This window comes from Nannobrachium achirus, assembly GCF_963921795.1.
Source record: "Nannobrachium achirus genome assembly, chromosome: 1".
NCBI lineage: Eukaryota > Metazoa > Chordata > Actinopteri > Myctophiformes > Myctophidae > Nannobrachium > Nannobrachium achirus.
Genome location: NC_137810.1, coordinates 52227323 through 52299411, shown reverse-complemented (window position 1 = coordinate 52299411; position 72089 = coordinate 52227323). Strand labels below are relative to the sequence as shown.

Here is a 72089-nt window from a genome sequence, read left to right as displayed (position 1 = left end):
GTTGAGAACAAATCTCATTAAAACGCAGCACCGGAACACTCTCACAGATGCAGACTTAGGCAAATCCACTGCTGTGCTATATGTGGAAACTAGAGAACGACCATTGTCAACCGTACAGTATAACTCAACCAAGTCTATATGCAATAGCTAAGCTATGGTCCGAGGGGTGTCAAGTCATCATCATAGGTGTCATATTCTATTACATAAAGATTGGAATTCAACACTCGCACTACTCGGAGCATGTTCTTCTGAAATCCCATTATCAGATAATTTAAAACAACTGCCACCTAAAAATCCTGCTCTTCCCGTTTCACCTGCACCGCATTCCAACTATCACGCAGCTCTCAATACACTTCTCGATGCTGATTAGAGCATTCTTCCAAACCTCCATACACACAGTAGGCAGTGATGCACATTCATGAGCGAGAGTGATCTTGGCTGAGACAGCTGCTCTAGTCACATGGGGCCTGAGTCTAAAGCGCCTGCTTGCGTAACAGCGGATTTTCCGTGAATAAAATATAATGTGAAAATGGTTAAAATACCACCCATATCAAAGCCTAGTCTATATGCTAAGCCAAATGCAACATTAGTGAAGTGCTTGGGGTGGACTATGTGTTATATTATGCAATACTACTGATCTCAATGTAGTTGACAAGTTTGGTTCAGTACGATTACAGTAATTGCATACAACCAGTTTTATGGAGGTGAAAAGGAGTGCTTTGGCTATTGGCTTAGTTGACAATCAATAAACAACTGCAGCAGCCAATGATCCTTAAACTTTGCCCATTTTACTTACACACACACCATGTTTGGGCTGCCAGCCTGCCACTGCAAATAAAATAGTTATACAATACCATCTCACATCATCTGTCAATTATAATTAAATGCATGGTACTAACAAGCAGAGTGGACACCTGAGTTGTCTGTCAATCATTTTTTTAGTTTCCCCCAAGAAGACTGGGCACTCGCATGTCACTCCCTGTTTCTCCCCCATTTTCCTGTCAGTCTACTGTCCTATCCAATAAAGGAAAAAAGCCCAAAAACAAATCTTAAAAAAATAAAAAATAAAAAGAAGACTGGGCACTTTTAGGGAGACCGGAAAACCTCAGGTGCCCACTCTTATGCATTTTAATGCAAGACACGCTTCATGGCTAATAAATATAAAAAGCAATCCTGTTGATTAGACAACTGGGGTTATGAAACAGGAACCTGTTGTTGCTGTTAAATCAAAATGTCGGTGCTGCAATGGTCATTCTTCACGTGCACTACCTCTTTTGCAATCAGAATGGAAATTTCCAAAAAAACGCACGTCATGCATGTTGTGAAACTACACAATCTCTACTCTATCAATACATAGTATTGTCTAGACATAACCATATCAAATGATTACAAGAACAACAGAAACGGGCCACTGGCCCGAAGAGGTTTGTCATTCGACCTACATTTCCTAGGCTGAACCTATGCTGTTCTCATTAGAGGCTGAACCGCACGTACACAGTGGGACCTGGGCCAACACGCTAACTGCCTTGTCATATTTTAACCAAGTAAAGTCCACTGGCTGACAAATGGACTCATAATAGTTAATACAACACTAAGTTAGATCGTGGATCAGCACAATCCATAGATTATTATTCTCACCCCACATACTAGACTAGAGCATCATTGCCATTTTACATACCCAGTACAGTATGTCAATTTATCCATTTCACAAGGGTACAGTGCAACTTGGCACCCGAGCGAGCTGGCACAATGAAATAAGCAAGAGAATTATATTGAGCTTATATAATTGATCAAAACAAATCATTTACCCAGTTGTCCGGGGTACAAAAAATGGCACAATTTCGCAACTGGACCTGGACTGGTGTGTTTTAGCTTGCCAAAATAAATTTGAGTTTCTTGTAAATATACTTTTACTGCTCCTAGTAGTGATTATTTTTTGTATAGTATAGTCTATACGTCTTGATGAATTGAACACACATGACCACAATGGAAACGAATTTTGTGTTGTCATTTTAACATCGTTATATAACTGTACCTTTTTTGCAGACTGTTTTTAAATAATCCAATCAATCTATAGGGCCGTTTAAGAGTCCAGCAAAAATGTCAGAATACTTTTGATGCAACGGTTTTCGACTAATCCATCAAAGAAAAAGGGTTAGGCCATAAATATTAAGATACCGAGGAATAGGATACGTCACTGATGTCATCGTTAATGCGGAAGAGCTGCAGTGGAGACCTTGAACTGCAAAACAAGGCAGCGCCACATGACACCTCTGATAGTACATGACGTAATTGTATATCCTTGGAATCTTTGTCCTAGATATTTAGGAAAAACAACGTCTTAAAGGGCCTTGCTACTAGCAACGTCTAGATAGCATCACATAAGCAGGCTGTGTGTTGCGTCGTTAAGGCCAATTTATAGTTATTCTTACGTCCAAAATATAAAATACGGAAGAAAGAAAATTCAACGCGACCATTTCCAGTTTAAAATATGTTTTTGTTGTTGTTGTGGTCGTGCAACGAAGTATAAAATTAAGTCTTAATCACCTTGGCTAGGCGAGATTAGTGTTATGCTAAAGCGTTAGCATTAGCTATGTGGCTAGCAACTTAGCTAACATCCTTCACAACAGCACAGTTGACTCAAGAAAGACGAGCGCTGCCGTCTAATTGCTGGATACTTAAAAAAAACACATCATTGATAATGTCAATTAGGAATGGAGTTAAAAAATATATATAACCTCAACACCTCATGGCAAAAAGTAGTCGTAAAAACACTCGGAGTGTGTACATTTACGTTTTGAGTACAATTATGTAAGACGAAACTGTAAACAATGTAATATGGAAATGAGTAGCAGTCCAGGAAATATTCCGCATCGCGTTTATTATTAGCTAACAAACAACTAGGCCTCTGCTGGCTGCTTGAGAAGACGTCGCTTGTTTTTACGGCAATTTTTGACAACATACCTCTCACTTTCGGGGTTATTACTGGTTTGGTCAATTACTGGCATCTTGGATGAGTGTCTCTCTTTTTCTCTTACAAAACAATGGCTATTCAATATTGTTTGAAGGTTGGATTTAACCATAAGGCCAACGTCCACGCCCGCAGACCTCTCTGTCCTCTCGTCAAGTGATGGACGGCGGAGCCGAGGCACGGAGTTTTGACAGAGGGGCGTGTCCTAATGGTCGTGACGTACAACACGACAGACGTGGCGTCATCGACCGATCAATTAAATCAATTTACTATCGTCACATGTTATTATCTAATAATCAAATGATTACTAACATTTTCTATTTCCTAATTGTATTTAAATGTCCCTTTTTATGTGTTTCTTTTGCGTCACGCAATCGATTGATTGATTGAATACTTTATTAGAACAAGTTTGCATAGGAAAAGGTACAGGACAGTATACAGTTCAAGTCAAGATCAAGGTCAACTAGAAATACTGTTCCTTCGAAACAGTGTGGGCTCGGTTCCAACCCAACAAATAGGATACTTTAAGGTACTGTAAGGTACAGTACCTTACAGTATTGTACTGTACCTTACTATACTGTACTGCACCTTACTGTACTGTACTGTACTGTACTGTACTGTAACTTACTGTACTTTACTGTACTCTACTGTACTGTACTTTACTGTATTCTACTGTAACTTACTGTACTTTACTGTACTCTACTGTACCTTACTGTACTGTACTCTACTGTACCTTACTGTACTGTACTGTACCTTACTGTACTATACTATACTGTACTCTACTGTACCGTACTGTACCTTACTGTACTGTACTCTACTGTACCTTACTATACTGTACTTTACTGTACTCTACTGTACTTTACTGTACTCCACTGTACCTTACTGTACTTTATTCTACTTTACTGTACTTTATTGTACTTTACTGTACTCTACTGTACCTTACTGTACTGTATTGTACTTTACTGTACCTTACTGTACTGTACTCTACTGTACCTTTCTGTACTGTACCTTTCTGTACCTTACTGTACTTTACTGTACTCTACTGAACCTTACTGTACTTTTACTGTACTCTACTGAACCTTACTGTACTGTACATATTATATGTGTTCTAGATCTACATTTTTGATTCTGTGTTTGGGAACCAGCAACTGTCAAATGGACTCCAACTGTAGTGGAGTATATTGAGTGCATATACTGTAGGCTAACAATCCCAGATCACATCTGTCCTCCACTATGTCTATAACCAAGGCGTTCTTCTATGTGGCCACTCCAGACTGAGGAGTGGAGCATGGCTTTTATTGTGTTTGTGGATCTGACTTGGAAATGCATTGGTTTTGATATCTCCCTGACAACCAACAACAACCACTAATATGGCTGACTGTCCCTGCGGGCTCTAGGATATATGGCTATGGGATTTACATCCCATCGCCCGGACTTGATTCTTGATCACAGCTGTGTAATCAGTAGAGTGGAGAGGGACATTTATTTATAGTTTTAACTATAACTATAGTTTTATACATCACACAGCTTAGACATTTGGATCAAATCAGAGAGCAGACCTGTGTGAACGCAATGATATAGATAGCATATCTGAAGTGTGAACACTGCAGCCACAGCGCCTTAACATAAACATGGGTCTATTATCCTTCTCTCCACTCTGGGGACCCATTGGAAATGCATTGGGTGCTTAAAGTTAAACATTTTTATTTTTTTATAATTAAACTACAAAACATTTCAAAAAGAAAAATACACGCACACTTGTCCTCAGTAAGCTGAACACATAAAAATTTGAATGGTGTTGAAAGGTGTAAGCGTTTAGGAGATGAAGCGCGCCAAAGTTTTAGGATACTGACTAGTATAGAAATAAATAAATAATGAAGATAACATACGTGTGCTCGCCTTTAGGCGAGCCCACAACTAAAAGGATAAACACCACAAGAAAGCTTGTTAGGTTTTGCGGTCCCTTTTTACAACTATACAACAATAAATGAGACACATAAAACAGTAGGCTTACTAGTAGGCTACTATGCAAAAAGAAAAGTAGTAGAAAGGTCAGGGGGAGGCAAAGATAGGCTTTGTCCCTTTTTAAGATATTTATTTATGCCTTTATTGATAGGACCATAGGATAGGACAGTAGACTGACAGGAAATGGGGAAAGACATGGGAAGTGACACGCAGCCAAGGTTGGTCGGGATCGGGAATCGAACCAGCGACACGCTGTCAGGCTACACTGAGCCTATGTGGTATGTATGCGGCTGGACCATTAGGCCAGCTTTGTCTTCTTTTTTTATGATTTGTTTTTGGCCTTTTATGCCTTTTTGATAGGACAGTAGACTGACTGGAAATGGGTTGTCCGGATCGGGAATCGAACCGGCAACGCCACCAAGCATCCATGCTTATGTGGCAATGCCTAAGTGGTATGCACCTGGACCAGTAGGCCAGCGGGCGCCCCAGGCTTTGTCTTTTTTACCAGTTTCGAGTTGCAGCTGCCAGTAAGTCACTATTATTATCTGATAAACCAACAAAGGAAATGATTATGTAACATGTTAAACTATCTCGTCAATGTCTATTTTTCTATTTATATTTAAATGTCCCTTTTATGTCTTTCTTTTCATGTAAATGTAAATGTTGGATCGATGAGATGATGAGATGAGATTTAATCCCTGAGGGAAAATTGAGGCGTTGTTACAGCAGCATAGTGTGACAATACATGAATAGACTAGTAGACAAACAGGAACACAACAGACACAATGGACACAAACACAAAAGACCAGGATCGACACATACTGTACATGAGGGAGAGAGTTCTTATAAGTGTTCATTATACAGTCTGATGGCAGTTGCCAAAAAAGAGAGTATCTCTTCTTATGCATTTTGGGAGGGAGAGTGTGCTTCTGGCTGAAGGTGCTCACCCTGTCCTGCAGATCACCATAGAGTGGATGGGAGGGGTTAACCATGATGGAGTTCAGTTTGTCCCTAATCCTCCTCACTGCTACTGACTGCAGCAGTGCAGCCCTACGATTCGAAGGCCAACTACAGAGCTGGCCTTCTTAATGGTTTTGTTTAGCTTGTTCAGCTCCCAGGCCTTAATGCCACCTCCCCAGCATACCACTGCATAAGATTCAAGATTAATTTATTTGGTCCCAAAGGAAATTTGTCTTGGACATGCAGGCTGCTACATAACATACAACAGGACAAGACAGACAGAAAGTAGATTACAACGAATAGTGCACAACACACAGTGCTGACATACAGGTCAAGTGCATACATTACATTACATTACACTAGTCACCCCTACTAACGGCCTGAGTTTAGCAGATTAACGGATATGGGAATGAATGAGTATTTGTATCTGGTCAAATGTCTTTTCTTGTTTTTAACTGGGACTCTATAACGTCTACCCGAGGGTAGCAGTTCGTATTCTGAATGCAGAACATGAGATGGGTCAGCAATTATTCTCTTAGCTTTCTTAACTACACTTTCCTCAAATATTGCTTGAAGAGTGGGGTGCTCCCTCACACCCATCACCCTCAATGCAATCCGAGCTAGTCTATTAATCTGTGCTTTTGACCTCACAGTCAAATTACCATACCACACACAAATTGTATAACGGAAAATACTCTCGATCACAGCATGATAGAAAAGCAACATCACTCTCTGCTGGACACCAAACACCCTGAGCAGAATGCTGGCTAACACAGGCTAGTAAAACATGTACAGTAGCCGGCTGCGCACATTAAAGGACTTGAGCCTCCTCAGGAGGTAGTCTGCTCTGTCCCTTTTTTGGAGCTGTGTGAAGCACAGGCTCCCTATACGTGGCCGTGTGGGTCTGTCTGTGTGTCTGTCTGTCTGTCTGTCTGTGTGTGTGTGTGTCTGTATGTAGCCTGAACTTCCTAAACTTCGGCACGCCACTAGTCCCACAGTTTTGCCACCACACACTCGCGCCATATGTCAAATCGACCGGCTTACTCGGGAATCGTGGGCTATTACTTTTCTAAGAGAAAGGTTCTATAGTTTAATTGATATTAATTTATTAGTGAATTAATTTTCCCCATTGACTTATAATGGGAATCGCAAAAACTCACATTCAATTATTTGTCTCTCGCAAACCATAGGGGCTAGAGTTTCAAGACTTGGAGAGGAGGTTCATAATGATTTCAAGGATTAAATAAAAAATAATTGTGTCATTTGGCCGCATGGTGGCGCCATAACACCCCACTTTACGTTTTGGCCTGTAACTCTTGAACCGTAGGTCGGAAAATTAAAAATATTTTTTCCCTGGATTCCTTGGGTCATGACGCATCTCCCCATATAGGCCACGCCCATTTGCGCCATGATAGATTTTCCGCCATCTTGAATTTTCTCCAAAACACACTTTTTGCTCCTTTTCCTACATATTTTCTTCAAATGTCACAAAAATCGGTACACATGATCCACACACACACACACACACACGCACACACACACACACACACACACACACACACACACACACACACACACACACACACACACACACACACACACAGCTCCACTTCACACGGGTGTGATTTTTGTAGACAGCCTCTGTATTGTCTCTCCAGTCCAGGATTTATGTTTACATGGACGCCTAGGAACTTATACGAGTCCACACTCTCCACCTCTTCCCCCTGGATGTTGATGGGTACTGGCGTCCTCCTCCTGCTACGTCTGGCATCTATCAAGACTATCATAGATGTATTTTATCGATTTTGAAAGTCAGACTCCATAAAATACATTTTTATTTAACCTTTATTTAACCAGATAAAAACACATTAAGACATGATCTCTTTTTCGAGTGTGACCTGGCCAAGAGGCAGACATAAAAAATTACACAATCCTTGCTTACATACAAGACATCACAACAAAAATAGAACATCCATGATACACAAACAGATACCTAAGAACTCCAAAAATACAAAATGTACACTAAATAATAAACTAGTTTGCAATTCACAGGTAGCAGTACACGCACAGTGTGCCCAATGTACCCAAAGGAAGAGATCACAGAGCAAATTAATTACAGGTCTGAACAAGTGCAAGCGTTTGTAGATCTGTCTAGAGTGATTCTCTTAAAACTTCTCAAAGGAATTAACACAGCCAATTTGAGTCTGGACTGAAGGTCATTCCATGACCAGGGGCCAAAAAAGGAGAGGCTTTTTTTGCCTCCCTCAGATGTAAATGCAGGTACTACACAACGTAACCAGGCATTTGATCTGAGATTTAGCCCATTAAAATCATCTATGATAGTCTTCTTGACCCAAGGCTACCCTCACCCCATAATAACTCTGACAGTTACAGACCTGTAAGAGACCCAGTCGATCCATTTGGAACACCCTCATGTTTTTTATGTGGGACTGGAAATGAACTTCAAGCTGGTTGAGATCATAGGCGGCCTACTGAATGTTCATTAAAGTAAGGAACCCTGAGGGTCCCTGGACCCCACTGCATTAGACCACAGAGCCCAAATAGCACTCTGAGTGACCTATAATAATCGTCTGGGGACCCCCCACAATAATTTGGGGACCCCCCTGGGGGTCCCGACCCACAGGTTGAGAACCACTGCACTAATCTATCTGCCCTTGTGTTCACACAGTGAATGGTTTCTTCTCAACAGCACTCATCTGTCCCTGTCAGTCAACTTAAGAAGCAAGGGGATATGAAGCAGGGTGTGTATGAGACTCTCCCTTCCCTAGATCAGAGACCACCACTACTAGCACAGCAGCACCCACCCTCAGCTCTACCGGAAAACACAACTGTGGAAGTTCAAATACTGTGCAGAAGAGACATACAGAGATAAGAGCATTGACTTTACACAGAGGGGTACGTATACTGTACTTTGGAATGTATTGTGAGAGGCATTGATGTGTTTTCCAGCTCTGGAGGGGGTGTAGGTTCCTATTTTAGGCTACGTTATATTGGTCTGTGACATACATTCTGCCAGGCCGATCATGCAAGCAGTAGGCCTACTTGTTTACAGACTTCAAAGCCTTCAACTGTGTTCATACAAAAAAAGAAATACAGTAAAATATACTTTGTCTAAATGTGCAGTACAACCTGATTTTGGATTCTTCTTTTAATGTACACCCCCGCCCTATAGGAGCTAAGAAAAGGAAAGTCTACACAAAACCTTCTGAAACCAGCACAAGTAAGTCTGGATATCCTATATTGAATTCAATGATAATTACATGTTGTGTCATTTGCCATGCAGCTAAGGATTCTCTGTCCCATTCTCAGTGTCTTACGAGCGGATTTTGTCCATCGAAAGTTTGAGTGAAGTCCCAAACCCATGGAAGGGGTTTACATTGAACCGTTGCATAGTACTGGCCATGGTCATAGTGCTTGTGAGCTCTGGGGTCAATGAGTTTAACAGTGAGTATATGAAAACCATCAACCGGACAGAGAAAACAGCACACACTTTATAATCCTCTATAGAATACCAAATAATCTGTATGTTGCATTCTCCAATGTAGATGCAAAAGTGGTGTGTTTACTTTCCATTACAAGCAAGTGTGATTTTTAACATTTCACTAAACCATTATGGCAATAGCCATACTTTCTTTATGCCCCACTCACCTAACAAGCCTCCCTTCATTCATTTTCAATGTTGTATGTTAGCTGCCCTGGATTCCTTCGTCGAGGAGACAGACTCGGAAGTAAGGTCCTTCATTGGAAGTATACAAGATGGAGCTATAACAAAGGTACTGTTTCTGACAGCGTACAAAACTGAAATAGTCTCAGGATGGTTGCATGCTCTGTCCATGGAGCCATTCCCAATCACAGTACACTGTAAAATCCTCTGTGGTAATTTAACCACTAGGGTGTATACATGTAAATAAATGTGGTTATATTTGTACAGTCTGAGAGTTACAAATGGATAAATGCACACTAAGGATTTGACTGTGTATGAAATGTTGTTGAGCTTCAATTGTAAACAAGAGATCCAAGTGTATCCAATCAATGTATTCATGAAGATACATCTTTTACATTCTCTAACTCTACACCTTTCTAAAGTAATGCCAACATTTATATTCCATAGTGCAACGTTGTCGCTTGCAAGTTAGAACCGATCTTCAAGCAGCTTGAAATTCAGTTCCAGTCGCCAGGCAACACCGTTGTGCGTTGGAGTATAAATTAAGAACCACTGCAAATGTTTCTGTAAACCAGAGCCTGTGTTTTGTTCTTTTTTGTTCTTATCTGACAACAGAGCTCCTCCTCAGTGTGGGATAGTGTTGTGGGTTGGTGGGGAGCTGAAGAAGTTGGAGCCATAAGAAGAAGGAAAAGACCTATTGGAACTGGAAAGGGAATTCTGAGACCCAAAAGCAAAGCTTGATTTTCTTTAATAGTGCTTGTAAGACAAAAGTGAACATTTGGCAGGAATTAATTATAACCAACATCAATAGCAAGAGTGATCGTACAGTACAAACAATTGTGTCATTGTGCTTTGTGTCTAATATCAACAACTGAAACAATAGGTTTAGCAATTATGTGTAGACTCTAGAGATTAGAGAATAAAGAATGTCTGTTTATATTGACTTGACTGATCCTACAGGAAATGTCTAATACTGTACATAAGATAGAAGTAATATAGGCTAATATTTAAACAGGCTTGACATTGTATCAAATAAAACATGTTTATTTTCAAAAATATATAATCCTCTGAATAATAAGTACTTTATCCAAATCCAATACACAAATGCAATCAAAGTATCTGCTTTCACCTATGTCTAGATTTATATGTATTAAAGCATTATTCCATGATGGCAATTTCCAAAGAAGAGTTTGGTTAAAACAAACCTTAACACACGGGAAAATAGTACAATGACATACTTATCACAGAACAGAAGCCATACTGTAGCATATAGCTATTTACCAGAATTGTATTCTGGGCCTATTATAATAGACCTAGGATATAAATGTTGTTTTTGTTTAACACAAAGGTTTGAACTAAAAGCTCAATATTGTGCTGTGCACATAATTATTTATTATTGGTTACGTATTTGCAAGAAAATTTAATTTAAAAAACATAAAAAAAATAAAAAAAAAGTTAAAACATGCATTTCTATCAGCGCCTGTGTTTCACAAGCCATCATCATACAGAAGAGAGAGAGACTAAACTAAACAACATAATTCAAACATTATTTAAACGATTTAACCACTTATTCTGGGCATGTCATAATAGGGAGACGTTTGGCAAGAAATAAGCAAATAGTCCGCAAAAAGCTCACATCTACAGGCTGTCAAGCACCTTGTGAGATCATCTATTTTCATTTATGTACAACAAAGTGGGTTTAAGTGGTTAAAATGTATTAGTTGCTGGGAGTCAAACAGCAAAGTGAAAAACAAAAAAGGACAATAATCAAAAATCCATTAGCAGTGGTGGACAAAATGACTCAACCCTAGTACTTGAGTATACTCCTATATATACAGTACAGTAAGTATCCAAACAATACAAACACTCTAGTAAAGCACAGATACTCAAAGAAATAATCTACCAAAGTACAGTACGCAAGTAGATGCTCTTTGTCCAGTCCACCACTACCCATTAGCGCAGTGGTTCTCAATCTTGGGGTCGGGACCCCAAGTGGGGTCCCCATATTATTTTGTGGGGTCCCCAAATTATTTTGTGGGGTCCCCAGATGATTAGCTCAACGGTAAACAAACCAACACAGAGACTAGTACAAGTGTATACAGGTTATCTGCACATTTATTAAGTGACAATTTAAGGACTTTCAAGATACCAAACTGGCCAAACTGTCAAATATTAAAGGAGCTATAGTCAACTTTTTCTTGAAAAACGGATGCTAAAATAAAAACAATGTTTCGAAAATATTTTATAAAAAAATAAGCTTCATATATGTGTTTCTATTCAAAAATGACCACAAAAAGCGTAAAATAATGATAAAATAATCATTTTGGCCATTGTCAGACCAACACTTTGTTTACATTCTAGTCTATAGACTAGGATGTAAACAAAGTGTCGGCCCTACAATGAAAAAGTTGACTATAGCTCCTTTAAGTAAGCAAGAGGCGAACATTGTGAAAATAGCCGATCTACATGCTCGCGTTGCGAGCATATAGATCTGCTATTTTCACAATATTTATCTGTGGAACCGAGTCACATTAAATGTAATACCTACAATTCCAAGTGCTTGTCAGGTGGGGGTCCCCAGGCCAGTTCAAATATGTTTATTTGGGGGGCACGCCGGCACGGCCTAAAAAAGGTTTGAGAACCCCTGCGATTAGCGACATCCGCACCTTGTTGCCACCATGTGTTTCTGAATGAGGACTTCTGAAACGCTCGTCTCTTGCGGGTCGAGGTCCACCACTTGGAGCTCCTCGTACGCCACAGGGACGCAGCACAGCGAGCGGCCCACGTTTCTGCCAGCTTCGATCTGGGAGTTGAGGATGACGGCGTGGTTGTTGGTGTTGGGCAGGGGGACGGCGCAGACCCCGTAGCAGTTCTTGATGTCGTAGGTGTCGGGGGAAAGGACGAACTTCTCCAGGGACACGGTCAGGCTGTGCAGCCTGCACGGCCCGGATCTCCCCGGGTCATCCTGGCCTGACCTGGCCGCCCGCAGCCCTCTCTCCACCTCACACAAGCCCACGGCTGTCTGCACGGCCTTCAGCAGGAGAAAAGCGCGGTACTGGCTCTCTCCTGGAACACAGTCAACACAGTTCACTGTTAATTGCATGATCATGATTTTTTGAGCGGTGGTCACAACGCTCCTATACGTGGCCGTGTGTGTGGGTCTGTCTGTCTGTCTGTCTGTCTGTCTCCGTGTCTGTCTGTCTGTCTGTCTGTCTGTCTGTAGCCTGCAGTAACCTTTTCTGACCACACTTGTTAAGGGAGGGGCGCTGTTGCACACACACACACACACACACACACACACACACACACACACACACACACACACACACACACACACACACACACACACACACACCACCGCTCAGTTCACACGAGTGTGATTTTTTTATTTTAGTTCTTCCTGGGGTCAAACAGTACAATTCAAGATTACAGTGATTTCCTGCATGTAACGTACCTCCATTTCTGTATATTCACTTTGTGTCTCAAAGGAGGGCAGTGGACAGTTCAGATAGCTTCCTACCAGTGACATCATTGGTAGACAGGTTTAGACGACCAAACCTGCCCACAGATGTACAGTTGTACACTGATACTGTAGGCGGCTATTGCACACAGCCCTCCTCTGAGACACAGAGCTAGTCGACATGAATACCTAATGAGCATTAGTGAGGACCAATTATATGAAGGTACAGTAGATTGAAAATTAGAACTCCTTTAACCCATTTAGGCTTAGAACTGTTTAATGCTTTAACTATTGAAAAATAGCAGATATACAAGCTCACAGCGTGGCACCGAGTGCCACGCTGCAAGCTTGTAGATCTGCTATTTTTTTTTAAATCCTTCTGGGTGGTTCCTAGAACAACATATTTTGAGATGGGGGTCTGCGGCCAAATACATGCAATTTTGGGGGTCCTTGACATGAAAAAGTTTGAGAACCACTGATTTAGAAGACATTTATAGAATTGGGTCAAAAATATTCAAAGACTTGAACACATTTTTCAAGATTTTATAAAAATAGCAGATCTACAAGATCGGTAGCCACGCAATGATCTTGTATATCTGCTATTTTTTAATAGTTACAGCATAAAATAATGGTTAAAGACAAGTGGTTCAAATACTAAAGTGACACAAATTTGCGTTCAGGTATAAATGGCTGAAGTCTTATTCTTCAATCGTGCCAGAATCCCTACAACAGCTCACCTGTCGCTGATCCCTCTGCAGGAAAGCCACTCAGTGCTTTGAGCTTGTGCAGTTTCTGCATGACCACGGGACCCACCTCCTTCTCCTTCATCACCTGGTGGACAGTAGAAGTACATTTACTTGAGTGAGTGCTGTACTTATGTTTATTGAGTATTTTTGGATAGACTATACTTATGACTTTCACTGCACTGCATTTCAAAGACAAATATTGTATACTTTTGACTGACTCCACTACATTTCTAGGAAGGGAAAAAGTACATTATGATTTAATCAATTAAAGGAGTAGTTCACCCCCAACATGACTTTTTTCTATTGATTACTCACGCCATAGAGACATGAGTTCAATAATATTTTTTTCTATTTGTCGCATTCCTAAGACAATAATTAGATTATAGTAAATGTACCCCAATTGATTCCGGGTGGGGACCCAAATGCATCCGGAATCAATGGGGGTACATTTATTGTAATCAAATTATCGTCTTAGGAATGTGACACATACCAAAAAATATTATTGAACTCAAGTCTCCATCGCGAGAGTAATCAATAGAAAAAAAGTCATTTTGGGGGTGAACTACTCCTATTTCAAATATAGAGAAAAGTACTCCATTATTTTAACTTGAGCACAAATTTTGACTGAGCGACTTTCACTTAAAGTCATGTTATATTTGTATTATCTACACTTTGACAGCGAGTACAAGGGGGGTTGAGCCGAGCGTCACCTGTGTTATTTGGTCCGTGGCGTCTCCGAGCCGCTGCCGGAGAACCTGGAGCAAGGCAGCAGACATGGCCAGCTCCACCCGCGGCACCGCCTTAAGGTCAGAGCCCAGGGTGAAGGAGAAGAGCATTGGGGCCGAGGAGTTGAGGAGCCCTGCCAGGAGCGTCACAATTATTACATAATCGTCTGAAATGCAATTATTTTAGATACTCGCAAAATACATTTTAGCAGAATCGTCATAATAGTTTCCTTTGTTGAAAAACGTTCATACATTTTCAAACTTTTTCCAAAAACAGCTGAAATAGCTGATCTACAAGGTCACAGATCGTCTATTTCTGCTATTTAAAATATATATATATTTTTTTGTAAGGTACAAAATGATTACATTTCTTTATATATTTATGTTATCTGTCCGGTGCAATTTTGGTTTACAAAGCCTAAAAGGCAAACAGATATGTAATTTGTACACATTATGTCCCAATGCTCAATGCCCAAAACACAATCAAACCGTTAATCGCAATTATTTGCGCCACAATTAATCGTCAAGTGAAACAACGTCATGACGGCGACAGGCCCTACCTACGAGGAGGGTCTCGCTGGAGGACAGCCCCAGTCTGAGGGAGGGCAGGGAGTGCAAGGTGTCCAGCTTCACTGCGCTGACAGGTGGGTCTGACATGTGTGGTCTCTGTGGCAGGGCGTCAGCCAGGAACCTCTGCAGCTCACACAGGAAGGAGAAGGTGTCTGACGAGGCCGGGCCGGACGCTGGAAGGTGGGAAAAACTGCAATAGACAATTATAGAAAGCTTTAACCACTTGAAGCATCCATATTCTGGGAGGAACATTAACCAAAGATAGCCGATGTATAGGCCGGATCTTTGATGGAGAGATTTGGTTTAGGGCATGGGGTCTTCAACAGGGGGTCCGGGACCCCTAGGGGGTCCTCAGAGTTACTACAGGGGGTCCTCTAAATGTTTGTGTGATAGAAAGTATTTTTCTCCTTTTTCATATTAACCACTTGAACCCTAGCATCCATATTCTGAGAAGCCAAGAATAGCAGATCTACAAGCTCACAACGCCTCACGCTGTGAGGCGTCGTGAGCTTGTAGATTGGCTATTTTCGGCAGAGGTTTGATGTAGAGGGGAAAAAGAGCAGACTAAGTACAGAGTGAAAGGTAAATTTTATTAAGTATTGACAGTTCAAGTGGTTAAACATATGAAAACACAAATTGACATGAATCCAAAATACACAATGATTGTGCTATCAAACGATGAAACTATATGGAATCTATGAAAAGGTTGTGGGGGTCCCTGCTTCATCTCTCTCTCAACTAAAGGGTCCTTGGCCTGAAAACGTTGAAGACCCCTGGTGTAGGGAGAAAAAGGTGGCCAACTCGGGTCCAGCGTAGAGGATTTAAGTTAGCCTGGCATGGCCAGACTAATATCACTGTGTAGATATTAGTCTGGAACTTTGGTGTGGAAGATTCATTTCCAAGGGGAGCTTTCAGATTCAAAAGTCAGAGCAAAAAATGCCCAGCTTTGAATAGTGGGCTCTGATTGATTGGTCACCCACATACTTGTGGCAGATTCGTCTGGTTTCCAGGCTGGATTTAAGTTGTTAAGCCTAATTTATAGGCTACTTTGCGCACAGAAAATAGCAATCTATAAGCTTACAACACCTCACATTGAGATAATAGTATGAGCTTGTAGGTCAGCTATTTTTGGTACGCAACACCTGCACACAACTAAATATTACCCAGGCTTTAAAACATTTTTGAGAAACCTGTCTAAAAATGAACTATTGCAATTATAGCCCAGAAATGTATTTAGGTATTTAAAGGGAATATGAGATTGAACTCAACCTGATGTCAGTGCCGATGTCTGAGGAGAAAAGCAGAAGTGGAGTAACGCTGAAGTCATCTTCTGAGCCTCCACCAGTAAGGATCTCTCGTAGTTTCTGCCCTGCAAAGAGTGAACAAACACTTGCAAAGAGGAGTGCACAAAATCCTTACAGGCCATTTGAACAAAAAACAACAAAAATGGACACATACCTGCACCAGGAGATTGTGCCTCAACGGTTAACCTCCATCGCTGTGGACCGGCACCCTCTGACGGCTTCCCTGTCAAAATGATGTAATGGGTTCCCTCTGAGAGGCAAGCAGTCTGCAGAACACAACAAAACACACCAACAGGAATGACCGCATGAAGTGCTGTGTTGTGACTTTATGCTGAGACTCTATTTAACAGCTTAAGTCATGGTGTACCTGTATTTCCCATTTAGAGTGGACCTGTTGTAACCTATATACCAGGGTTCCCCAATAGGCGGCCCGCGGGGGGCTACTGTCTGGCCCACACCAACCCCAGTAATAATGGTGGTATAAGAGCAGCAACAACACTAGTATATCGTCTTTGTCGGGTGGAAAGCTTTGTATCTCCAAATTTGTACATTCTTTTGCAAATCATACAAGGCCATCGCACAAAAGTAGTGAAAACAGCAGATCTAGAAGCACACAACGCCTCACGATGCGAGGCGTTGTGTGCTTGTAGATCGGCTGTTTTCACTAGTCTAAATCATTTTTAAAATGATAAATGCAAAACAAATGGTTTTGGACATAATCTGACGATATCTGAACCGTCGCAGTCGCTGGAGTAGCGGGAACGCCGCCGTCGCCCCTGCAATGTTGTGGCCCTCGGCTTGGTACCCTAGACATAATTCGGCCCTTGGGGAAAACTAATTGGGGAACCCTGCTATATACATTTTATTAACACAATATTCACACAATTGCAGTGGCTACTGTACCTGTGTAGGGGGGTCCAGCGACTCACTGCTGAAAGTGATGCCCAGGGCTGACAGGTCTGTGGTGGTGCGCTCCAAAACCAACACCAATGTGGGCTTCAGCCTGAGCAGGGGCGACGGCAGGAGGTCAAGGGTGAACACCAGTCTTGCTTCTTCCTCTCTGTCTGCCAACAGCTCTGATGGAAAAGAAGACACAAACACCATTCAACTGATGACACGTAGCATTTGTGGTTGATTTACTGCGGTGGCTCTCAAAGTGGGGTCCCGGGAACCCCAGGGGTCCTTGTAGTGGGGGTTCCCGGGGGGAACCGCAGCTAAATGATTGATAGTTAGAAACCGTTGCCGGTCTGTAAATCTCAGAGTTATGGGGACCTCTGTGGCCTAACGCATACTAAACTCAGAGTCTTTGACAAGAAAAAGCCAAAAGGGTTGAGGAACATTCCATTACTGTACAAATAAAACAGGAAATGTACCAGAGCTGAACAGAAATAGGTAACACTGCACTCACGTACCTTGGGTTGGGTGCAGAACATCCAGTCGGGTTGTCTCTTTTCTTTTTGCTTCATTAGCAAGTTCTGATAAGATCGCCGCCACCGGTGAACCACCAGAGGCTGAGCAGAGTCCAAAACGGGTCAGAGGGTCGTCGTTTCCCAGCTCACTCTCTTTCCCCCACGCAACGCTGCTCTCACGCACCGCTGCAAGGAGAGCCTCCAGCGCCTCGTCACGTCCCCATGACCTTCCAAAACATGACACGTTGTCAGGGAGTTGAGACGACACCGAGGCGTCTGATGATGAGGAGGAGACATCTGCCGTCTTGATTCCAAAACCGTCTGGAATCTCTGGAAATAATCACATCACACTTTTGCTTAATATCTCATGATCATGAATAGCAGTTTTAAAGAACAAAAGTGAATATAATTAGAAGCAATATTCTGTGCACAAATTAAGCCTGCAATGTGAATTCAATCAGCCATTTATAAGAGCAAAAAATCACATGATAGTCTTTGAGACAATCATACTAAGTCTTAGTCAAACCTATCAACAAAATAAATACATGCAAACTATTAAAAAGAACTGCACAAAAAATATAAATAGCACCCAACAATGCACAAAACGACATGCACAGAGGACAATGTGTGTGTGTGTGTGTGTGGTATAGGCCTATAGGCTAATAAGCATTGCTGCTGAAGTCTGACCTGTCGTCGGCTGTTCTTGCACCAGCATCAGTTCATGCCTGCTGTCCCTGTCTGCAGCCCTCTGGGGCACACCCACCACACTCTTAGACAGCACCAGTGTCCCCAAGTAGAAAACACACACAAGCAGCATTTCTCCTGTTGTCTGTCTGTATTTCTGTTTGGTCTGCCTGCCTGGTTCGTTCAGTTGTATTGAGTGGGTCAAGCGAGAGAGGATGGGACTTTATAGGGACTCTCGCCACCGCTTCTCACCACATCAGGATCCTAGGCTTGCCAAAATAGCAGTGAAATATCGTGTGTCCTTGAAGTGCCAGAGAGCGATGCTACCGTTGGAAGCTCTCGTTCTTCTTAGATAGCAAGGCTACCAGGCAAACAATACCTGTTTTTGTTAGTTTGGACACCCACATCAGTAGGGCTCAGACTAATAGGCGTCCACTAAAGGGAGGATTCTTGAAGATGACAGATTCATTGGACATATTTTTATATTCCCATGAACCTCATTGTCGTCTGCAAAATTAAGCAATTATGGAAGATGACAGATTGGACATAATTATTTTTGGGTTCTCAGAAAACTCCCACTGTCTCCTGTGAAAGCCATTACTCCCAGCGGTGAAGGCCATCCATGGCTTCAGACGTGTCAATATCTACTGTTAACAAGTATTTCCAGTTCAACCACATGAACTGGCATCCCTGTCCCGTTCTGTGAAAATATCCGATCTACAAGCTACACAGAGCCATGTGGAAACCCAGTCAACTATAGAGTTTAAGTGGTCAAACTCATAACACGTATGTGTGTGGATGCCTGGGCTGATTATGGACCAGGCTGAAGGGGCCCGTGCCCAGGGCAGGGGCCCTTATCTACCAGGGGGCCATGGGCTAAAAGGCTGATCATCAATTTACTCAAGTGTATAATACTGCGCCAACTGTAGGTTAACGACCAGATGTGACGACCTATGTGCTTCCTTGACCCACACAAGCCTTACAACTCCAGTATGGGTGTTTGCATGCCCAAAAACACTGGATTAAGAAAAAACTCCAAAGGGCAAATTCCTTCATTCCTACACGCTCGCACGCAGTACTGTATAGAGTAGGCCCTATATATAATTTACAATTATTTATGACTCATTGAATTTATTTATACTGTAAGTTACATATGTACATATACAAATGTAACTTGTTTAAAATGGTACAATAATATAACAAGGCTGTGGCTTTGTCTGAGTGGGAACATTGGGTATGGGTGATTTAGTATTTGTTTGTATTGAACTGCAGAGACCATGTACAGTATATCAAAATTCAATTATATCAATGTTATCGTACATTCCTCATATATACCTTTATAAACTTTCATACGGCCTTACTTCATCCAATTCTGATGGTACTCAGACACCTGAAATGCCTCTCAGCCAGTTTAAATTGGGAAATCTCACAGCTGCAGCCTTGTTTTGCAGACAAGTTACCAAGGTCTCAATGGCAGGCAGTGCCAAGAGATAAAGTCAAGGTTCATCCTTCCACAGAATCACAGATCCGTGAAGAATTACAAGAATGGTTGTCAGTTTTCTAATCGACGAGTTTAAATGTCGTGCTGATATGTCACGACAGACAAATGTCTTTTGAAGTGATATGCAAATTCTGTGTTACTGAGCACATAGCCTGTATTCACAAGATGTTGATACGTTTGTCTGGACTACCCCTTGAGTGGACATTAGGCATTTGTGGCTGCTAGCCTTATCGGACTCTGAAAGGCCAACATTCCTCCAACAGAAGGTAATAATCAGAGAACACATCAGGGCCATTTTTGGTTTTAGAGCAATGAACAAAAATGTGCTACTGGATGTGGAATGGATTGCATCCACATGTTTCTACGGTCAACATTCATAACAGAAAGAAAAGACGGATCACAAATGTTATATGAAACTGTTTTTTAATTAATTAAAAAGCAGAAAAAAACCCATATCAATTCATTTATCACTATAACATCTTAAGATAAAAGCACCAACACCAAACAGCAAGAACTTTTCCATGAAAATCCAGCGCCTTTTGGAAAGTAGGTTTGCTGTTATTGCACCTCAAACCTGCCCAGGCTTTAATGATCCGAGATCACTATACTGTACATGGATCACATTTGTCTTCCATTGACAAAGGACATAATATAACTTTCTTTTCAGAGGGACAGAGACCCAGACGGAGGCATTTGAGAGGAAGGTGAAGCTGAATGTTGTAACTACTCCACAGATTCTCCAGCAGGCTGACATATAAAGCTTTATAAAGCAAGATTTAGATGCCTGGAGAGGCCGCATGTACTGTATATGACAGTGAGAAATGGTGCAAGGAGACACAGAGACATCACTAAGGCAATTAGTCAACTCAAAGCACATAGGAACAATTTTGAGGCTAACCTAAAATAGATTATGTGGCTAACCTGGTCCTGAGCTAGGTTGAGCGAGGAAAAGAGGGACTTTTACCATGCCACGTGATAGAAGGTTGTGACATGCAGTAGTTAAAAGAGTGTTAAATGATTTCAAGCGTTCAAAGAAGTTCCTGAGTAAGACCTTTGGCAGGATTTCAGAGTAAACAGCCTTGACTGCAAACTCACACCTCACGTACCATGATGGTGCATTTTGGAGCAACTGCAATAAGGGCTTTCCATACAATTCATGCTTTAATGCCAAATCATTTGAATATCAGTACCTCATCATCGCTCTGAATGACTCCAAGTGGCTTCAATGAAACAATCAAGTAACACGGGTATCAATAGTCACTGTTGCCAAACCCCAATTCTCTCACGTACATACACTAACATTATGCTGCCCCTCCAGTTTGTAGGAAGTTGGATCGATCCGACAGGCCATCAGAAAACCACAAGCCGGCTTTTGTGTTTAAGATTATGAAACCATGCCTCTCTTTAGAACAAGATGAGAGGAAGCATATTTTATTAATACATGTAGCTGCATTTATCCTTGTTTTGAGTGAAGGAGATCACTGTACTGTCTGACTAGTAGTATTACAACTTGATCAGAAGCTTAAGTCACCATTGAAAGCATACTGCACTTGTATCAAACAGCAAGAGTAAGAAAATCAAAACGGTGTTAACAATAACAATTACAAAAGACCCCTCAGTGCTGGTAACAAAAAGGACTATTGCCTCTCTGGTTAATTTCTAAAATGAGTAAATCATTGTCCTTTCTTCACTTAAAGAGAAAACAAAGCTGTAGATGAATAACACATAGTGTTTGCAGAGCTATTAGAGTGTACACGACAGCAATGTGACTATAAAGCTTTAATTAGTCTCATTTGAGACACGCGCACGCACAGTCTTACGAAACAAACGCTGACAAAACAACAAGCTTAAGTGGAATCCGGCTACTTACTGTATGTTCTGTAATGACAATCGCACAAGTGACAACGGGATAGAAGCTTAGCCGAGGCAATCAACCCCAATCAAGCGATGCTCACTACTACAGTCAATTTCTGAGTGTTAATATAGTGTGTAAACATCAATTAACACTCAGGAGTTTACCATGTAGTATTCAAACTAAACTACTGGTTTAACATGACCAGAACATGTGCTGTTATGTTTATACAATATGCTCATACAAAGTAGGGTGATTCAATCGAACATATCCAATGGGGAGGCAGTGTATACGACCTGTTTTAATTGTGTTATTGCATGCACCAAGACAAATTAGTCTGTAAAACATAGAGGGAGGGGGGGAAGCACCTTTGTTTTCTGCTGTTTGGGGTGGTAGAGAAATCTAAACACTAAAAACATCTGATAAGATGTTCTTTTTTTCGTCCTTTGTTCCGAGTTTTATTTCCCCGTGAAGTGTGTTTTCACAAGTATACAGGCTTATTTGTGTGGACACTAGACTAAACAATCTCCCCTTCTCCACGGCTTCAAGCCCATCCTGTCTAACAGGTTGGGTGCAAAGGTCACAATGCGAGCACCAAAACGTGACCACTGCAGCCCCTAAAAGAAAAAATAATAATAACACAATCTAGATGTTTCCGATTCACATATACTGTATCATATATTTATATATATATATATACACCCTTTTCTTATTTTAAAAACATAAGTCATACAATGGAAAAACAAAAACAAATATGTACAATAACAGTGTGTCGTGTTCTTAAAAAAACAAATCCCGTACTAGTAGCATGGTATTCAGAGCCGAAGAGCTGTTCAAACAACTGAGAGAAATGCACACACGTCCGAGAGCATTGCATCGCGTCTGCGCCAACGCTGCTCTGAACATGTGGTGTCTACAGTCGTACACTAACAGGCAAGAGCATCTTAAATATGAGTGATCGCCAGAAAACAAAAATGGCATTAAGACCTGTCCCTGTGTACAAGCAGCACCATGTATTCCATTTGGGTTTCAAGATTTCTTTTTTTTAATGTAATCAATATAGAATAAATAAGTTCAGGCACAGTCCAGAATCAGACGGATTGTAGCACCATTGTTTTTTCAGACTGTGAGTCAAGTACACACACTATTGCATTCTACACTGTGTCAACACATTTAAGGATAATAAAAATAAAAACTTAAAGGAAAGAAATACCAAAGAAAAAAAAAGGAGACAGCATAAATATAATAATCTAAAATTATACACAATTATACACTCGGACAATTCACAGTACAAACATTGTATACAAAAACAAAATTACAAAATAAAAAAAGCAAACCATTAAAAAAAAAAAAGGTACAACAGTCCAGTAGTTTGCTGTGGTTCTTGTGATTTTTGTATTCCCAGTGTGATGATATGAGTATGTGCATGTGTTGCACACAAGTCTGCATATAATATTTAAGTCCCAATATTTAAATTAATGTAATTCTCCAGAACAGCAGGGATAAAAAAGAAAAGAAAATTGCTCGTCTTAAGAATCGTTTAAACTTTCTGCATGTTTTATGTTTCACTTTCAAAAAAACGTCTTATCAGACTTTTGGGAGCACCCGGGACAGTTTTAGCTTGATTCAGTATTTAGATATTTTACATTCATGTTATCAGACGCTTCACTATACAAACCCATAACCACGATAGATTCAATGAAAACATCTGTCCTTTGTTCTGGTGACTCATAGTGCCCTCCTAATATGTGAGCAGGCAGTGTTTTCTTTTTTAATAACTCTTTTCATTTATTTTTAATGTTTTTATTGTATTTGTATTTTAAAAATAAAAGAAAAGAAAAAAGAAAGAAAACCAGCCTGCTAATGTACTAGGAAGGGTCAGTAGTCACCAGAAAAAAGGACTGGTGTTTTCATTGAATCTATCATGGTTAAAATGGATTTTGAAAGTTACAATGTGTTTGTATAGGAAGGGGGCATGTCTGATAAAATTTATATCAAAATATCTAAATACAGAATCAATAGGTCTGTCACGATTATGACATTTTACATGAGGATTAATTGTCACTCAAATAATTGCGATTAACGATTTAATTGTGTATTTGTCGTTGATAATTACATTTCTGTTTGGCCTTTAGGCTTTGAAGTTGCACATGGTAGATATGACACATAACCTAAATATACAAAGAAATTACTGACATTTGACAACTTTCTACTTAAAAAAGAACATTGATAGTGGAAATAGCCGATCTACAAGCTCACAACGCGTCGCGATGCGTTGTGAGCTTGTAGATCTGCTATTTCCACTATTTCTGAAAATGTTTGTAAATGTATGAACATTTTTCAAACATTCACGATTATGACGATTATGACAAAATATTTGCGATTACGTCAAATAATTGCGATAGACAATTATGTAATAATTGTGACAGCCCTAAGAATCAATCAACTCAAAAACTCTCTGGGGGGGGGGTGTTCCCAAAAGCCTGATTAGACGATAAAATGACCAAAAGTTGTTTTGAAAGTCAAATATAACCCTTTAAGAATGTTGGGTAACTATGCAGCAGTCCCATGTCGTAGTGAGAACTAGGACTCGGTTGACAGGCAGCCAGTCGTCTACACCTGTAGTCTGCTTACAACAAAAGCTTTGTTATGGAGCCTAGTCAAGCGCACTCGCAGCCAGCGCAGCCTTGCTACCCTTCACTATCACATTTGGATAGCAATATCTATTTACTGTGGGTGGGTGTTTGTTCATGCAAACAGTATGCCACATAGAGCATTATCTTATCTAATGCGTTTCATTGGGTCTTTCTATTGGGTTATCCGACCAGGACAAAACAGTCTGCTTGCTGTCACAGGGCACGCAGCTCTGCTCATATTTTGTTTTATTGTAAATAGATTTAAAGGAGTAGTTCACCCCCAAAATGACTTTTTTTCTATTGATTAGTCATGCCATGGAGAGTAGAGTTCAATAATATTTTTTGTTTTTTGTCACATTCCTAAGACAAAAATTTGATTCAAGTAAATTTTCCCCCATTGATTCCGGATGGTGACCCGTTTCGAAACGGGTCACCATCCGGAATGAATGGGGGTAAATTTATTGTTATCACATTTTTGTCTTAGGAATGTGACAAAAATCAAAAAGAATGATTGAACTCTAGTCTCCATGGCGTGACTAATCAATATAAAAAAAGTCATTTTGGGGGTGAACTACTCCTTTAACAGCTACTCTCTGAAAGGAAAGCCGAAAAGCCAAACTGTATCCAAGTTCATTAAAACAATTAATTTAGCTTTGCTTGATATTTAAATTTGGCCTTCAGTTGATTTGTAGAACAAGTTCAAAAGGTGGTCAATAAACCACAGGTTCTGTTGTCCAGTTGTGTTTAGCTATACATTTGACTGTATCCAACAACAGACTATCCTGTGCCAAGTTATGCTACGACGTTACGTTCCTGATACTGTTTGGTACTCAAATGCTTTTTCACACATCTTTTCATTTTAATTCCACTGAATGATGTGTGCACAAACAAGAGGGCTCATGAACATGCAGAGGCGAATGGCTGCATGAAATCCAAACAAGAGTTCAGTGGACTGGTCTTTGCTGCATGTGCAGGTACAGTATGGGCATGTGTTGTGATATCTTAAATAAACAGCACTTGGTACACCCGTGCAGCTCAAATAGGTGGACTGTCTGTGCTTATATATAATAAATTACAACACGCAACACATTTAATCTTTTTTAAGCACTAGATGCTATAATGGCCACTGGTACAGAATTGTATTATGACTTGGCATCATATAAAAGCACCACAATGTCAAGCCAGGAAGCTTGATAACAGTTAATAACAGGTTGACAGCGGAGGGTGAGATTCTCAGGTCTGCTGTCCCCCTTCAGTGACTCTTATAGCTTCATGCCTTTCACCACACATGTAAGCACGACACCAACACCTATGAATTCTGCTCAGGGGTACCATAGTGGTATGGTATGACGCGTGCTGTGTGTGTGTGCATGTGTGTTAGAGGGTGATCCCGGTACAGAAGCCAGTCTTGGACACGGTTGGGTTGTGCAGGCGTTTCGAAGCACAAGTGAGTAGAGCGACTTGGTCCACGCCTGTCCATTTGCATAGGTTATAATACATTGAGGTAGATCTCATCAGTTACCTGTGAACAGATGGTAGAGGAAAAGAAAACATCATGAGTGCCACAGAGTCAGAGAAGAAAGAAAAGACAATATGCCTAGGTGCATTGCAACGCGTTTAGACTTGCCATAGAGACAAAAAATGTGACCAGTAAGACTCCCTAATTGGGACATAAGCTACCTCATGTATACACAAATTGGCCTGTACGTGGCATTAAAAGCAACCTCATGGTGGCGCTAGAACAGGGGCATGTGAGAAATCAGGGGCGGAGGTTGTGATTTGCCCGCCAAGGAGTGTGTGTGCAATGTTTGGCATGCTAGGTTTACTATAATCAATTTTTTGTCACAGACAAAATTCAATAATAAAAATATTCAAGTCTCCATGGGGTGAGTAATCAATAGGAAAAAGTCATTTGGGGTTGAACTACTCCTTTAAAACGCATTTGCAAATAGTTTTTCAAAATATTTTATGGACCCATGTCTGTTCCTGTGTGTACTCGTTTGTCTGTCTTTCACGCAGTGAGACAGTAATGGAGGGAGAAAGACTAAGGTAGGTGATAGAATAGAACATTCATTTTCAGTGAAATCTGAATATTAAAATGTTCTCATAGAAACACTATTTACATCAGGAACAAGTGAGAATGGATAATAATAATAATTATTATAAAAAGTCCACTTTTCCCCATTGTTAAACTGTCTCTCATCTACCGGGCATTCAAAGGGAACAGGGCATCACTGAAGTCAGCCTCTCCATTGCCACGACAGAGAGAAGCCCCATTCCATAGGGTAGCAGCTGATAGAACTGTGTCATAATTCACTAGTTTGCAAATCCCGCCCCATTCTGCCCTGTTACTAGGCTGGGACATTTTCCCTGGGCAGATTGTTTTTATAGTGGCAGTGAATGGGATTTTTTATTTTTTCATAGCCTCATTACAGCTATATAAAGTACCAAAGGAAAAACATCTAGGTGATATTAATAAAAAGGGAAGACAAAGGTACAGTAGTTACATTGCAAAACAGGGGGTTTCCCCGAAAATATATGTTTTAATTTGTTTAATCCCAGTGGGACAGAATCACTATTGCAGATTCTTTTATAGTGGAAGTGGATGGGATTTTTTTTTCTCGTCATAGCCTCATTACAGCTATATAAAGTACCAAAAAAAACACATCTACGTGATATTAATAAAAAAGGAAGAAAAAGGTACAGTAATTACATAGCAAAACAGTAATTTTCCCCCGAAAATATATGTTTTAATTAGTTTAATCCTCTGGATCAGAGAGAGAATTGAAATAGAAAAAGAAAGCGCATTGCATCTTGGGTAGGAAGAGGAGAACTATAATCTGTTCTCCTCACATAATAGGCTGGCTGCCCATTTAAAATATATGTACCCAATCGTAACTAGTTAGACCATTGATAAGGTCCATGTGAACTAGTTTGTTGAAGCTTATTCATTATGATGAGCGAGATCGCCCCCTACTGCCGCGGCCGTACTGGACGAAGGTCGTGCTCCGCACTGCGGACAGTTGCTGAAAGCCTGAAGCAAGGGAAGCAACATTCTCCACTGCACAAACTCCACCCCCGATAGCAAAAAGTGAATGGTTTTTTCTGGTTGGCCAGTCAGGGAGTCTCAGGGACCAATCAGAAGGCTGACAAACGGTGAATTGATGTGTATCTCACCGTCAGCTATACCACCATATACTATAGGTAGAAAAGAGAGTTGAGACTATGACTGACCCACTCTGACATAAAACTATTGCAACCAGAATCAAGAACATAGCAGCAGATATTAAAAGGTCACTTGACACTGGAAAAATAGTAACACATTATTTTATGTTGATTCCCCAGTAAATAGTGTACACCATTTAAGAGGTGGTGAGAAACTTAAAATGTTCATATGCATTGCAATTCATGGTTTGTTGTTTATCCGTACTTTAGAAACATTGATGTGCAATTAATAATGCCCATTTGTAAGTGTGGGTCCTGAGGAGGCAATGACACAACATTTCTTTTTTGTGTCCTGAACTGAAAAGGGTTGGGAACCCCAAATTCCTGGGCTAGAGGGTTCAAAATAACTGTCCTCAAAGCAGTGCTAGGACACACACACACATGTGGACAAAACTCAAAGAGATGACACTATTAAACACAGCATTGACTTACCTTGTTCAAAACAGGAACAACAGCTTTGGAAGCACAGGGGGAAAAACAGGTACCCTGTCTCTCTCTCTCTCTCTCTCTCTCTCTCTCTCTCTCTCTCTCTCTCTCTCTCTCTCTCTCTCTCTCTCTCTCTCTCTCTCTCTCTCTCTCTCTCTCTCTCTCTCTCTCTCTCTACCCGTCTCTTGTTAAATCTCTCTCCTCACATCCCCCCCCCTCTCATTGCCCTTCGCCTTGCACCCTTTCTCCATCTCCCAACAACCCCCACAACACCCTCCCCACCCCACCCCCCTCCATGAGTCCTATCTTGGTCGGGAGCCAGGGAGCTGGGTGGTGGTGGTGCAAGCATGCAAGCCCTGAGTCCTCCACAGGCTCGCCCCGCCGCCCCCGGAGCTGCTCGCCGGCGGCATTGGGGGAGGGGGGGGCAAGCGAGGGGAGTAGTGCACCGCGAGGGGACGAGAGGAGGAGGAGGAGGACAGGGAGGCAGTAGCAGCAGCAGCAGACAAAGAAGCAGAGGAGACAGACGAGGAGGAGGAAGAAGAGGAGATGGAAAGAGCGCGGGACGACTGCGCCCTCTGGTGGTGGTGGAGGGAGGCGTGGGACAGACGAGAGGAGAGGAGGAGGGAGTCTGGGCGCGAGGAAGGCAAAGGCGGCGGGGCCTCGGAGGAAGAGTGCGTGGCGGGCTGCGCCGAGGACGAGGTGACGCTGTGTAAGGGAGGCGGGGCGGGCAGGGAGAGCGTGGGAGGAGGAGGGCTGTGCAGGACCGACAGGGTGCGGCCGTGCTGATGGGCCTGGGACAGGGAGAGGGCGAGGAGCGGGGAGGAGGAGGACACGGAGACCAAGCGCATGGGGGCCGGCTGGGAGGAGGACGGGGAGGAGGACGACACGGAGACCAAGCGCATGGGGGCTGGCTGGGAGGAGGACGGGGAAGACGAGGTGGAGGGAGAGGAGGAGAGGCTGAGCAGCGCGCCGAGACCTCCGGAGGCGGGCAGGCCCGCCCCAAACTGATGAGAGGACACTGAGGGAACCACGTGGTGAAATATACCTGGAATTAAAATCACACAGCAAGAGATGGAAGCATGTGGGGGTGGATAGAGGGGTGTAGAGAGAGAGACAGAGAGAGAGAGACAGACAGAGAATGTGACAGAGAGGGAGAGAGAGAGAGAGAGGAAATGGCAGACAGAGTAAGAGGGAGGGGGAGAAAGACAGAGGCAGGAACTGAGCCAGGTTGTGCATAGCGCCAAAGCCAAGTCTCAAGACAAGCACACTGAAAGCAGGCAAAGCCATTCCACTGTGACGCCAGCAGGGTCTGTTTAGTAGAGCTTTACATTTAGACCTTTAGACATTTCTCTACACATTTTTGGACTGGACCGGGACATCACAGTGAAATGTCTCTGTGACATATAGAACCTCTAAATGATACACCCACAGAAAATGATCAATTCAAGTGCCTCCTGCATAAAATAGCATTAGAATACTGTCATAATAATGTTTTTCGTACATCAATTAGGCAATTTATAATGAACAAGACAACTTCTACTTTACTCTCAGGTAATTTCTGGATTCTATCCCATATTTGTGGCAAGCATTTATTCTGTGAGACATTTTCCAGGGGTGTTTCCAACTTTAGCTCTCAGGCAGCCATTCATGGTCAAAGCAAAGCAGCGAAAGGTCAAGGTCGGTCAGTCAGTCAAGTCAAGTCGTTTGTCAAGTAGACAAGCAGACAGCAGCATTGGACTTCCACTTACCTGCGTCAAATAGCACGCCAGTTCCCAATGCCTCAACTCACTAACCACCCTAACTACCTAAACCCCCTGTAACTCCACCGTCAACCTGTGAGAGACAACCATCAATTCATCATCAAGTGATTGTTCTTACCTCCAGCTGCTCCCCCTGCCAGCCCAGCGGTGGAGAAGCTCCCCAGGGCAGAATGTCCATTGACCATCCGCGAGGCCCCACTCACCGCGGGTGTGCCCGCCTGGGCCCCAAACAGGGACTGCAAGACGGAGGCCCCTCCGAGAGGGAACTGAGCCCCCAGGTACTGTCCCACAGTGGCCCCCGTGGCCGAGGACACCGCCACAGGACTACCCCCGACTTTCCCCCCGCTCAGGATGCCCCCTCCGCTGCTGACAGCGGCGGAGATGAAGAGGTTCTGGCTGACCAGGCTCTCCCGACTCCCGCCTTTCTGTTTCTGCAGCGCCTGCCGCTGGTCTTGTCCTGTCTCCTGGCTGAGGAAGGGGTTGGTGGTGGTCACGTAGACAGTGTTGTCCGCCTCCGTGCCTCTCTTGGCCTGTTGCTGCTGATGCTGCTGCTGCTTGTGGTCAGAGTCTGAGTCTGTGCTCCGGCCGAAGGGGGAACCCCCCTGTCTGGGGTCCAAGTTGGGCTGCTTTAGGTCGGAGATGGGCGAAAAGGTTGACTTCCACTTGCTGTTTGACGACAGAGAGGACGAAGAAGAGGCCTCGCTGCCGGTGCTGTTACCACTGCTGGTGCCTGACTTGCGACCTGGTGACAGGAGGGGTTTCCCAAACAATGGGTCGAGTAAAAATCCCATTTTCTTTTTAACATTTTAAAAGTATATATATATTTATATTTCAAAAGATTCTATATTTCTTTTTTTTTACATTTCAGATAATTTCATACAAACAAAAAACAAACAAATCTAAGAAATTGGAAAGTAGTGAAAATTGCTGATCTACAAGCTCGCAACGTGGTGCGAAGCGATGCGTTGTGTGCTTGTAGATCCGTTATTTTTGCGTTTGTAGATCTATTTTTTCTTTTTTAAATCTGTTTGGGTCCCAGGCAAAACGACTAATCTCTCTTTCGGGTCTCGAACCTGAAAGGTTTGGGAACCACTGCTGTAGCAGACACTGCCATCGAATTGTACAATATTAATGAATTTTAAAAAAATGGCCAGGCATCACTTTTAATTTCTCACCATCTCCTGTTCTCCCAGGTCCATCTCTGCTCTCCAAGGATATAGTGGCAATTTTTCTTTCAATTCTAAGGGAAAACCCACGGATATGAACAATAAACAATCACACACCTAATAAACTGTGAAATAACAATATAGCACAACCAACCACAGGGAGAAATACTGTACTGTACTTACCGTGAGCTGGAGCTGTCTGCAGGATACCCCGAGTCCTCGTCGTCTGTGCTGGGGGGCGAGGAGTAACGGCCGCCCCCGTTGAGCTCCAGGGGGCGCTCTCTCTTCAGGACCGGAGGCTGATCCAAGTCGGGCCCAAAGGGGCTCCGGCTGGACTGCTCCGGGGAAGAGATGGCAGAGATCTCCAGAGGCTGGTTGATGTTGTTCACCTGGCAGGAGGGAAAACACACTGGAATCATTAGTACAGGCCAGGGCCAATGCCAAGAATATGCTTTGAGTATTTGTTACTGACATAAACCGATATATAGAATAAAGACAACAACAGTATTCAATGTGTAGCTTAGAATATTTGATTCCAGAGGACACGCTCTTGGTTGTTAGATCCAGAGTATTTTCATTTAAGGTCTAGAATTATTGAATGCTTTAACCAGTGAAAAATAGCAGATATACAAGCTCACAGCACAGCACCGAGTGCCGCGCTGCGAGCTTGTAGATCTGCTATTTTTTAAAAAGTCGTGACAATGTGTGCAAATCTTTGAATATATGTATTTTCAAAGCGAACACTCAAATTTTGCTTCTGGGTGGTCCCTGGAACTAGATATTTTGAGATGGGGGTCCGTGGACAAATAAATATAATTTTGGGGGTCCTTGACATGAAAAGGTTTGAGAACCACTGACATAGTAGTCTCTCAAGAACAGACTAACTGAGCTCCAGTTAAGTGAAAAAGGTCCTTTTCTTTGACGATGGCTAGCCAGATTGCTGACATAGAAACATAGGTTTTTCAAAAAATCTTAGGATTCAAAAGACACGATTTTTCAAAAATAGCAGATCTACAAGCTCACAGCGCTGCACTCGGTGCCGCGCTGTGAGCTTGTGTATCTGCTATTTTTCAATAGTTAAAGCATAAAATAATGATACAAAATAATGTGTACCCGTTCTAAATGGGTTACACTGCAACTTAAGTAAAAGATGAACTGATATGGTTGAGAAAAGCTGTAGTAAGCCAAGTTAGCCTTATGTCATTCACACCACATAATTACTCATACAAGACAAGGGACTCTAACCTGGCACACTCAGAGTTTCTCCAAGCACCATGCAAAATCTCCCTTCAATGTTGAGCACCAAGATTCCCAAGTATTGTGAGCCACAAACACAACCCATCGCCATGCAATTGGCATTCCTAACGAGGGTGTCAGCAAATTTTGCGCTGATTTGCAAGTTTGATTAATGACCGCCATATCTTCTGAACCCATCAGCTGCACAGCCAATAAATGTTACTACCCTCAAACTCGAGGCCAAGTGGTCTTATTTTGGATAATCTGTTTATTTTTTACTTTTTAAACAAGTTATTGATAATTGAATAAAATTACAGTTAGCTACTTGTAAAACACCCACTTGCGTCTTCTGAAATAATAACTTTGTGATTCATATGTCCAAAAATGTTACTTTTCAGGATTACAAAAGTAGCAGTAGCAGATCGACAAGCTCAAAATGCAGCGCAAAGCAGCGCGTTGTGGATCTGCTACTATGCTGTAGTATGATCAAGTAGGGCATCAATTTATGAAAAACAAAAGAATATATAACTATGGAGATAAGAGGTTTCTGCCAGACAGCAACAAAATGACCATTCACCAATAAAATGAGTAAAAACACTAATAAAATAATGTAACTATTGCAGGTGCAAAATGCTATAAATGAGCAACTTTACCATGGAGTTGATGTTGAGCGGTGACCCTGAGGAGTGGCCGTTGGAGCTCAGCCCAGAGAAGGATCTCCTTTTGGGGGATCCACTCGCCGTGATGTTCCCTGCCGAGCCACGCTTCCTTCTGCCTCGCTTGCGTCCCTCCTGAGAGCCCAGGCTGTGCGAGGAGTGCTGCGCGGCGGCCACGTGCGTGGGCGTGTGCTGCTGCGAGACAGGCGAGTGGTGGTGGTGGTGGTGGGGGTTGCTATGGTGTCCCTGCTTGGCGCTGCTGGCGTGATGGTGGAGCCTCGACGCTCCAGCCGCACCGCCCGACGAGGAGGAAGATGAAGACGACGACGAGGAAGAGGAGAAGAAGATGCGCCGCCGGTGCTCGCTGTCCGGCGGCTCGGCGTCCGATTCGCAGCCTTGCCGATCCTGCCCGTCTTCTGGGAGAATCCGCGGGGGTCCGTCGGCGTACTGGAGCACGCCTCCGGTGCCGAGTGGCGGGCTGTGGATGGGCCCTCCCCGGCCCAGCGGGCCCGTTAGAGGGCCGTTGGCGTGCGGGGGAGGGGAGGAGGAAGCACCGTCGTGGTCATCGGGGTGGGAGCCTCCGTTCATCAGCCCATAGCTGGAAGAGTAGCCTAGAGCCCACACAAGGGCAGTGAATGTTAGGCAAGGCAGGCAAGTTTAATTGCATAGCAAATTACAACAAGGCAATTCAATGTGCTTTCCATAAAACATTAAGCATTAAACACGTCAAGACAATCCTTACCATTGGTCTGACCTGTCTGAGACACAGGACTTGGTGTGTTCCTCTGTAATCACAAATCATAATTTCATAAATACAAAAATCAAATAAATTACAAGAATTAGAAGTACTGAAAATAGATCGACAAGCGAACTACAATTGACGAGCTGTGTGCTTGTAGATCGGCTATTTTGACTGGTTTGGGTCTCCCCTCTTTAGGGTCTGGAGCTAAAATGTCAGGGAACCCCTGTAAATTAATTACATTGTTACTTTACAGCATCAGACATTTATGTCATATTACGTTAAGTAAATATTTCCCTAAAATACAGCATTTCTCAAGGTAACCTTGAAAGAATATCCGTTTCCACTAGGACTGTTGGAAAATAACTTTATACGTTTAACCATTGAACCCCAGAATCCCTATTCTGGGGGGGGAACATTTGCCCAAAATAGCCGATCTACACGCTCACGTGTCGCAACGTGACACGTTATGAGCTTGAAGATCGGCTATTTGAACTGGCGAAGAGATTTGTTGTACAGTAGATTGCACCAAGTACAGTGCAAGTAATAAGTATAGAGGGTCCAAGTGATTAGACTGAATTGATGAATTCTAAATATTATCAAAGTATCCTGTGGCAACGGCCTGGACTTTCATTACGGCACCCACTCTTGAGAAACCCTCATTTAGAAACACCACTGAGGTGCTGAATACGCACCAGTCTCTCAGCACGGCTGGGTAGCACCACACTGGCCAGAGGGATGCTGACCGGTAGCTTACTGGGGTGGACAGTGCTAAGGGGTATGCTGATGGGTAGGCTTGTAATGGTGTTGTCACCCTGGGCAGATGGACTCTTCTCCTTACCACCCTATGGAACAGGAGATGGGATAATGAATGATAACCCATTCATTTTTTATAGCGCTTTTCCAAACAACGTTAAAAAGTTTTATAGATAAAATGTAACATTATGGCGCCAAGAGGTATAGGGAGAGTGGGAGAAATGATGTGTCATTGTCATTCATTGTCATCATAATGTGTAGTGTGTAGGAGTGCACAGGTAAATGTAGAAGAGGATCAATATGTACCCGGTCAGAACTCCTAGGTGTGGTGTTCTGGACATCAGAGGAGTTTGGAGAGAGGCAGTTCTGTTTGACTCCGAGGGGAGAAGACACACATCCCAAATCCCCCCTAACAAACAAACAAACAAAAAAGAAAAAAAAAACATTCAATCTTTATGCCTGTTTTGTTCATTTAACTCATTGAGTGCCAGCTTATCACCACTAGAGGGCGCCCAGTGACCAGAGAATAATAGAGAATAATAGAGATATGCTGGTAATGCATGCCCAAGCCCTGGAGCCATGACTTGCCTGAACACTTTCCTTTGTGCATGTACAGGAAGAGGATGAAGTTAGCTTGAAGTTAGCTATTGGCTACCAAGCATTTTAGAAGCCTTATTTTCGTCAACTTAGCCATGATTAAACCTTGCACACCTCATGCATGGGAAAAAACAGAGAAGAATGAGCTCTAAAAAATCCAATGCAATCCTGGATTGCATTGGAGTGGATTTGTGCAGTTTGTTCACAGCTTTCAAACAAAAAAATCCGATTGGAAATCCGTTCAGGCATTCTTGAGATAATCGCCATTATGTTTTACATGTAATGTAAACAAAAATGGCTGCCCTGTATGTTAGATGGGGTTGTATGGGGGTGGAACATGCAAAATCGCGATTGAAATCATGTTCACCAGATTTGATGGGGTCCAAAAAAAAAAAAAAAAAAATCATTGTTCTAATCATTTAGAACGGGTACACATTATTGTGTATCATTATTTTATGCTTTAACTATTGAAAAATAGCAGATATACAAGCTCACAGCGCGGCACCAAGTGCCGCGCTGCGAGCTTGTAGATCTGCTATTTTTGAAAAATCGTGAAAATTAGAATTCTGACCCGATTCAATAAGTGTCTTTTGAATCCTTTTAAGGTTTTTTGAAAAACCTATGTTTCTGTCAGCAATCTGGCCAGCCATCGTCAAAGAAAAGGTCCTTTTCACTTAACTGGAGCTCAGTTAGTCTGTTCTTGAGAGACTACTATGTCAGTGGTTCTCAAACCTTTTCATGTGAAGGACCCCCAAAATTATATTTATTTGGCCGCGAACCGCCATCTCAAAATATTTAGTTCCAGGGACCACCCAGAAGCAAAATTTTAGTTACAAATGTTCGCTTTGAATACATACATTCAAAGATTTGCACACATTTTCACGACTTTTTCAAAAATAGCAGATCTACAAGCTCGTAGCGCGGCACTCGGTGCCGCGCTGTGAGCTTGTATATCTGCTGTTTTTCACTGGTTAAAGCATTCAATAATTCTAGGCCTAAATGGGTCAAATGAAGACATTTGACCTGTACTGTAGCGTCCTGCTGGACTCATGGCGTCTAACCAACCTGTGCATGGCGAGCCCCAGGCCTCTGAAGGGAACACAGGTCGCCGGGTCCTGGTTAAGGTGCCGCCGCAGGGCGATCTTGGCCGGGGAGAACCGGGTGTAGTCGGGGAGGGCGTGGGCGAAGGCGAGCTGCCTCTGCCTGGCGTCAGGGGCGGAGGCCACGATCTCATGGTGGTCCGGGGAGATGGGCAGGTACCTGCTGCCGGCCCGGTCGAAGCACGCCAAACCGGTGCCGTTAACCGACAGGTCGGGGCTGAGGCCGTTGAGCGACGGCGCAGTGGGCAGGCCGAGCCTGGAGGGGTCTGTGTCTATGGAAGGGCGTGGCTCCAGGTTCTTCCTGTAGGGGGAGCCGTCACACGGGCTGTAGGACTTGAGCTGGAGCAGCTCCTGCTGCCTCTGACTCTTCTCCAGCTCGACAATGCTGATCTATGAAATGGAAACCAGGGGGCGCCGTTACACAGCAGAACCAGAGAGCCTACAAACAACAAAGCTAGAGTGATGCATTTTGTCTAAAGCAGTGTTTCTCAAACTTTTACATTTCAAGGTCTCCCCTCAACTCTGACAGAGTACAAAATGGAACCAAATGGACCCCTTAGGGGTCCACTTGGTTCCATTTTGTACACTGTCAGAGTTACAGACTTGTATGGGTCCATTTAGACCCCCCCTAAAGGAACCCACAGAGTCCCTGGAATACACTTTGAGAAACACTGGTCAAAAGCAAGGACATATGAAAATTACTTATAATAAAGGACAAATGGAGTGGGTTGGTGTGTGTGTGCGTGCGTGCGTGCACATTTTTTACAGCACTGTGTAATATTTGTGTCCTTGTATTATAATCCCTCATGTGGGCATAAATAAATGATTCAATGTGTGGTTGGTACCTGTAGCTCCAGGCAGTGTCTCTGTTTCTCAGAGATTTGTCTACGCAGGGCCTGTTTCTCCTTCAGTAAACTCTCCAGACACAGAGAGCCCCAGTCCAGCTTCAGCTCCTCACATCGAGACTTCAACTGAAGCACACACACACACAGAAACACACGTACACCTTTGTTACGCAACAGGCCTCATAGTGTGTATCTACAACCATGTCCAGATAGGAGAAAGCATAGTATAGCTTATCACTGCCACCTTTATCACATTCAGGGGATTTATCTATAGAAAGGACTGGCTGCTTTACTGACTGCACTGTTCAGGGAGATGATGAATCGTCTGTTCAACAACTATGGGTTTTAAGGGCTAACACTCCGCCTGGCTCACGACAGTGCCAAGTTGCAGCACAATTATCAGTGCTATTTTCTGACCAACGCAGTTGTGATTTTTACGCCCAGTCAGTGCCTACATTGTTGTTTAGAGAACAGATTAACTTGCGCCCATCTTACCGCCTATGGGTGTGTGTTGGTATTATAATGAGGTGTGGCCATGGCGCAATGCTATCTTACACACAGCGAGAAGTGTCAGAAAGGTTGCTCTTAATACTTTCTGGGCTGTATTTTGATCCATGCCTTATGCCTAAACGTCTTTGCCTTTTTTTACTATTTTAAAAAACATTTTTAAATATTTCAAATAGCTGATCTGCAAGCTCACAACGTGCAGATGTAGATCAGCATTTGAAGTATTTAAAAATAGAGCCCACTGTGCCCAACACGTGCCAACACATTTTTGGCACTAGATGGCATAACTAATCTAGGCAATCCTTGGCCATACTGGATTACTCAAAAGTATTTTTACTCAGGGGGACATCGTCCGATGAGGTCATGATAGCATTTTCTTTTTTGTTTTTGAAGGGGCTTCCAATGTTCGTCTATGGAGTGATCTCATCACAGCATGTAGCAAGGAAAGAGTCGTGCTGATTTCTCAAAGGTAGATATATATCTTTTTTGTACTTATTGCAATATAATATTAATATGAATTCACTAACTTTACACAAGTTACACAACTTTTGAGACTCAGCATTGGTGACTGTGCCATATTATCCATATATAGGGCGAGTGTCCATTGCCATCAGTCAATTTGCCAAAATGTAGCCTACCACCCAAAAAAAAAAAAGAAAAGAAAATCAAATGGCAGATAAGCTACTTTTCAAGCACTTGATTCTTCATTAATCCTATTAACTCATTTAGTGCCACCCCTTTCACCACTAGAGGGCGCCCAGTGGCCATAGAAAATCCCATAGAGAGATGCTGGTATATGCAGAAGCCCTGCAGCCATGACTTGCCTGAACACTTTCCTTTGTGCATGTACAGGAAGAGGATGAAGTTAGCTTGAAGTTAGCTATTGGCTACCAAGCATTTTAGAAGCCTTATTTTCGTCAACTTAGCCATGATTAAACCTTGCACACCTCATGCATGGGAAAAAAACAGAGAAGAATGAGCTCTAAAAAATCCAATGCAATCCTGGATTGCATTGGAGTGGATTTGTGCAGTTTGTTCACAGCTTTCAAACAAAAAAATCCGATTGGAAATCCGTTCAGGCATTCTTGAGATAATCGCCATTATGTTTTACATGTTATGTAAACAAACATGGCTGCCCTGTATGTTAGATGGGGTTGTATGGGGGTGGAACATGCAAAATCGCGATTGAAATCATGTTCACTAGATTTGATGGGGTACAAAAAAAATTTTTTCAAAAAGATTTTTTTTCAAATTTTTTTTTTTTTTTTTTTTATATCCCGAACTAGTTCGGGATAGGCACTCTGGGATGCGATAATATATCCCGAACTAATTCGGGATAGGCACTCAATGAGTTAAGGAATAAAACACTACATTTCCACTGCCACATGAGTAACCAAAGACGAATGGTGAGGTGAGGTGAGGAGAGAGAACGGCAGTAACAAGAACAGATTGGATTAATGGTGTGCCTGAGAAAGAAAACATGGGACCCATATAGGCAGCTTTCATTTCATGGAACTGAGCAGCTGCTGATTTGAAATCGAATGTCTCTTAGTTTTAGCGCAGCTTAAGATAAGACCTATGTTACAGTGCATAATACCTACATGTTAAATGACATGCCTGAATACATTGAGGCCCACAGTGCAGTTACGTGGCCATTCAACATGGCACTTGTTTTGGGGGTATGAATGGCAGAACAAGACACATTTTTTATTATGTATTTTTTCATCAATGTTTTTAAATCAAAAGTATGGTATAGTTTCCTAAAACAGTAACAAGTAATTTTTTTTCAAATGTTTGAAAAGCTGACTGGTTAAAACAGAAACAACCACAAAAATATGTATGTAGCCAAAAATGATTGCTTGTTGCAAATAAATCTAGGTCTCTCCAGTTTTGGCATTCTCATTTATTAGCAGCTTAGTTCACCAGTCATTACAGCTTCCAGCATAATGAAACATTATGTATGATTATCACGAACACCAACAATATTCATTGATTTAATAGACACCAGTGTATCATGGGAGGGGCATCCGCGGGGCACGAGGGCATGGTTCCTGCACGCCATTGTAGAAACCGGGGGTTCGATTCCGGCACAGTGCCTCCGGCTTAGGGCCGATTCATACTCCACTTTTAGAGACAAATTTATTTCAGTTCGGCTCTGTCCAAACTACAAAATTACATCATTCAGAGGTTTATTTATGTCATTAATTCAGCTGTTTGGGGCCACCAAAATAAATTCTGCTCTAAAAGTAGAGTATGATTCGACCGTTGGCCGGGTGTTCTAACGAACACAATAGGGTATATGCACATACGCCATTTTGTTCTACTTCCGGGTGTCTTTCGACTTCCTTCACAGGTGTTACTGATGATACTAATTAAGGCTCTGTTTGATTTATTGTACAGTGGTTCTTTAATTTCAAGGACCCCCATAACTCAACTGGACCCTTGCAGGTCCATTTGCTTCCATTTGTACACTCTCAGAGTTACACACCTGTATGGGGATTGGGGACATTTGGAACCCACTCAAGGACATTTTGAGACCCACTGGTGTAGCAGAGTGTTTCCAGTGAGCCAACATGCACAATAGCAGCACCCTGACTCTGTTTGACCAGAATGGAACAGAGCCTTCATTAGTATCATAGGTAACACCTGTGAAGGAAGTTGAAAGACACCCGGAAGTAGAACAAAATGGTGTATGTGCATATACCCGTGCAGGTGGGAAGCCGGGTGAGGCGGGAAAATTTGTGTGGCTGCATTAGCAGCTCCTACAGTTTGGTTCAGGGCGCCTGTTCGGTGGAACCGGGAGGAACACCGTGTTCCTCTGCATGCGTTACGTCCTCCAGGGGAAACTCCTCACTAGCGGGAGGAAAGCGACCGCCGGCGACGTCGTGGTTACCACGGGACTACACGGGGGGATTGGGAATTCGCATAATGACTGGATTGGGAGAAAAATAGGGAAAATGTAATGAAAAAAAGAACGACCAAAACGACGTAATAACATGTACGCCTACATTCAAATTAAAATGCTAATAATGTGTGTATAATCTGTAGCTCTTTGTTTATCTTTCTGCTGCTGTTGACAGCGATGCACTAGGTGTATGTTTTCTCATGCCAATAAAGCTCCTTTGAATTGAATTGAGTTGTGTTATTATGGTGTTCACTAGACAATACCACAGTGGACAGACACAATTAATGACTACAAATTCAATCGTAGCTCATTTCCCTGAAGATTATAATATATATTCATCGCAGGACATGCGTAATCATCTAAGTTGTTAAATGCTGTGTGCTCTTTTAGGCGTAATAATAACATTTGTTACCAAAGTGTAACTGACTACTCGGGTAAAAACAGGTTCAAACACTAGGGTTTTGGCTTGTGTTGTGTGTAAATTCCTGCATTATAATAGCAACTTCCAAACTATAATGGCATGGATAAACTCTGGTCTCCTGTCTCTTATGCTTGGCATTTACTAAAACGTGTTCTATAAACACCAGTAAGACTCCCTAATCGGGAGATAAGCGACCGTAGGTCACATGTATACACAAAGAGTAGGGAGCAGTGTCCCCAAAAAATGTGGAGGGATCCATGTTGATGACATGAGTGTAGACATACTGTGTAGCGAGTTTCGTGATAATAGGGGAAAAATTGGAGGAGCAGTGTCCAAAAATGTGCTTTCAAAAAGGGTCCTTGACTTGAGAAAGTGTTTAATGCGAATACTGTAGGTCCCCGACCCATCGGCGCAGTGTGTGCTCAGTTAAGAGAACCCTCATTTTGGAACTGACACTATGCAGAGGTGTACAAAATGGCGATAAGGACGGAGCTGAGCACCACAGGGCCACGGAGCTGTAATAGCAGGGTGTGGGACCATAATCACAGAGTAAAAAGGTAAAAGGGTGTGAGGTCTCACCAACAGCAGGCTGTGGTCTCGCAGCTCAGCCATGTCTCTCTCCAGCTGTTTGGTCTGCTCCTTGAGCTGACGGTTGTGGGCCGAGATCTCCGTCTGAGCCTGGAGCAGGTCCTCTACGGTCAGGGCCTTCACTCCCAGCTGAGACAAACACAACAACACTTTACTTGGGAAACGATCGAGCTCAAGTGTTTCTCAAACTTTCACATTTCAAGATCTCCCCTTAACTCTGACAGTGTACAAATGGAACCGTTAGGGTCCATTTGGTTTCATTTGTACACTGTCAAAGTTACAGACTTGTAAGGGTCAATTTAGACGCCCATAAAAGGAACCTAGAGTGTCCCCAAAATCCACTTACTTACCCACTACTTTATAGATTTTGAATATTATTACTAAACACAAATTAACCCCTTCAGCCCTATACTGTATACATTTCGTCAACCTCACAATGCGTCGCTGTTGATCTGCTATTTTCAAAGGTTTCTTTTATACATGTAATACGTTTAAAAACGTGTGAAACGGGACAATCTGCACAATGATTACTTTCTACTTTTGGTACTTTAAGTACATTTTGATACCAATACATTTGTACTGTTGCTCAAGTAAATTTTGAATACCAGACTACATTGATGTATCGATACTTTTAAGTACCAGTAATCCCTAATCGGGAGATAAGCGACCGCCAGGTCGCATGTATACACAAATTGGCCTTAGCAACCTCATGGTGGCGCTAGAAGAGGGGCATATGAGAAATCAGGGGCAGAGATTGTGGTTTGCCACCCAAGGATTGTGTGTGCAAAGTTTAGCATGGATAAGGGCAACGGTGCAGGAGATAGAGTAGGGCCAAAAGTGACGGACAGACGGCTGACGGACTGACTGACTGACGGACACCCGGCCCGGTGGAGGTTTTGGTAGTAACTGCGACCTGACGGTTGCAAAAACATTTGAGTTTTACTCAACAAATCAGCTGACGCGCATAGGTAAGCTTGACTATAGTGTCCTGACAGAACTAACACTAGGCTCTATGACTGTTGAATATAACTGTACGTACATCTTTACAGTTGTGATATGCAGGGGAGGGTAAAAGCCAGGGCTCACCTCATCCAGTTTGGTCTGAAAGAGCCCTTTGATCTTGTCCTTGTGAGTCTGACACACCGTGTGGAGCTGCTCAGCCTGCCCTGACAGCTGCATGTGTTTCAGCTGCACGGGTCCAGGAGAACAGGAGACGGGGAAGAGAGAGAGGGAAGTTGGGGTGGGTGGATAAATGGAGAGGTTAGATACACGGCAATATACTACAAGCCAAGCTGTCAAATCGTGTTTTGCCTGCACCTTTATGATTATATCGTCGTTGTCGGGTGGAAACCTTGTATGTCCAGAACCGTTTGTTTTGTATTTATCATTTTAAAAATGATTTAAACTAGTGAAAACAGCCGATCTACAAGCACACAACGCCTCGCCCTGCGAGGCGTTGTGTGCTTGTAGATCTGCTGTTTTCACTACTTTTGTGTGACGGTCTTGTATGATGAAGCAGTGCTTTGCTTTACGAAAATATTCACAAATTTGAAACTTGGAGATACAAGGTTTCTGCCCGACAGTGACGATATGTTTACTTCAACTGCACTTAGGTTTTGTTTTTTTCTCACAAAGAGAAATAATATAGGTCCAACTATATTATGTGGAAAAGCATAGGTGTGCCAGTGCCTTCCTCTAGTGTGGAAGGCACACCTTGCCCACAAGGACTGTGTGTGGCCAGGCACAGCCCCAACACCTCCATCATGTTTGCCAATGACACAGTGGTGGTGGGCAGTGAAAAGAAGGCCTGTCTGCAGGAGGTGGCAGAGCCTTCGCCCAACTTCAATCTCAGTAAATAATAATCACACCTAGTGTGAAAGTAAGCTAATTTATGAGGAAGCTTGGCCAATGTGACCCTGGGCGCTAGTGATGCGCGGGCCGACCCGGTGCCCGCGGCGCCCGCCAACCCGCCAAGGATCAGACTCAATTGGCAGGCGGGTTATCAATCACTCTCATGTGCAAAAAATAAATAAGAATAATCACCTGTTCATATTTGCCTTTTATTTTTAATAAGAGTAGGCCTATAAGAATAAGAATACAACGTTTTGAATACGAGCACGAGCGAGCGAGTTTTAAAATAGGCCAGAGAAGAGCGAGGTTTCTCCTCCGCTCCTTGGTGTGAGGACTGTCCCAATTCCGCTCCTGTTGGGGCCACGAACCACATTTTGCCAACATTTGCGCTCGCTGACACCATCAGACATGAGCACAGCAGAGAAGAATGCACAAACAATTCAGCGCGTGTCACTGATCAGGATTTCACTTAAATGTCTCTGTCATCCACACAAGTCCGTTTATAAATACTTTGGGTCGGTTAAGTTATATAACCAGCCAGTCAACGGATACGATTTGAAACGACTTTCGCAAGTGAGACGGATTTTTTGACTGAATGAACCAACCACGCTCACCTCGAGTCGCTCCCATCTCTCCAATCTGGTGATTAATCAATAACCAACAGGATTTAATATTGTCCGTCTTTTGCTGTCTGTTTAAAGTGCGAGGCGCTGTATAAATATGATTGACATAAAACCTGAAATGCCATTCTTACCCCGACGATGCCCCCGCGATTTAGAGAGAATGAACGTCTTTGAATGAATGTCTTTTTGTTGTCAAATAGGCTAAAATCCCAATTTGAACAACACGTTTGTTTATTTAGCCCATGACAATATTGTGCTACTGTAAACCTTTCTGTAAAGCGACTTTGGGTACTTAGAAGAGCCGTATATAAAGATGAGCTATTGTGGAGATGATATACCATCTTTCTTTTAAATGCGGGTTGCGGGGCGGGCGGCTTCGTTGATTTGTATATAGTTCTGCGGCGCGGGCGGGCGGGTACGTTCCGTGCGGGCTGTGGGCCGTGCGGGTTATGAAAAAAACCTGACCCGCGCATCACTACTGGGCGTACAACAAACTTTGGACAAACGGACAACGCCAGCGCACTGCTCAATTAGCTACTTCCAGGAGCACCGCTCAAAAATAAGGAGATGGCTGAGGATTTTTGCATGCAACGGCAGAGTACCTACACCCCCTTCTGATCAACGGAGAGGGTGAGGACATCACTAGCTGTGTATACATGACAGCCTCATTCCAATCTGATCTAAATAAACCCGATTGAAGGTATTGGATCAAGTGTATACATGGGGTGAGATCAATCCGATCTGGTGTTTACATGTGCCCACTTTTAAATCGTGTTGTGACGCAAATTATTAAATAGATCGCATTTCCCTGTATCCATTAATAATAATAGTAATAATAATGGAGCCTAAGCAAATACACAGCCCCACCAAAGTGAAAAAATAAGCTGCAATGCTCTTTTAATTAGATTATTGGGGATGTGCGTTGTTCTGTATGTATTAGGCCTATATTATCATTATAATTATAATCATCATCATCATCATCATCACGTCACAATCCATATTTGCTCCCGACGGGCGACGGCCCATAGAACATATGGCTTCATGGACAAGTGCATTCACGATAATAAACAAAAAGTCTGTAATACTTTTAAAATTGACTCTCTTAGCTATATCCACTTACCCCAGGCCCCTTTAAATATTATTTATCTGATGAAGAATATAGGATGTTTTGCTGGTGGTTTCTTAGGCTATTTATGATCGCAAGAAGACAATTAGTTAGTGGCCAGATCAATCTGACCTGGGCAAAGACGCACAGGAGGATGAACGAGGACGTAGCGTCCAGTCGCGCTAGAATATCTTTCTCTTTCTCTCACCGAACTACTGGAGTTCTGTTTCGTGTGTGCTGTGGTTAGGCTGACCTAGGATCAGGTCTGTTAGCCGTGAGGCCGCGAGATGAATGAATAGCTGTGTAAGTGAGATGATAATGCTGGTCTAGGATCAGTTTAACGTGATGCGTAGCCTGCTGCCAGGATTTGAGACGCGTTGTGAGCTTGTAGATCGGCTATTTTTTGATGAGAAGGCACCCGCGACTGCGTACAAGTTAAACATGTCAAACAAACCGAAAATGACTTACCTCTGTTGTTAGAAAGTAGCCTATAAGTAGGCTATTCCTTTATCCCTGACTTTTGTTTCGATCTTAATATTATAGATTCCTTGGCAGCCTTCTTCTGCCTGTCAATCAGTTAACAGCACGCTGCACGGCTGCAGTGAGTTAGGCTACATAAAAGAGGATTTTAATACTGATTAAATGGTCGGGTCTCTCGGAACCTTGGAAATAAAAGGATTTCGGGACAACATGTCACGGGTTTCGGTCTGTAAAAAAAGAATGAACGTCGGAACGGGACGGAATCGGACGAGACCGTTATGGGGCTACTCAGGTTTGGTTTTGTAATTTGATTATTGTTTCATAACAGGTGAAGATCTCTAGCCTACGGTTCTTCTCAATTGAGACAGGAGTCTTAGTTGGGACTCGCGTGAGCGCACGCAAACACGCACACTAACGTAGGCAGGCTACACAGACAGTCTGCACATTTATAGATTGATTAAAAAATGCGTTTATAAAGTGCCACAATAAATGGCCAGGAAGCCTGCGCTGAAAGAACATGTCACATTCTAATCGGGTTAGGTGTTTACATGGAAGGATTTTCCTTTTGATCGGGTCGTAAAAAAGTCTAGACCACCCCTCTGCATCCGATCAGAATTTAAATCGTGTTGGTTTTGATCGGGTTTATTTAGGTGTATACATGCAGAATTAGATCGGGTTTATCTAAAATCTTGTTTTTAATACGATTAGATGCGTGCATGTAAACGGGGCTACTGAGGACAATACACACAGGCAAACCTCTCCATCTCTGCAGGACTAGTACTCAGGGGGATGCTTCACCCCAGGAAGGGAACGTTTGGGTGCTGCTGCAGTCAATTTGCATGGACTGCCCAGAAGCCACCACAGAAGCTGTCTGAGCTCTGAACAGTGACCTAACTGCCAGGTCAACTGTATTTAAGCTGTTAATACCTGCTCACCAACAGAGCACATGAAGGTATTTTTGGACCATCTCTTTGCACAATGTGTGCTGTGCCTAGCTCTGGATCATTATAGTTCACCACATAATAATGATGGCTATTTGCACTGTGTATTATTCTTTGGTTGCTACCCTACTTAATCCAAGTAGAAGATCAGCTTGTCAACACAACTAGATATGCAGTTGTGGTATATTTTTGTGATGTTTAGACTCCATAGTGACCAATTCAGTCTTGACAATGGAACAAAGAATGTATTGGTCTGACAAAATCCCTGCACGCACGGTGTGTTTGCATCGTATCCCTACGGCACCTGACCAAGCGGTTACCCTCTTGTCAGTAGTAATAATACCTCAACGTCTCAATGTCTATAGCCTCTATGTCTATAGCAGACCTATGACATCACATTGTTGAGACATCACTTTTCCCCTTGTATGCCCATACATGATGATCCCTGATGTCATCAATATTAAGCCCATAGCTTGGAATGCCCATATATGGACATAGTGTGAGTCTCATGTGGCTCTATGATGTCAGACGTCAGTCAGTATACGGAGGAACAAAGACACACTGACACCTCAGTTGGATTCACATACACTGACTGACAATGACTCTGCTCACAGGAGCAAGCTGTGATCATTGAATCACCTGCGTACAACTAACACATTAGTGTTAGTTAAGAGCACATTCATTGTGCTTGAGTCAATGATGCTTTTATCTGTCAGGGCTAGGGATGCTCCGATCAAGTTTTTGGATGCCGATTCCGATCACCGATTTATTTTTACATGATCTGCCGACACCGATTTATTTTCAAAGGAAAAGATTTAAACTCTGTTATAGATGATTATTGATTAATTAATTACGTATTGAGATCAGTTATTATGTTAGTTAAACATATTTATATTGTGCAGAATTATTAACTGTAGTAATAAAATATGTACGGTAGAAATAAAATACAGTGTCAAATAGAAAACATTAGCATTCCATACAGTTGAATTATTGCAAATTATACAGGAATTCAAAAATATTTAAACTAATATACCTATCAAAAGGATGTCTGCAGTTGCATTATTGCACATAACCAAAATGGATTAATAATATTAGGCCTGCCCAGTGGTGGAAAAAAATAGTCTGTAGATATACTCTGTTACAAGTAAAAGTCCAGAAAAGTAAAAGTGCATCAAAAAAGCTATATTATAAAAGATCTTCTTTTCCGGCTTTCCGCGTCATTAATTTAATAAATCGGCTAATTTAACTCAACCACCAATCGATCGGAGCATCCCTAGTCAGGGCCTTTATTTTGAAGGCAAAAAATGGTTGCTCATGCGCTTAAATATTCACAGCTGTTGCTACAACTTCATCCTAGGGGAAAGAAACACTGCAGGGCATGAGGGAGTATAAAGTCTTTGAATCTTGAATATAAAATGTCTGATTTACCTTCTCCTGCTCTAGGAGCTGATGCAGGCTGGAGCGATACTGAGGGGTCTTCATGTAGGTCATGAACTGGAGATACTGAACCTTGATGTTATCTGTGGCCAGGAAATACAAGAGGAACACACAGAGGGAAGAGAGAGTCAGGAGAGAATAGAATGTTTAACCCATTTAGGCCTACAATTATTGAATGCTTTAACTATTGAAAAATAGCAGATATACAAGCTCACAGCGCGGCACTGAGTGCCGCGCTGCAAGCTTGTAGATCTGCTATTTTTGAAAAATCGTGAAAATGTGTGCAAACTTTTCAATATATATTTTTCAAAGCAGACTTTTGTAACTCAAATCTCTGCTTCTGGGGGGGGGGGTCCCTGGAACAACATATTTTGAGATAAGGGAAAAAATTAGATTTTGGGGGTCCTTGACATGAAAAAGTTTGAGAACAGCTGATTTAGAGGAAGGATTTAGAAGTCGGGTCAAAGATCGGGTCAAAGATATTCAAAGACTTGCACACATTTTCATGATTTTTCAAAAATAGCAGATTCTACAAGTGCGAGCTTGTAGAATCTGCTATTTTTCAATAGTTAAAGCATAAACTAATGGTTAAAGTGGTTCAAATCTAACGCGCGTTCCAGGTATTTGAGAGTAAAAAAAAAAAAACTCAGTTCTTCCAGTCTGCCACTTCATGACAGCTAGAATGGTGGAAGTCCAGACAGACAGACAAACTAGCAAACTTGCTGATATGCTCAGTGAAAGTGGTAGGCTAGGGCAGTAGTTCTCAACCTGGGGGTCCCCGAATTATTTTGGGGGTCCCCAGAGGATTAACTTAATGTGCAACATTGTTTTCTCACTCACACCAGTGAAGATATGATTATTGTGGGGGTCACGGCCTGAAAAGGTTGAGAACCACTGGGCTAGGGTAGCCTGGCTTAGCCAGACTCTATACTAATGCAGCTAAATAACTGCAGTATAGTCTGGAGGTTCTCCCATTCATTCTCCCATCCATACATTAATTAGACCCTCCAGAAAAACGCGGGCAAAAATCCTTGATTATGCGGGCTAAAATCCTTGATTTTGCGGGCAAAAATCCTTGATTATGCGGTGAATTATGCGGGGTTTTTGTGTGAATTTATGCGATGACAATGCGAAACTATGCGAAATATGCGGGAACTTGTGAAAGTTGCGATTAAATGCGAAATTATGCAAAATATGCGGGAACTTAAAAAACATATTTATAGCCCATGTACAGTATATATACATATTATAATAAAAATTGATAACTATTAATTAAACCACTTTAATATACAGTACACTGGCTATTTGGAAATAGACAATCTACAAGCTCACAACATCACTAAGTAGTCATCAAAGTAGTCAAAACACGAATTTAAGGGTCCTTGAGTGAATTGAGAAATGCAAAACAGACTTTTTTGACTGCCTTTCATTATTTTCAAGGCAAAAAAGCAAACCTCTGTCAAATATCTGCAATTTAATTACCTTAATGGGCTACATCAAGGCAAAAATAATTACCCTATGGCCTATGCGATTGCTAAGGATACAGCTCACTGCTAAAGCAAAACTCTGGTTTATTTATGTGGTTTTGCTCTCTCTAAAGGGATTTAAGGGATTAAAATGTTATGCATTCAATTGCTGTTCCTATCCATCCATGGAATACTGCATGCTACTTTTTTTCGGAGAGGTGCTCGTTTGCTTTGAACGGCAACGACACAACGTTTCAAACGGAGTACAATGGAGACCTCAAAACAAGTAGGATAAACTTTAATTTGTCGTTTCTTGAAGTTTGAGGACCGAGGAAGAGTGTGTTATTCTAGCGTCACGTTGGCGAGGGCGAACGCTCATACCGTATAGCCTACGTTATGCCTGCATCTCTCTCTCTGTCTGCCTGCAGTTCTCACGGTGCAGCGTGCACATAATCGCACGGCACACACACACACACACACACACACACACACACACACACACACACACACACACACACACACACACACACACACACACACACACACACACACACACACACACACACACACACACACACACACACACACACACACACACACACACACACACACAGAGAGAGGAGCCACGTGTTTCTCAGCGCATCATTGTTTTGCTTCTGTTTTGTGTCTGAACGTGATTGAACGGTGAAGCATGACTATACTTTTATGCGAAAAAGTGCGGGGATTGTGAAATCAAGCGATGCCCGCATATTTCGCATATTTTCCGCGGAAATATGCGAAATATGCGGTGAATATGCGGGGATTGTGAAATCATGCGAGCCCCCGCATAATCAGCGGCATTTATTGATTATTGCGGGAAATTCTGCGATCGCATAATCGCGTTTTTCTGGAGGGTGTAATTAATTCACAAAACTTGTGTATGTCTGTCAGTCCATAATGTTTGTCTGTCTGTCCTGGGCATAACTTAGGCACTGCCCGAACAAACGGCCTCGAACTTGCAGTGTCCCATTTGACCCCGGGTGTGTTTCTGGCTTCCCAGTTGGCCAACCCAACCCACCGTCTTCGCATACCGGGGAGATTTGCATACCGTTTGTGCCACTGCGCCAATTAGTTCAATATGTGGGGCCGTTTGTGCTGTGCCATGTGGGCACCGGCTTCCCTGATTGGCTAACCTGACCCGTCGGCTTCATTGATTGGCTCAGCTTTGCATGATGTTATTGTTTGTACTTCTTTGTGAATATGAGTTACGGTGTGTGAGAAGATGTATGTTAAGCCTGAGACTCAAACATATCCAGACTACATAAAGTTAAAAAGTATTGCTCAAACAAGTGGGTATCCATTCCCAACTTGCATCCTTCCCGACGTGTGTGGCACCCGCGTAGGTAAGCTTATAGAATAAAATATGGATGATGGATGGATGGTCCAACTTACCCAGCAGTTGTTGTAGGCCAGGGGGAGTGGGGCTCAGCAGTAGCTGACCAGAAGAATAGTGCGGAACCTTGGGAGGTAGCTGGTAGAAGGGACTCTGAGGTGACCGGTATGCATCTATTTTAGGAAACAAACATGTTCCTATTTGGGTCAAATACACCAACAGCTGAATGAGTGAAACAACATGAAATAAGCAAAATGTTTCTGTAGCCTGAGGAGAAACCACCCTATAGGGGGTCCTTAGAGTTACTACAGGGGGGGCAAATCCTTGTGTGATAGGATCATTTAAATTAACAACTTGAACCCTCGCATCCCTTTTCCGAGTAGAACTGTAGCCAAAAATAGCAGATCTACAAGCTCTCAACGCCTCACGCTGCGAGACGTTGAGAGCTTGTAGATCGGCTATTTTTGGCAAATAGGTTTGGCGCAGAGGTAATAAAAAGAGCAGACCAAGTACATAGCGAAAGGTCAAGTTTACAAAATATTGACGATTTAAGTGGTTAAATGTCTGAAAATACACATTAACATGAATCCAACATGTGATTACAGTGCTTTCAAACAAGTCTATGAATCTACCTATGAAATCAATGAAAATCTGCATCACACATTTATACAGTGCTCGGCTAAGGGGTCCTTGGCTTGAAAACGTAGAAGACCCCTCGTGTATGTGTGTATTTTTGTGTTGGCGGCCTCTTACCCTGAGGGGGCGCTGCAGACAGTGTCTTGGCGTGCAGCAGCTCCAAGGCGCTCTGGTTCTTCTTGTTCTTCCTCTCGGCGGCGGCCACGGCAGCCTTCTTGGGACGACCGCGCTTCTTGTTGTTCAGCTTCCGGCCCTTGGACAGGAGCTTGGCCCTCCGGGGTTTAGGAGAGGCCTTCACCACCGTCAACAAGCTGGGACGCTCCTCCTCCACACAGGACTCCTGCTGTCCCAAGACATATTTACACAAATACATTACACAGGCAAACCAAAAGTCAATGAAAGCAACCCCCATGTAAACACGACTGGCTTAAAGCCTCACCGTGCAACTTAAATGAATACGTTCTAATTTTGTCAAATCTTACAAATGGGGGGACAAACTTTCATATTTTGATAAAGTATGGTCGCCTCTCACGGCATACCTCGCATCAGTAACATAGGCTATACTTGGATGTAGGGAGCAGGGACGGGTGGGAAGGGGATGGGACTTTCAGAGACGATGATAGAATGAACAGAAATTCACTTCATATTGTATTTACTTTTTCTCCATGTGATACTACTTAGGATCATGACTTGTATGTTTTGTATTGTTTGTATTAGGGATGCAAGGGTTCAAGTTGTTCATTTCAAAGAATGATCCTATCACAAAGATTTGGCAGCCCCCCCTGTAGTAACTCTGAGGACCCCCTATGGGTCCCGGACCCCCTGTTTAAGACCCCTGGCATAGGATAGTATGTAGGAAAAGGGATAGTAAGTAGGAAAAGCCAATCAGTGACCCTTCAGTATACGATACGATCACCAATGTGCACAAGCGTAATGCAGTGTATGGCACCTTGGTTTGCTCCTTGGGCTTGGTGGGGGTGGTGCTGTTGCTTTTACTCTCCTTCTGCCCAAGCCGTCTAGCTGCCTCTTGCTCCTCCTGAAACAGCACAGCCTCATATATAATTCATATACTGTATAATGGGAGCACAGACATGTCATAACAGAATAAGGACAGCTGCAGTTAATTCAATATAATAATCAGTAGTATTAACTTTTATTTGTCAGTGAATATGACAGAAAGAAGAGGCTACTTTGGTGTTGGTGAATGTTAGCTGTTTGAGGTGTTGCGCATGTTGCATAATATTAGTGAAAACTGTTATAATGATGTAAACACAGTGAGCAAAGAAAAACATGACTTACCCTGAGTTTAGGATTTTTGAGACTAGAAAAATAGTTTTCAAGCTGAAAAAGGACACAGAACAAGAAATGTTACAACATACCCAAAACTGAATAAGCAATTATTTGATTAATGCCTGTTATTCTTACTATTTTACATTATTACATTTTTTAATAATGGTAGTGAGAGTGAGCAGCTGCTTGAAGTAACTGAAAATATTTACCTGGACAAAGTTAAGACCATAAGTGTAGAAATAACTTTTTGGGCTCCGTGCTTTTTGAATTGATCGAATATTTAGGCCGATTTGATATAAATATAAAATAAATACGCCACATTTTGGGTTACCACTGCTGTTTTTACATGAAGGCCTACAAGCAATATTTTCGTATTGCACAAACAAGATTTTTTACTCCAATATCACTACGCTTATACTTACTATTTTACCTATACCATCTTGGTTGGGTTGGGCTATTCCAGGGGCTCTCAAACCTTTTTAGGCTGTGACCCCCAACATAAACATATTTGAACTGGGGAATCCCACCCTGACAAGCAGTTGGAGTTGAAGGTATTACATTTAATGTGACTCGGTTCCACAGATAAATATTGTGAAAATAGCAGATCTACATGCTCACACAACGCCTCGCAACACAAGTCGATGTGAGCATGTAGATCGGCTATTTTCACAATCTTCGCCTCTTGCTTGCTTACTTAAAGTTATACTATGCAACTTTTTCAATTAAACAAATCTTAAATTTGATCTAACTATTAAATCGCTAAAGTTTTAGAACACCCACTCCGGCGAAAAACGGACGAAAAAAGCAGACGCGACCGCGGTTTGCTATACAGCTACTGACCACTAGTTGAGCAACTTACACAGTATAGCTTTAATATTTGACAGTTTGGTATCAAACGGTCTTGAAAGTCCTTAAATTGTCACTTTATAAATGCGCAGATACCCTGTATACACTTACTGTGTGTTGGTTTGTTTACCATTGAGTGAGGAAATAAATGACATGAAGCTAATCATCTGGGGACCCCAAGTTTGAGAACCACTGGGCTATTCAGTAGCCGCACCCATATGATGGAACAGCAAACTCTGCCTCTGCATGTTTGTTTAGTTCATCCTGGCCTCGCCTTCTCTCATGCATTTAATAACATAAATGCAGGAGAATTATATTCTGATAAACCGTTTGCTTTGTTTGTGCATGTCAGAAACTGTCCTAGATCCCGGTATGCCCGATGGAATCCAGGGCTAAGCCATCTTGTTGTGCAAGTAGTTATAGTCAGTCAATGCATGACATGAAGCGCACTTTTAACCAAACCGATTCGGCCACGAATTGGCGGCGGAAGAAGGCGGAAAGCATCGGTTGCCGACTGGGAGCTCATCGGCAGGTTTTCGGCAGCGGGTCGGGAACGCTATCGACCAGTATCGACGGAAAACTGGAAGACTGGACTTGCTCAGTTTTGTAGAGTCACCCCCTGGCCGTCGGTAGGATTGAGGGAGTTGTAGAATGGACCATTAGTTACTACTGCTGCAAAACCAAGCCAAAATAAGCCAGACACATTTTCCCGTCGCACATTTTTACTAAATAGCATATTCACAATCTCAACTCTCGATTTCTTATACTAATCAACTCCAAAGCAACGCTAGTAATAGTGCTGAGTGTTGTTTTGGTCAGAGCAGGAAAAACACCGCACGGGGGAACAAATCTCCGCTTCCCCCGTCTGGTTGCCAAATTCTGTGAGTGAAACAAGTGACCAGGTCTATGAAAACAAGCCCAAAAGAAAACGACCAGTTTCACCTTACTCACCTTATAGCTATTACATTAGCTATTTTCTAAAAGAATGTTGAAAGCAAGGCCAAATAAGCAACTGCATTTCAGAAACAAGCCCAAACAAAAGTAACCCACAACTAGCAACATTATAAGAAAACAGGATCAAAGTCGCTTATAACGAGCAGACCTGGTAACACAGTGCGCATGCGCACAACTGCGTACAGTAACTACAGTCAGCGTGCAGTCGTCTGGAAAAATAATTGCTTAGTTTTTTGCAGTTCTTTGCAGTCTGAACAGTTAGAAAGAGTCTCCTGTAGTATTTTCGGTGTGGAGGCACCTTTAGCCAATGTGAAGGGTTTTAAATCTGCACTGCAAAAAAACGGCAGAGATTACTTGTCTGCTTTGTAGCACAGTCTCTCAGATTTCCCATTTGTCTGACCAAAAGAAATTGTTAAACAAACACCACTTCAAATGGAGCATCCAAGTCTTCAACAGCAGACAAGAGAACTAAGAACAAACAGAATTAAGTGGGAGAAAAATGTGAAAAAGGTGTTCACTTCCGGCAGAAAGCGTGAAAGTTTTTGTGCTCCGAATTCAAAAATTGACGGTCCCAAGCACTTTTCTCAAATTCACTTTTCTCTAATTCACTTACCATAGGGTTAGGGTTAGGAAAAAAAGACCCCCCAAAAAGTTTTCATGATTCTGAATCCCCAAAAAGTTTTCATGATTCTGAATCCATTCCAAGCATTTGTTTTGCACAAAAACATTCCTTGAGCAAGAAATGGACCCAACAAAACTATGGTTTAGTGATGAGTCATCACTTTTCACACTTGAGTAGGGTCCATTTCTTGCCCAAGGAATGTTTTTCGTGCAAAACAAATGCTTGCAATGGATTCAGAATCATGAAAACCCCCTAGATAGACCCCTCACATGCTATTTAAAGAAGATTTTTTGGGGGGTCTTTTTTCCCTAGTATGGTAAGTGAATAGACTAGTTTGCAAATCCCGCCCCATTCTGCCCTGTTACTATGATGGGACATTTTCCCTGGGCAGATTGTTTTTATAGTGGCAGTGAATGGGATTTTTTTATGTTTTCATAGCCTCATTACAGCTATATAAAGTACCAAAGGAAAAACATCTAGGTGATATTAATAAAAAGGGAAGACAAAGGTACAGTAGTTACATTGCAAAACAGGGGGTTTCCCCGAAAATATATGTTTTAATGTGTTTAATCCCAGTGGGACAGAATCACTATTGCAGATTCTTTTATAGTGGAAGTGGATGGGATTTTTTTTTTGTTCATAGCCTCATTACAGCTATATAAAGTACCAAAAAAAATACATCTACGTGATATTAATAAAAAGGGAAGAAAAGGGTACAGTAATTACATAGCAAAACAGTAGTTTCCCCCCGAAAATATATGTTTTAATTAGTTTAATCCTCTGGATCAGAGAGAGAATAGAAATAGCAATAGAAAGCGCATTGAATCTTGGGTAGGAAGAGGAGAACTATAATCTGTTCTCCTCACATACACGTAATTCTGCCCATTTAAAATATATGTACCCAATCGTAACTAGTTAGACCATTGATAAGGTCCATGTGAACTAGTTTGTTGAAGCTTATTCATTATGATGAGCGAGATCGCCCCCTACTGCCGCGGCCGTACCAGGCGATTGCCGTGCTCCGCACTGCGGACAGTTTTTGAAAGGCTGAAGCAACATTCTCCACTGCACAAACTCCACCCCCGATAGCAAAAAGTGAATGTTTTTTTCTGGTTGGCCAGTCAGGGAGTCTCAGGGACCAATCAGAAGGCTGACAAAAGGTCTATTAGAGCCACCAGATCCCATGGGAAAAGTGCTTGGGACCGTCAATTTTTGAATTCGGCGCACAAAAATACCCCTAGGTGCAAATTTTCACGCTTTCTGCCGGAAGTGAACACATTAGCCTATTTTGTTACATATTTCTTCCACTATAAACAGTGGAAGAGGAAGTGGAAGAGCTGCTACTCACTATGGTGCGGTCTATGGTATGCAGGTAGTAGGAGACTGGCTTCCCTGTCCAGGACACGGAGCCCCTCAGAGGAGACAGCTCCACCACACGCATTATTGTGCCAATGTCTAAAAGACAGAGAGATGAGGAAAGCAAGGCATTGTTATACAGCGCTGAAATGTAAACCGATTTGAGGTATGATGTTTAGAAAACACTTCTCCCGAGGATACGTACCGCTCAAGTTTCGAATATTTATTCTAAAATTTAGCGGTGCAAATGGTTTTGAGGACACAATTTTCCCACCTGAAAGAGAGGGGGGGGAAAAAACACATTTCTATAATTTAGTTCATTTTGAACTTTGTGCACTGGATATATGAAGATATGCACTTATTTGGTACTCTGCCTGATGCAAACAATGATCAAAAATATGCTCCAATAAATACAATATTCAATAGACCCATTAATCATCCTGTCATGTTTGGCTTTGCAGCAGAGCGAGAGAGAGAGAGAGGGGTCACTGGAGTTGGTCACAAGGCTGCTGTGGTCATAGATCAAGTGCCCCATGTTGACACAGCTGGTATTAGCTATCATCAGCCACTCTCTGTTTTTATCTTCTAATAAGAACAGCTGAAAAAATAAGCCTTTTAAATAAGATCCAGGCGTCACTCCCAACACCAGCACAAGTAGGTGTCTCCCTCCAAGACAAAGCAAATGGTCTCGCTGGTGTTAAAAAATCACACCCGTGTGAACTGAGCGGTGGTGGTATGGGGGGGGGGGTGGGGGGGTGCCTGTGTGTGTGTGTGTATTGCAGTTGATGCTCAGGGCAGGCTAGACTCAACAGCACCTCTCTGGTCACCCAGGGTACTCAGGCTACACCAGAGGCTACATACAGACAGACAGACAGACAGACAGACACACGGCCACGCTATGGAGACGGTGTGACCACCGCTCAAAAAGGCTATTAGCCTACTACCAGTTAATTGTCTCGGCTTCCACACTTTGATCAGTGTTTAGAGTTACTACAGGGGGTCCTCCAAATCTTTGTGTGATAGAAACTTTTTTTTCTCCTTTTTTATATGAATCACTTGAACCCTAACGTTGATATTCTGAGAACAAGCTCAGAACGCCTCGCAGTGCGAGCTTAGGTTTAAATCAGGAGATGGGGGTGTGGAGTCCAATGTCTGCAAACATCATCAGGCTCCAGTGCAAGCCACGACAAGCTAACCTAACCGACAGGATAACACTCTGGCAACGACTGGAATCCATTACTGAACCCCCACAAAGGGCAATCTATGGGTTGGTGTAAAGTTACCGACCTTCCTTCATGTTGGCAAAACGCTCCTTCAGCTGGTGATCCACCTCCGGACCGAAGGCAAAGTTATTCACAAAAATAACACTGGAGGAAGAAATGGGGAGAAGAGGGTGAGAATTAGGTTATAAGTGGGGGTGACATTTAAATAGAAATCTGTGGGGAAACTGAAGGAATGTAAGTAAGCTCTGTGGAAAGTAGGGATGGCTTCATTACAGAAAGGTTTTATCTTTCTGAGATCTAATTTTTAAATAACCTTCCCTCCGATCACTGTGATCGTATAGACTTGTATATAGTGAAATCATAGAAGAAGAAAAAAAGTATGATTTTATTATAATTATTTTATTAATCATTAGCAATTTAGCATTGTGGTCTCCAGAGGGAAGGCTATGCTACATTTCAATGTTTCTACTTTCTGGTGACTAGAAAGTCACAGAGACCGCCGCAATGCGACATCCCAAGGTTTCCCCAAAGCTGCATTCCTTTTTTGGTTTTCTTTCTCAGGTGCTTTCCAACACTGCAAAGTCAGGTTTCCCAGTACATGAAGCAACTGCGTCTTTCAGTGTGTAATTGGGACTCGCTGTGTTACTCCACCTTGTGTTGGCTATCCGTTCTTTCCATTCTTCAGACAAAAAGTCACCCCGTTCCAGCTGAAAGAAACATTAGGAGCAAGTGAGCTAACACTGGTACGCAAACACCTGTGTGCTGAGAGAGTACAGCTACTATATTAACCACATGAACCCTAGTGTCCCCATTCTGAGGGCAAACTTTCAACGGGAAAAAGCCAATCTCCAAGCTCACAATGTGTCGCAAAGAGATTTTGTGTAGAGAGAAATGCTAGCGAACCTAGTATAGAGCTCTGAGGGACCCTCAATGGTACCTCAGGCTTGTGCCTATAGAATTCGGAGGGATAGCATCTTCCTCTGTTATGCCCTCCCGTTGAATCTCTATATTGTCAGGGGAAATTAAGTAGCTGGTGACTTCATATGTTTCAGGTACACATGGAGTCACAAATCTGGTTGCTGTCTCTGACAGAGACTATACTATATACACGGAAGGGTCAAAATGAAAGAAAAAAAAAGGAAGAAAGGATATATAAAAAGCAAACCATATTTCACTTTGTGTAACAATGTCATTGTTTTAGCGCACATCTCTAGAGGAGCTCATGAATGGTCATTAGTCAAGCACCAAAATGGTTGCTCTGGGGGCCTGTAGTCAGCAATATGTTCTTACTTTCCTTTTGAAAGTCTTACAAAAGAAGCAGTTTAAATTAAGTAAGATATAAATCCACTCCAACCCTAGTATCCCTATTCGGGGGAGAAGATAGCAGATCTACAAGCTTACAACACGCTTGCTTGTTTGGTGAAGAATTGTGGAACAGACCTAGAATAGAGCAATGGGGGACCTTCGTCAACTAAGAGTTTGAAAGGTTAATTTAATGTCCTTTGCCTGAGTAAGAATATTGAGGGACAACTGATGAATGCTGTTGTGACATCACATGACAATCAGATCAGAAGCGCTAGCAGGCAAACACTAGGGGTGTCTTAAAAAATTCGACGAATCGACGCGTCGTTTTAAGCCCCCGGAATCGACGCCAATTGTTTGAGTCGAGCCGTCAAAAATATATTATTTTTTATCACACCGGTGCGGTATGAGAGCGCTGGACTGTCATGTTCTTCCTATTTAGTCCATACTTCCTACTGCTTGCAACTAGACTTAAAAATAAAACCAGTTCACGTGACTTGAAAGTTGCCTTGATCATATAACAAGGTGCTCTTATTTTGAAGTTAACCGCTTTGAGAGGAAATGCGTTGACTTGTTGTTATTCTACTTGTTAAAGCTGACCAAGAAGCAGCAGCGCGATGCGCTTTCACTTTCACTCACTGCCGCTGACTCGCTGAGTGTGGCTCTGTGGTGGTGGTCTAAGGCAGAGGACTGCGGTGGAGTAGAGGACTTCTTAAAAAGTTTTAGATTATGACAATTTGCTTGCATTGTGATGCAGCCGTGTGCCGCTATACATCGACGCAGTGATGTTACATTATTGTTACCTTTAGCCTACTTTGGTGTTGTTTTTCCTCCTGAAGGAACAGGGCTAAATCGTTAGCATGCTAGCGCTTTAGCCCTGTTCCTTTAGCCTTGGAGAGGAATAAAATCATTACAACCAGGCAGTTTTCAAAGCAGAGAATCCACCAATCATAGTGGTTTACAACAGCTGTTGTACCGGTACTCTATCAATGCGTCGCGCCTCCTCTCCAGTCATTAAAGCACAACTTTTTTTTTTTTTTTTTTTTTTTACACAAACGATTCGTCGACGCGTCGGATTAACCCCCGCGACTCGAGTCGACTTGATAAATCCTGAGTCGAAGACAGCCCTAGCAAACACTGAGATCCAAACTTACCGTGTACTCTCCGTGCTTCTTCCCATACCATTTCATCCACTTCTTAAACTCTTTATCCATGGACTGAAAGAGAGACAATACTCAACATCAGTCCCTTATGAAGAAGAATCATTTGTTTAGATCATTTTGTGAACTAAACCTTTCTTCGGTTGTGTTCTCTTCATCAGGGATGTTTATTGTCTCCACCAGCCGAAGGCTGAGGGGAGAGTATGTTTTCCCCTCCGTCCGTCCGTCCGTCCGTGCGTGCGTCCGTGCGTCCGTCCGTCCGTCCGTCCGTGCGTCCTCGCAGTTTGTGAGCAGCTAATCTCAGTCACCGTTGGCCCGGTCGCTGCCAAACTGAGCACACACACTCCCTGGATGCCAATCTAGAACCTCTGCCCTAAATTTTTCAAATGGGCCTTTTCTTGCGCCACCTAGTGGCCGATGTTCGCAAAACATATTTCTGTGCACTACTCTTACAGATTTTGTCCAAAAATTCTACAAATCGGTAGGCAGTATCTCGACAGTCATGTGATCGACACGGATCTGTCCGATTTTGCATATTCCATCCTGATTGGCTAAGATTGGCTTCCAAAGTTTGTATGATTGTGCCGTTTTGAACAAAATGCCTCAAATCCCAAACGCAAAGTGCAATTATCATGAAATCGCACACACACGTTCCCACTAGGTCGAGGAAGAAATGCCACTTAATTTTTTTTAAATCAGCCTCATGGTGGCGCTATAACAGGCCGATTTGTGGTTTTACCTATAACTCCACCGATCAGTTTCAAACTTTGTAAGCGCACTCCCTAGAGGCCAAGGAAAAACCCTTTCCCTGCATTTTTCACATCAGCCTTTTATAGCGCCACCAGGAGGCTGACTTATGTAAAACACATTTTTTTCCTATTATTCCTTGAGATTTTATCCAAAAATCATGCAAATCGGTACACAGTATCTCTATAGTCATGTGATCAAGTCCGATCCGTCTGATATTTCATATTCCATCCTAATTGGCTAATATTGGCTTCCAAAGTGTGCAGGATTGCTCCGTTTTTGAACAAAATGCCTCAAATCATCAACGCAGCTTGCGATTAGTGTGAAATTTGCCACACATATTCCCACTAGGTCAAGGAACAAATGCTACCTTTTTCACATTGGGCTGTTATAGCGCCACCAGCAGGTAGACTTTAGCAAAACACATTTTTGGAACAGAATGCTTCAAATCATGCATGCAGCGACCGATTGCCATGAAAGGTCTAAGGTGAAGAACATATGCCACCCTTTTTACATTGGCCTATTATACAGTAGCACCACCAGGACGCCTGGCCTGGTGGAGACCTGTGCTCGGAAGAGCACTGCTTCTAGTTTACCTCTGCATAGGTAGCTGGAATGTCTGCTTTCTCCACACCGTAGTAGTGTTTACAGTTGGTTGCTGCAGCAACCTGCAGCACAACCTGCCCCACTCCTGTAAGTAAGAAGAAGACAAAAGAAGATTTGTAGGACAAACCGCCTTGGGACGAGAGAGAGACACAGAGAGATAGAGACATACAGACAGACACAACACTGACTTCAAGACATCAAGGCATGTTATCCGGGTTATTCACTTCCTGAGTCTGGGCATTGAAGACCAGTGCTCACTTATAGCGAAACTGGTGGTGACACACAAACTAACCACTGCCGAGGTCCACAAAGGTGTCGTCGTCATTCATCTCCATCTCGTCAATGATCTGAGCCACCAAGTCGAAGGAGGTCTCTCCGTACACTTCCGGGGAGAAGGGTTCATAGTTGTTGAGCTTTTCAGGGTCGGTCACCGAGTGGTTGTACACCTGCTGCAGGATGTGCCTCAGCAGTCCATTGGATGGACGTTTGTTCAGCTTCATTGGCTGGGTGGTCCCCTTCCACTGGAACACGGGACAGACATTTATTTGGACACGAGCGCATTTGATCTCCTTCAATAGTACAGTAAATCTGTTCACACTTAGCTCAACACACATACACACAACAATGCACTCCCTTAACTCATTTACTGATAGTCCAGACAAAATCCCTATGTTCCTCTTCCCCGGGCCTGATAATCCCGAGACTTTAATATGCTTTAATCGTTATAAAACATTTAAAAGTATAATCGCTGTTTATCACGAAAAGTGCTTCCGGTCGCATTTCCGTATTTGATCGGTTTCCATATCTGGTCGGGGGCGGGACCGCCGACGCAGCAGTTAACCCCTTCAGTCGATGTTTTAAAAGACGGTAAATGAGTTAAGGAGACTAATACATTAAATGGACTCACCAGTTGGTGGATACTGTCAATGGCTCTGTTGTATTTGTCACAGAGTCTCTGCATACTCTCAAAACTGTGAAAACACACCAAAGTAGGAACATGATTTATCCCTGTGGCAATGTATTGTACAGTACATCTATCAATGCATATTTCAAAGTGACTATGAAATACTCCTGTTAAAACAAATAGATAAATGTCCGGAATTTTGTTTAGCATTGTAGGCTGTGTAGTACTTTATTCTAGACAGCTCATGTTAAAGCTCTATAGTATCTCTTTGATTTGATTCCCTCTCTTTTGCATGATTTTAGTTTGAGCTCAAACATCCACAGTTGCAGTAGAAATTCCCACTGCTGAAGGGACCGTACTTGCACGTATGATCCTTGGCTCACCTCTTGGTGTCATAGTCGATGAGTACGTAGTTTTCCATCGCCAGCTTGAGGTCCGGGATCTCCTCACACACCCACCTACAACATGCACATAAAAGCTGCTGTTAGAAAAGCATCCAGATGCATACGCTTGATATCACACACACACACACACACACACACACACACACACACACACACACACACACACACACACACACACACACACACACACACACACACACACACACACACACACACACACACACACACACACACACACACACACACACACACACACACACACACACACACACACTATCTTAACCATCCTGCCATGTTATCTTAGGTAGGGAACTAGGGATGGGACGATATGAAGATTTTATGTCACGATTATTGTGACCTAAAAAAAAAAATGCGATTTACGATATCACGATAATCAAAATATCCCCAACATCCATTATCTTGGGGTGGAACATTTGCCAAAGAATGGCACAACGCACCTTGCGAGCTTGTAGATCGGCAATGTTTTGGCAAAGAGATTTGGTAGATAGTGGGGGGGAAAAAAAGACTGTATCAAGTACGTTATTTCCCGGTCAGTTTTTATAGAGGTCACCAATTATAGAGTGTTTAAATGGTACCGGATATGCAGCTCGGCAAATAAAAGGTGAATTGATCCCAGTGGATGACAGTGGATCACGTTAAATTAAAATCTCCACGATACGATTATTGTGAGTGTTTTTTTATCATGATAACCGATAACGATTATCCATTATCGTCCCATCCTTAATTGTAGGTGTGGTGTGACTATAATAAGATATTCCTGTGCCATTACTGCTAGATGGCATCAGCAAAGGCTACCAGAGTGTACAGTTAAATCATGGATTAGTGAAGGAAAGCCACATACCGGATGGTCTCGATGATTTCATGAGCAGCATCATGGTGTTTATCCTAGAAACAGAGAGAGAGAGAGAGAGAGAGAGAGAGAGAGAGAGAGAGAGAGAGAGAGAGAGAGAGAGAGAGAGAGAGAGAGAGAGAGAGAGAGAAACAATTTATTTTAACAAACCAAAAAGGGCACTTCAGCTTTGCCATGTCCTTACAAAGCAGATAACCACAACATCTGGGGTTTGATATTTATGAAAGCCTTCTTCCAATCCAGACAGCCTGTATAATAAGATCAGATGAGGCCAGCAATGCCCAGTCACCATTAAATTGATTTGTTCAGACCAGCAAGCTGACAAGGCTTGTGTAACAGCCATGCAATAACAGAAACGGCACTGAGCATTTTGTTTGATTCAACTGAACTTCTCACTCACTGTGAAACAAAGCAGCCATTCTTGACACCACTGTCAAACACAACAACCCTTCTCGACACTATTGTCACTATCAATAAAATGAATGCCGTTTAGGCCATCCAGGAGCCCTAAGAGAGTCTGGATTAAGCGTTCTCAATGGGCCATTAGGCCTACATTAGTAAGCTGCCAGGGACGGCTATTCCCAAAGAGCTGTCATTCACTGGCATCACAACAATTAGTATAAGCTCCGCATCTACTGTACCTGACCAGATTCATAGTGAATGTATTATGAATATGAACTAGAGAAGGGGGCTCCTTGGAACACAGAACTCCGCCAAGCTGGGTGGACTACCCAGGGCTGTGTCAGTCACAGGATGCTGACAGGCAATACAACGTTTGTGGGACGTCGCCCCCTATGTGAAAAGTGCTTTTGGAGGTATGTGCTCTACAGAGGCACGTCAACATGTGATTTCGAATTGGGCTTCATTGGATGTTGCGTTCATGATAGGCCTGAGCAATTAATCAAAAAAGCATTGAAACGGATGTAATCTTGCTCATTAATGCATGCATTCACAAACTGTGCCCTCTAACGTTGTGTCAAGAAGAGTCAGATCATTTAAATCAAATCACCGGCACAGACATCCATTGTCTAATAAAGTTGTACACTTGTCAACACAATGATGCAAGTGCAACCCCACTCCGCTGAAGTCCGCAGTAGACTATTAATGATGGTTGGATGCTTTGTATCACAAAGCTGGGGTGGAATAGAATATAACGGTTAAAAAATAGTAAACGCTGTAAAATAGGTTGGTCGAAATGGATTTGAATGATGCATGTTCAAGTGTACCAATTTGTGACAGAATTGTAGGAGTAGTACTAGTAGCAAAACGTGTTTTGTTTTTGGAGAAATTTAGAAAACGCTAAATGTTAGTCAAGTAAAAACGGGTGCGGTGCCATGATCTTGAAGTGGTCTTTTATAGCGCCACCATCAGGACAATTAAACAAAATGTGAGGTCGAGGTTATTCCCTGGAACTAAATATTTTGAGATTGGGGTCCGTGGCCAAATACATATCATTTTGGGGGTCCTTCACATGAAAAGGTTTGAGCACCACTGACATCGAAACATAGGTTTTAAAAAACCTTAGAAGGCTTGCACACACAATTTCTCAAAAATAGCAGATCTACAAGCTCGCAGTGCTGCACTCAGTGCCGCGCTGTGAGCTTGTAGATGTGCTATTTTTCAATAGTTAAAAGCACAACATGTGAGTGAATCCTTGTACCCGGGGCCCAGAATTTGGTGCGACACCCCTGAGAGCCAGCCTGAGCCTGTTGCCTGAGCTGACCCACTGACCCACTTTTGGTCTCTTGCTTCAGCTCAGCACACTGCCAAGGACAGCCTCTCACCGAGGGAAGGAAAAGCACGAGAGAAGGCAAGGAGAAAAGCGAGAAAACTTAGAAAAAGAAATGAGAAAGAGATATACAGTATGGTTACTAGGGTTTGAAGCAGAGAGAGAAATTGAAAGGGAGAAGTGAAGGAGAGAGAGAGAGAGAGAGAGAGCAGCTTGGTTATTTGTCAGCTGTTTGAAGCCTGGCACAGGAACCACAGTCAAAGAGAGCGCACATCTTCCCGCTCAATATCGCCCGCCACTACAGTACGTTCCACCGTGGCACGCACATGCGCATAACTCTCAAAGCCTCCTCTTCATATCACACACATTTTCTTCTGTTTTTTATGCCTCAGAACAACACACTAATATACATTATAAAAACCTGCAGTAACCTCAAATACTGTGTAGAGCAAGGAATCTGGTATTAAATACCTCATGAACAAGCCAACTGTAATCTGACTATTGGCAGAGTGAGTGAGTTACTACTGTGCGAAAGGTTAATGCTGTACAGGTAGGCGTGTGTACTGTACAGTAGCTACAGTAGTTGGTAGCAACAAATGCCGTGTTTGTGAGTAGAGGGTGTGGTATCTACCGGTGTGTGTGTGTGTGTGTGTGTGTGTGTGTGTGTGTGTGTATGAGTATGCTGAAGAGTGTGAGAGAGAATGATACAGTTCATGGTGAGACTACGGGATATTGAGAGGGGGGGGCGGGGAGGTTCGTTCGCGCCTCTCACACAGAGACGCCACACAGCAACACCGAAGACGTGCTGCTGCTAAAAATAAACACAGTCTGAGAGTGTGAGTGAGAGAGACGGAAACGGAGAGCGTAGGAGACTCTCTCCACTCCCTTGACTGTGGGCAGGACTGATGCGAGTATGCCGTCATTTCCCTGCTGTGACACACGGTGATAGGAGAATGACTTAATACACCTCTCCACTACGCACTCCACACATCAGCCCACGAGAACAAAATGACTAAATCCCCCCCCCCCCCCCGCACGTGGAGACTGGACAGGTTTACACCATAGAGTTGCATCATCGGACAGCGTAGAAAAACAACACATTCCTCGAAAGTAATGATGAAACATTTCTTATGCACTGCTTTTGCTGGCAAAAAAGGGATGTAATGGTATGACAGCATATGCTGTGGTATTTCAGATACCGTACCCTGAACTGTTTGACAGTATTCATCCCCCTATTTTAAATAAAAATGAAAAGGTAGAAATATATTGCTCTATTGAACTGGCATGTGTGGGCGTACCTGTGTGTCTGTGTATTTAACTTAGGGCTGGGCAATATAGTCTGGGGCGGCTATGAAAATCATATTATCTTTATATGGCATAAGTCTTGATTTTCCTTGTTTTAAATCACTTAAAGGGGAAGACCACCCATTTTCAATATTGAACTATGTCATAATATAACTTAGAGGAGTTGTGTGGAAATAGAAAAAAAGTTCCCCCCCTTCTGTGTTGCCTAGAACTGGAGGATTGATTTGGGGGTTTGTATTGTAAAGTACAATGGTGTGATGTCATCAAGTTGTACTTTACAATACAAACCCCAAAATCAATCCTCCAGTTCTAGGCAACACAGAAGAGGGGGAACTTTTTTTTAGCTGTGTATTTCAATTGGGCCTTTTGACTCAGAGGCTTTCAGCTTTCAGGAAGAAACAAAACATACACAGGGAAGACATATTTGCATATCATAACCACACGTGGGGGTCTATTAGAGTAACGCTAACTCCATAGACACATAAAAAAAAAACAGAAAAAGTACAAAACTATGGCACCACCTCTTGAACTAAACTAACACTCATGTACATTAGCAATGTAAGGTATACCTCTATATCCGTACATCAGAGTCTAAAAACGGGTCAATGAATGTACTGTCCCAGCTGTTTACTCGTTGAGATTTGGGGCAGTTCCCGGTCAAAAGGCAGTGTGATGTTGAGATGTGCCGTCCTTACCTTACCTTACCCAGTGCCCTTCATGAGCCTTGGAACTGTATCAAATATGTAAAGTAGTGCAGCTGCTGACATCACCTTGGATTGTACACAAATGAAGCCAACCGTCACACTACAGTCTACAAGGCAAACAGCAACCAAATAAAAGTCATTCTGGGAATGTTTTCCACTCCCTTAGTGTTTCCTAGTTGTCTCAATATCACCTCTTGTTTCAGAATAATGTCTTTTTTTACAAGCCACTCCATGACAATTGAAAGTGAAACTTAACTGGGGTTACAAAGTGTGCCACTGGTTTTGATGTTAAATCTTACAGATTAAAAAAGCAAGGTGACAGGTGCGTAGGAAAAGACCCAGACGAAGCCCGAGCATACCGCAAAACACTGACACTTCAAAAGACATGATTGATATGAAATCCTTTACTACAGTGATGGTGTGTAAATATGAATAAATAGCTAACATAAAACAGACAGGCCAGTGTCACACCATACTTAAATCAAGCAGTCTTTAAAGGCATAGCATGCAGGCGTAGATAGTGCCCCACACACCCAGAACCAGATGAACAAAGAACAGCGCAGCAGAAGAGCTACTCTTCATATGGAAGCATTTACAGATGATTTAGATTTGCAGCTGCGCAGAAGTTTGCGTGCGTGCGTGCGTGTGTGTGTGTGCATTCTTTGTTTTAACATGTTCTTGGTCCTGGATATTGACTTGAAGTAGGACTCAGGGCAGGCATACAGGCTGCACACAATCATGGTGTTGTGTTCTTCACATACAGACAACAGTGTGTTATTACTCAGTGGGTGAGATAAGCAATCTGCCTGCTCCGTAGGACTGGAAAATACTAGAATGCACATGGTGGGATTTGTAGCAAGGGCATTGGAGTTCAACAGTGGGAGACAAAAAAATAAAAAAAAGATGTGACAGCAAGAATGCAACATTACAGTATGAAACATACCAGATATACTAAACGTGGGCACTGATCCATATTATTATTTGTTAAACGTGCAGAAACAGAGATTTTAACCACCTAAACACTATATACTTCCCCGGGGAACTATAATTGTTCTACTTATACATTTCTCTCTACACCAATTCACCAAATCTATTTGCTTAAAATAGCTGATCTAAAAGCTCACAACATGCAATCACAATGCAGGTCACAATGCGCGGGGGAGCTTGAAGATCTTTGCTGAATGTCCCACAGAATAGGGACACTAGGGTTCATGTGGTTAACTGCATCTCTCACATCCTCTGTGGCTTCAATCCCTGCAGAGCCAGCCATATGGACAGGAGATGAGAGAGAGGCGTTGAGGAGGACAGTTTGGCCGGGCAGTCTTTCCCTTTGAATCCCGGAGGAGCAAAGCACTGCACATGAACACGTTCCATATTGCAGAGCTCCCAATGCATGCCTTTCCCAAAATAACGTCAGTCAGCTGGTTCTAATTCCGCACAAGTCTCGTCCCTGTATAGCTATAGGATGTAGGCCAGTGGTATATTAAATTCCAAACATGGCTCTCCCTACAGTCCAAACATTGGGAAGTGGTCTGGTCTCTAGATCGCAAGGGTAATCATGGGCCTCTTTTCCTGGAGGGAGGAGGCTCACAATGCAATGTCTTCTTATCTGTCTCCAGCCTACAAGTGTAAAGGGAGGGTCAGTCAGTCAGCCAAGGACAAGCAGAGAGAGGCTGATTGCATCAACTGCGGTAATGTCGACTGTTAGCTGAGAAAACGGTTTCGTTTTCCATTGAGAGCAGAACAGCAGTCTAATGCTAGAGAAGAGTATGTTGAGACTGAGGCTACAGACGGTCACGGTAGACCCCACTTGAACACTGAGAAATACTGCATTTCTACAGCACCAGCTGTCTCGCCACAATCACTACAAAATGTGAGTCTAAGCTGAAACTCACAAAATACCACCAAAGGAACCGCAGACCTTTCAACCGTTTCCCTTTTTGTTACTCTCAGATGATATTGCTACAAAGAATCGCCCGCTGGCATGTGTTGACAGCATGTCTATCCCCTCTCTGGTATGGTATGCAATACATAATGAGGAGAAAGCAATCTGCCTCAGAATACAGTACATGATTGCAATTGGATTAGGCATTTCAATCCCACATCAAAGCAGGGGTTCACTGGATGCATACAGTTCAGTCTACCCACACACAACTGGCCTGCTGTGATCATAAAGACAGTAAGATACTAGGGAATGGGGGTGAAAAAGGAAGCATCCATGGAATGCTCTATTGCAAAGACTCAAAACGGGTTTCATTCAGTGAATCTGACATGCATGCAGTGAGTGAACCAACTTCATGACGAAATACAAAGAACAGTCTTCAATGAACAGATGCTCACAAACTTCCCTTTTTTTAAAGGTTCTCATTTTTGTAACTGACACTCATTGTTTATTTTATCCTCCTGTAGTAGCTAGCAGGTCCTATCCAAAGCATCTTTTGGGTAGCATGTGATCAAGGACCAGGTTCAGACAGAGTCAGACTTAAATTATGGTTATAGTGTATTTATTTGTGCAAAACTTTGCATGCAAAGATTCCACTACTTCTTTCACTCATAATGTATCATCATCTGAACGACATGTCTAGACGTCTAAACCACATTTAGACATTGGCCAGCAGCAACAACCGTAAACAGAACCCTGTTGTGAAAATGAGTCAAACAAAGAATAAACACCCACTCAACCAACGACCAGAAACAACTGGGTATATCCCCATGTGTCACTCACAGTCTTCCAGTTAGCACAATTATGCTCAGCTTGACATTCGGTAAAATGTCATCGCAGATACATACATTTCATCATTATACAGAGGATTCAGACTGCATGACAGTGAACATTAAGTGGACGGGTGTAGCCTACAGGCTGCACACTGTAAACAATAGCTTCAAAGTGCAGCCCACCACAGTCAACATCAGCCCCGGGGTTTTGTGGCGAAGCGTGAACAGTCCGGTCAGTCATCGCGAGTGACCACCAGTCAGACATCTCGACATCTTGCAGACCCGATGTCTGTCACCATCTCTCGACCCGCATGACCTGCCCGACCACCATGCACAGCCTAGGGCTTGGAATTAACTTTTTGAGTCACATGTCCTTTAGACAAGTACATTTCCCATTCATTTGTCCAGGCACAAAAGTCACTTGTCCGGGTGAAAATGTGCCATTTCACAGTGATTTCTTTTTTTATTTGACAAATAAAAAGACCCCCTCCCCCCCCTCTACATAGTATCGGCAGTCCATGGTCTGCACTCTGCACACACAACTCAAAGCTACTAGTAGCGACACAGAGAAAGTGAAACCAAGAGCCACTTGTCCAACAGACAAGTACATTTTTAATGAACTTGTCCATAAAGATGTATTAGTTGTCCCGGAAACCAAGACAAGCCTTAAATGTCATGCCCTGCATGCAGACATCATGCCATGGGGGCTATGCATGGGGGTCTTAGGCTAGCTTCGGTTAGCAGCGACGAGCTAACAGTAACAAAAGGTAAAAACACAGACCAAAAACTCCAAAGCCCTCCACGCTTAAAACCTTGAAACTCGTTGGTTGGGATACTTACGTATACTGGCAGCGGCCACGGGTAGCCTGCAGGCTCGGCTCCAACCGGCGACTTGAGCTTGAGCTCAAGCTTTTCTCCCATTCTCCACTCTGCTGGAGGGTCGCTAGTGGTGATAGCCTAGCCTTAGCCCTGCTAGCCTAGTCTCCGTTAGCCGACTGTAGTAGCTTTAGCGACCCGAGCTACCTTGACATTTTGTAAGAAAGGGAGAAGAAAAACCTCGAAACGTCAAAAACGAACGAAACCGACGCCTATCCTCGTCGTGCGGTGAACGTGTACGCTATATAGTCGAGTATGTACGTCTGACTCGGTTTTATACATGGATAAAAATGCCCGATCATCATGTCGACAGGCAATAACAATTCGGCCGTATCACCGCCATCTTGGCCCGGCGTGAATAAATATGACAAGGGAACGGATGGCCACCACTAGCAGAGAGTAGAAGCTACATCCCATAGGCCCGGAGGCACAGGACGTTTTCCCAAGCACGCGCTGCAATTGGCTAGCTGGTTGTCTGGCAACAAAAAACTTTTATTTCTTTTTTGCCCCCTGCTTGACAATAACAATATACACACCATAGCTGCTGCTGCTACTAGATAATATAATATTAGCTAAAACTGTGCATAAACTAAACGAACATGCCCTGAATAGCCTACCAACAACGCTACCGACCGTCCATCCCTCCGGGCTATGGGGTGTGATCACTGTGTCACTCAGTGGCCTACTAGAATTAGGTTAACTGGTCAGCTAATTACTTGACCCATAGCGGGGCAGTTAAGGAGAACAATACTTCAGTTCTGGAAAGAAGCACCAAAATTTTACAGAGTGTACCTCTTGGGTCATTCTTTAGAAAAATCACATTAGACACTTAATTTTCAAAATGGCCGCCAGTTTTAAAGATGGCCGCCTTTTCGGATATGTTTTACAGGACGCCAGCCAGTTAATATCGAATTTTCATAATATTAAAGTTGTTTTGTAGGTTTTAAAACATCCAGAGTTCATTTATTACACTTTTAAAGCAGCCAGAATAACCTTTCTGACTTTTGGTTGGGGTCTTTCCTCACCTGGGACCACCTGGACAGACCCCTGAGCCTATTTCAGTAATCGCTCTGCTCCTGCTCCAGAACAATGTTAAATTAGATCTGAAATATGCTCTGAAATAAAAAAATGACTGGTAGCAAATAACAGAGGTCTTCCACGGGGGGTCC

The 72089-nt window shown here is 42.7% G+C and overlaps 4 protein-coding genes across 6 annotated transcripts in view; all 4 read right to left on the bottom strand.

Moving 5' to 3' along the window:
* oaz1a (ornithine decarboxylase antizyme 1a) overlaps positions 1–3122 on the bottom strand; it is a 6552-nt gene extending 3430 nt beyond the window's left edge. The window contains 1 exon segment of the mRNA XM_080723402.1: positions 2965–3122. Coding sequence (XP_080579528.1) covers positions 2965–3083 — 119 coding nt within the window. The 5' untranslated portion in view covers positions 3084–3122.
* Positions 3123–12231: 9109 nt separating this feature from the next.
* amh (anti-Mullerian hormone) lies at positions 12232–18612 on the bottom strand (the record flags this gene model as incomplete). The annotated part of the gene is made up of 9 exons (XM_080730200.1): positions 12232–12647; positions 13779–13872; positions 14498–14646; positions 15073–15255; positions 16365–16451; positions 16541–16652; positions 17290–17462; positions 17799–18125; positions 18483–18612. The coding sequence occupies 9 exons, from the start codon at positions 18610–18612 to the stop codon at positions 12232–12234; spliced, it is 1671 nt and encodes a 556-aa protein (XP_080586326.1).
* Positions 18613–24925: 6313 nt separating this feature from the next.
* On the bottom strand, positions 24926–71257 carry dot1l (DOT1-like histone H3K79 methyltransferase). 3 transcript variants are annotated; one of them, XM_080732958.1, is made up of 28 exons: positions 70885–71257; positions 63583–63626; positions 62700–62774; positions 62320–62383; positions 61705–61933; positions 61403–61497; positions 60054–60116; positions 58249–58304; positions 57662–57741; positions 56580–56648; positions 56367–56473; positions 52606–52647; positions 52256–52342; positions 51424–51649; positions 50730–50843; positions 47824–47915; positions 42482–42583; positions 41387–41524; positions 36975–37100; positions 36095–36519; positions 34739–34841; positions 34372–34521; positions 33680–33722; positions 32935–33548; positions 31229–31434; positions 31055–31119; positions 29998–30621; positions 24926–25990 (listed from the first exon to the last, which is right to left on the bottom strand). In XM_080732958.1, exons 1-28 carry the CDS (start codon positions 70963–70965, stop codon positions 25983–25985), a joined length of 4128 nt encoding a protein of 1375 aa, XP_080589084.1. In that variant the 5' UTR covers positions 70966–71257; the 3' UTR covers positions 24926–25982. The 3 variants fall into 3 exon arrangements, with proteins under 3 accessions (XP_080589084.1, XP_080589085.1, XP_080589086.1); XM_080732959.1 differs by having other exon boundaries at positions 51424–51646; XM_080732960.1 differs by lacking the exons at positions 24926–25990; positions 31055–31119 and having other exon boundaries at positions 30459–30621.
* Positions 28422–29355, bottom strand: LOC308300871 (uncharacterized protein; the record flags this gene model as incomplete). Its single annotated transcript, XM_080744767.1, has 2 exons — positions 28422–29164; positions 29301–29355. 2 exons carry the CDS (start codon positions 29353–29355, stop codon positions 28422–28424), a joined length of 798 nt encoding a protein of 265 aa, XP_080600893.1.
* Positions 71258–72089: the final 832 nt, after the last annotated feature.

What these genes read in the sequence shown, in the direction of transcription:
- dot1l (XM_080732958.1), bottom strand. Translation starts at nt 70,965, where the DNA reads ATGGGAGAAAAGCTTGAGCTCAAGCTCAAGTCGCCGGTTGGAGCCGAG. An exon ending in TTGACAGTATCCACCAACTG is followed by an intron (nt 61,934 to 62,319) that starts GTGAGTCCATTT and finishes CCCGTGTTCCAG; the next exon opens with TGGAAGGGGACCACCCAGCC. An exon ending in CACCTAGGAGTTCTGACCGG is followed by an intron (nt 34,522 to 34,738) that starts GTACATATTGAT and finishes CCTGTTCCATAG; the next exon opens with GGTGGTAAGGAGAAGAGTCC.